General features: G+C 43.4%; 1 protein-coding gene across 1 annotated transcript; it reads right to left on the bottom strand.

The window, feature by feature from the left end:
• Positions 1-24,924: 24,924 nt before the first annotated feature.
• RIMKLB (ribosomal modification protein rimK like family member B) lies at positions 24,925-65,200 on the bottom strand. The gene is made up of 6 exons (XM_063119013.1): positions 64,877-65,200; positions 55,650-55,865; positions 38,343-38,573; positions 32,383-32,469; positions 28,592-28,795; positions 24,925-27,652 (listed from the first exon to the last, which is right to left on the bottom strand). The coding sequence occupies exons 2-6, from the start codon at positions 55,822-55,824 to the stop codon at positions 27,189-27,191; spliced, it is 1,161 nt and encodes a 386-aa protein (XP_062975083.1). The 5' UTR covers positions 55,825-55,865; positions 64,877-65,200; the 3' UTR covers positions 24,925-27,188.
• Between the last annotated feature and the right edge of the window lie 6,889 nt (positions 65,201-72,089).

Here is a 72,089-nt window from a genome sequence, read left to right as displayed (position 1 = left end):
TTGCATGACATGCCAACCCTTCGTGGGTGACAAGCCACGCACTGGAAGTGCTTTGTGAACAACCCACAGTGCATGGGGTTCACACTTTATTGTATCGATGGTTTGTGCACCCAACAGACCATCGGGCTTAGCATGGGCTGTTTCTCCCCTCTTTCCTCCTGGGTCCTCCAGCCAGCTCCACCTGGCATCCCAGCAGAACCCATCTTGACTGTTGCCAAGTCCCCTGTCCCTGCTGTGATCCCGATCGGAGTCCTTTCTTCTTCACCTTTTGTTATTCACAGTTGTGCATTTGGGCAACTGCAGCTACCCGAAATATAGCGGCTTGGCTTGGCTTGGCTGGATGCTTCTATGTTTGAGCTATCAAACATACAAGGTTACGGGAAAGGCTAGATTGTACAGAGGCTGGTTTGGCAGCCTTTGACAGTTGACAGGTGGGAAAACGGGGTGTAGATCACCCCCTTAGCAGGGGTATCCCCAGAGTTCAAAGGCTTGCCCAGGCCTTTGGGGTGCCCTGCTAATAATCCCCAGTTGCCCAAGTTGCCAGCACCTCCTTTTCATATTAACACTCCATCCCCCTATTCTTTCCCAAACCCAGTAACTGCTTCTAGTTTGACAGCAGTCAAACTAGAAGCAGTTACTGTGTTTGGGAATGAAAAAGGTGTGTGTGTGTGTGTGTGTGTGCACTTTTATATGAAAAGGGGCTGCTGCTGACTTGGGGAAGGGTGCACTAGAAGGAGGAGTTCCCCAAGGGTCAGAGCAACAATTTAAATCCTGTGGATTACCTGGGTAAGTGGGTGATCTTGAGCACTTTCCCCCACCTGCCAAAGTGCTCAAGATCACTCATTTACCCAAGTGATCCCCAGGCTTTCAAGTTTTGCCTTGACCACTGGGGGTGCCCCCTTCTAGTCCACCCCCATCCCGAGTTGGCAGTACTCCTTTTCCATATAAAAAGTGCACATGTCACCCTATTTCTCTTAGCCGTGGCTACATTTGACATCTCCTTTGAAGGCTGTCGAACGCAGCCACAGCTGAAAACAACCCATCATGGGGAGGGACAACAACAAGGAGGGTTTACTGGGCCACTGTGGGCAGCAGAATGCTCTTAGTCCATGACAACATTTGCCACAATGAATATTTATGTTTCATTAAAAAAAAATTGATATTTTATCTCTTTTGTGTATGTTGCCTTGAGTAATTTCTTAAAATGTTTTAGAAAAAAGCAAAGACATAAATACTAAAATACACACATCTCCCAGGCAACAAGGGAGAGGGCCTTCTCAGTGGTGGCCCCCCGACTGTGGAATGATCTCCCCGATGAGGCTCGCCTGGCGCCAACATTGTTATCTTTTCGGCGCCAGGTCAAGACTTCTCTTCTGCCAGGCATTTTAACAGCATTTAACAACGTTAAGTTTGTTTTTAATGGACCCCAGAATTGTTGTTTTTAAATGGATACTGTTGTTGTTTTTATACTATTTTTATGTTTTTTAAATTTTTGTATACTTTTAATGTTTACTATTTTTAATTGTTGTAAACCGCCCAGAGAGCTTCGGCTGGGGGGCGGTATATAAATGTAATAAATGTAATAAATAAATAAATAAATAAATAAATAAATAAATAAATAAATAAATGTTTTGAGGCTTTGACTTTCTCTGGAGTTTGTCTCATAGATAATGTGTGACCCCTTGACGCTTAACTCCTCAAATATTGCAATTCCATTGTTTCCATGTACAATATTTCTCAAACCTTTTGAACTTACAACCATATCCAGAATTATTCTATCCTCTCAGAATCACCAACCACAGCCCTGTTTGGGTGATGTAATGGTGTAGTATGAACATGTGGAAGGCAGCGGTTGGGATCCTGACCGCTGGCCTTCCCCCTCTGCATGGAGGCTTGACTTGAGGATGAATAGGTGTATCTGTGTGTGTGGCATGGGGTGGTGGTGGAGAGTCAAGTCAGAGGCAGACCCAGCTGTCATGATAGTGGGCGGGGGGCCCTCTGAGCATTCATTCTACGTAGATATTGATGGAGCAGGTTAGTGGGTGAATGTGGGGAGATTCTTGAGTGCTGAGCTGTCCATGCTGACATCTGTAGATTAGGGCAACCTGGCTTGGCCCCGATTCCATCCTCTGTCACTCTGCTTTGGCTCCACTCCCTGCCCCTCCCGCAGGCACTTTTAATGTCAAAAGACTGTAACCCGTTTTTAAGAATTAGGGTCTGCAATGCTGACTGCCCTCTAATAGGCTGCATTTGGAATATACTGATTGCTTACTGTTCATCAGTTGATCGAGCCAGCTGAAGATATTATTGAGCTTTCAAAGGTGTTTTGGCAGCTAGGTTTTTTTAAAAAAATTAATGTTGATAGTTGGTGGTTCCTACATAACCATATGCTTGAATGGACATAGCACAGAAACTGTTTTGAGTTGGATATAGGCAGCAAAGGAATTTTGCAACTGTTTGGTAGAAGATGCCTTGGAACAACCAAGCACATACCGTTCTGCTTTTAGGAAACTGATGGTGCTTTGAAGATAAAGTATATTTGGAATGGTACACACACACACACCACCATCAAAGTAATTATCCCATAATATGCTGAAAAAAAGAGAGAGGAGGACTGTCAGTTCCTAATTCGAAACTGTGCTACATTGCAAACTGCATTGATAGGATAACTGACTAGTTGAGAAAATGCAGCCCTCCTGCCTGTTCAAAAGGTCTTTAATAAAAGTTCAGCTTCATATATACCTTGTGGGACAATAATGCCTCCAGAACAAACTATGCAAAACAAAATGTTATCAGATTTTATCATCTTCATTAAGAATGTGGGATCAATATAAAATGCTTTCTAAGTCCATCAATATCAGCAATTTAAGTCAGTGATTGATGATTTTGAGTCAAACTCCAATTTCAAATTTCAAATGCTATGTATAATTTCCAATTGAATCAGAATACTATCCTACTCTGAGGTGAGACCAAACAGTGTCAATCTGTCCTGTTTCAAGTTCTATGGCTTATGACTGAACATCTAAGGTTCAGTCAGTATATAACAGTTTTTTTGTGGGGGATGAAATTGAAGAAACATAATCACATTATCTCAATTACTATTAGGGTGCAATCCTAACCTGGGAGAGCGTCCCAGGGACCAAGGATGTTTTGGATTCTTCTTCCCAAAGTCCTAAACATGGTTATAACTTAGGGTGACCATATTTGGGAAACCAAAAAAGAGGACACCGTGTGTGTGTGTGTGGGGGGAGGAAGCAGCTTTCTGAGTCCTGCAGAAAGTACGTTATTCCCCCGCCACCTTAAAGAACCCGATTGGAGTGGAGGAGGGGAAAGGATTTCATTCTGCACCACCACCACCATCCACTCCAATTGGGGCCTTTTCTATAATGTCCACGAATGACCCACTTTCCCCTTTAAGACCTCAATTGGAGCTCGGGGTGGGGGAACGATGTGCCTCAAGAAAGCATGTCATTCCCTCCTGCCATGCTAATGGCAGCCTTAAAGGGGAAGGTGTATCATTCCAGGACATTATTGAAAATTATAGAAAATCCCCCGACACCATGGAAAGAACAAAAACCAGGACAAATCCGGGGAAATCCTGACAGTTGGTCACCCTACTCTAGAGAAGATTTGGGGACTTCAGGGGAGAGGAGGGCAAGGGAATCTGCTCACAGGATGTTGCACACTCTCTTTCAAAGAATGGGTAGATAAAATGGGGCTTTTGCACTTATAGGTAAATTAACATATTATAGAAGAGCAAGAAAAAGAAGATGACAGCAAACACCTTTCATTTGTTATGCTGTATATTTCTGAAACACAACCGCTGCTCTGGGGACCCATGTTCATGAATCCAGAGCAGTATCCACCACGTTTATTTTGTGCATCACACATGAATCCCTTGTGTTGTAATTGCAAGAGAAGTAGGAGGCGTTTGAAAGGTCACGGGTGGGTTGTTCCGTCTCTGTTGATAGCATGAGCACAGCCTAGTACTGCAATTGTGGAAGAAGTTGGAGGCATGGCCCCTGGGTCAGGTTTCTTTCTTTTTTTTAGTCTATTAACTGCATGCCCACCTTCACAAATGTGCAGGAATTTAAAAATAAGTCGTGTAGTTGTTCACAGCAGTGTACAAGTGCAGTGGAAAACAGCCCTCCTTTGAACCCCCTTCCCCCACAGATTTCCCATCCAGCAGTCTCATCAAAATCCTTCCAAAGAAAAAGCAGGGAACAGAAAGAGGAGGAGGAAGGCCTGGGGGGCAGGGCGGGAAAGGTGTGGGGAAATGTTACAAAACAAGGTCTGCAGCTTTGAAGCCACTCCCACAGAAGGAAGTTAACAGCAGTGATGGATTGGGAGACACGTGACTTCTTTGCAGTGCATGGAAATTGCAAGTACTGAAGAAGTAGTCTGCGGTGGGCGGTGGGAACAAAACACAGAGGAAGAACACGTCCAGTGCTCTGCGTGTGAGCCAGACCTGATAGTGTCAGATGGGAGGGCTGCCTCTTCTTCCCACACTCACCACGTGTATATTTGTAAAGCCCCCAAATCCTCCACCTTACGTTTCCAATGCGCCCACTTCACCACCACCGCCTTGACCTTGAAGCAGCTGCCCCTGGACCGTCCCACTGCTGGGGAAGGAGGCAGCCAAATGCTCCCAATAGTTACATCTAAGCCGCGTGGGTCCAGGTTTTTGAGGCCCCTTGGGTAAGACCTGCTCCTCCGTGAGCCTCCCGTCTCACCAGCTCCTTGCTCCTTGTCCTCTTTCTCAGCATTGACCCCACTTGCTTGCATGAGAGGCAGAGCGCCAGGAGGCCGCGGGATCTCCTGCTCCGCCTTCTTACCCCCTCCATTGTCTGGGCCAGAGAAAGAGGCAGGTGAACAGCAGGTTGCAATGGAGGGGAGGGGAGAGGAAGAAGAGCAAATCCAGGAGGGGGGGGCTATTGTCAGGGAGCCCCTGCTGGGATATAGGCCCTCAGCCGCAGCTGCCCAACTGTACTGGTCCTTGAAGCTGGCCCTGCAAATGAGCTGTCGCTAATTCCCCGTAGGAACCTATGGCTGCGAGAGCTGGACCATAAGGAAAGCTGAGCGAAGGAAGATAGATGCTTTTGAACTGTGGTGTTGGAGGAAAATCCTGAGAGTGCCGTGGACTGCAAGAAGATCAAACCAGTCCATACTCCAGGAAATCAAGCCAGACTGCTCACTTGAGGGAAGGGTATTAAAGGCAAAACTGAAGTACTTTGGCCACATAATGAGAAGACAGGACACCCTGGAGAAGAGGCTGATGCTAGGGAAAGTGGGAGGCAAAAGGAAGAGGGGCCGACCAAGGGCAAGAGGGATGGATGATATTCTGGAGGTGACGGACTTGACCTTGGGGGAGCTGGGGGGGCGACGGCCGACAGAAAGCTCTGGCGTGGGCTGGTCCATGAAGTCATGAAGAGTCGGAAGCGACTGAACGAATAAACAACAATGTGAACCAGAAGTCCCAGAGGGCGTGCAACAACAAAAAAGGAAGAATAGAGGAGAGGTCAGGAAACAAAGTGCAGGGACAAGGGAGGTGGGGTTGGTGAGAAGCTGGAGGGATCTTAGAGACGTTCTCCAACTGAGCCAATGAATAAAACAAGGCACCCGAAATAAGGAAGGAGTGACCATAGAGCTCCAGCCCTCTCACAGAGCCGTTGCATCATGAAGCTGCATTCTGGTCCTTGTCCCAGTCGCTAGGAAGCCAGGGCAGGCAATAGCAAAATGACCCGTTTTAGCTTTTTGATGTCAGAAGTGTGCTTTCTTCATAGCTGTAGCTTGCAGGACTAGGTGGAATAACGTGCATGAAAATAACATTTTCACCACATTCCCACTTCACATTAGAATTCCAGAATGGGCAGGATCAGGCACAAAGATGAGAATAAAAGGCATAAATAAGCCTAGGAGGCAGAATTCCTCAGAAGCTAAGCCTCATTTTAACTCATTTGCTTGTTTCCATTTAGAAAAGCAAGTAACAATCTCTTGTAAGTGTCACCAAAGCAATTCCCACTATTGCACTAAATAATGGCCCAGTGCACACAATTATGGCAACAGAAACAAGCCACCTTGGCATGTTAGAGAAACTGCACATTCTGGATGCATGCTGGATGGATTTGCCTAATGAACCACATCAGCCCAGCTTGCCACGTCATCTAAACCCAGGCAACATGGCTTGTTTGAGGTGGCAGCAATCCTCAAATAACCCGTGGCATTTTGGTAGGTGATCTGAGGGTTGCTGCCTTTCCTAAACAAGCCACTGTGCCCGGGTTCAGACAACATGGTGAGATGAGTCTGGTGTGCATAGATATGCAAATCCAGCCAACACATGTCTGGCAAGCCTGACGGTCGCAACAAACCATGATGGCTTGTGATTTTGCGAACTAGACCACTGAGAAGAGTTCCAACTTCTCTAAACCTTTGCTAAAGCACCTGAGCCAACAGAAATTGAAATATATGTAAATTGTATATCACATGTGATGAACGCATATGTCTGTTTTGCCATGTGCAGGAAATTTCACACTCTAACACTCTATGCGTGCATATGGCTTTGTGATGGTGGCCCTTTCCTCAAACAATTTCGATAATATTTAAAGGCTGAAATGGCTTCATGGTGTCTTATTCATGGGCCCTTACTTCTTACGGCTGCCATCATCTTGAGCCCAAAGCTTTGTTTTGGCAAAGAGCACTCTCAAAGTGATCCCAGGGCAAGCATGCAGTGTCAGTGGCATCTCAACTGGAATTTGATCAGCTTTGTATCCCACTATAAGTTTTGAGCCGCTCCAAAGCTTAGATTCATGCCATTTGGAGAGGTACTTGAGCATTGCGTCCAGATCAAACATCTCTAAGCGATGCTACATTGACAGATCTTAAATTAAGATCTGCCAGAGTAGTGCATTAGTAACGTACCTACGAATTAAGAAATGGGATGTGCACTGCACCAAAATAAAGCTATGGGACATACACAATGCTGGAGCACTATCGTATGTAAACTTACATTGGTTCACATAGCAGTTCCTCACTTAGGTCGCACCAGCTCCTCTGTAAACCAGGAACCAACTAGCCTCATTCTAGGAGGCAGTTCACACCTTAGCAAGTGTGGGTCAGCCAGCAAGTCAGTCAATCCTGGTTCTGACATGTGTCCCTCCATAATAACGTGAAAAAAAATGTTTTTGGATGCACAAATATCTTCATTGTACAACTAAATCATGTGCGAAGATGTCTTAGATACTGAGCTATGTGGTGATATCAAACAGCTTCTTGTAGCATAGGCCAATCATAATGACAGTCAAGTATTGCAAATATTGACTCAAACAAAGATCCCCTGAGAAGCGTTCTCAAGGGCTTGGTGCTTTTCCAAGCCACGTATCCAGAAAATGTGTAAGTTGCCATATAGCAATATCCTGTGTCCCTCATATAGAGTGGTGTTTGTGGGGAAGGAAGGGGAAATTAAGATCCATGTGAAGAATGAACGAGGTGGCAGAATGCTGGATTCTACCACCTTAAGCTGCAGTGTTCATGTGCTGTCATTTTTTTTAAAAAAAATATCCTAGCATACATCTAGTACAGTAGAAAAGTATAGGTTTTTCCCTATTGTGCTTTTTGTGAGGACACAATCTTCCAGTGTGTGTGCGCGTGTGTGCATGTATATGTAACTCCCTTTGAATGCAAAACTAGCAAATCCAGGAAAGGGATTCTAAGATAGCTTTTTGTGGTGGGCATATTCAAACATTCAGCAGCTACATCTTGTGAACTTGCATATTCACACCGCTCACTGTTCCCTTCCTTCAAGCCCCCTACCAATTACCTGGACTGTGCTCAACACACTCCCTCAGCAGGAAGAATTTCTATGAGTTCTTACAAACTCAGATAGTGGGTACCATGGGTTTCACTGCCCTTGCTACAAAATTCATCAGTGCACCACAGTACTGAGGGAGAGAAAGAATTGATGGCAAAGCTGCCATTACCAGGACAAAAAGGCAAGGCAGAGCAAGGCAGCTGCAGGGTGGATTCCTGCACTGAGCAGCGGGTTGGACTCGATGGCCTTGTAGGTCCCTTCCAATTCTGCTATTCTATGATTCTATGAAAACCTGGAGCTGCATCATTTTTGCCCATGATGGTAGTTTCTAGCACCTCATGGAGGGAGCCTGCCCAAAGGTTTGCATTCCTTCTCATGCTATATTATATATGGTAGATTTGACTAAGAGCTCCGTCACACCAGCGATTTATGGCACACTTGCCATGCCTGGTATGCGATTTTGCATCCCTGTCCTGCATTCATTTTGCCTCTTCCCCTCCATGTTTTGTTTCTTTCTGAAGCAGGGTAAGCCTGGATTATTTTCCCCAAGTGACTTTAATGTGCCCTTAAGCCTCCATGTAGTGCTGTCCCCTCACTTTTTTCCTTTGTTAGGGGCATGTGCTTTGAATGGAGTCTTGCAGATGAAAGGGCTATTCTCCTTCACCAGCAATCTGTTTGGAATGTTGAAATGGACTTTTTACTACTCGAAGCCCACCCTCCTTGCCCACAGCTCCCTCATTTTTAAAGATAAATAAATTAAACTTCGGACCTTGAGAGCTCTTAAGTAGAACTTTGGGCATGCCAAATTTGAATCAGATCCGTTCATCCCTTTATTTTTTAGATAGTGTTGTCACTCAGAAACTTTTTTTTTAAAGTCTAAAACAGCAAACTGGAAAGAAGTGCTCTGCAACCCTATGCTTACTTCTGAAGTCTTACTTCTGTTTACTCAGAAGTAAGTCTCTCTCTGTTCAATGGAGTTTACTCAAAGGCAAGCATGCGTGTGATTTTAGTATGACTTGGATGTACTCATAAGGGACCAGCAGATTGCTATTTTATGAACTGGAAATGCATAGCTTCACATGATCAAAGTAAAGGAAAATTAGGGTGACCCTATGAAAAGGAGGACAGGGCTCCTGTATCTTTAACAGTTGCATAGAAAAGGGAATTTCAGCAGGTGTCATTTGTATATATGGAGAATCTGGGGAAATTTCCTCTTCATCACAATTAAAGCTGCAGATGCCCTGCCCTCTTCTAAATCTGGTCACTCTAGTATAGCTCCTGCACTTTAACTGTTGTGATGAAGAGGGAATTTCACCAAGTTCTCCATAGATACAAATAACACCTGCTGAAATTCCTTTTTCTACGCAACTGCTAAAGATACAGGAGCCCTGTCCTCCTTTTCATATGGTCACCTGAGAAATAAAGAAATATTTCTTAAAAATAAAAAAAGTAGCTGCAGGGGAAAGGAGAACGTAGGGGGCGGGAGATTTTGCCGACATAGCAGTGCCCCAGATGAAAAGATACATGAGCTGAAAGAGTGCAAGAATGCACAGACGTGAAAGAGCCCTGCGCTCAACTCGCTAAGGAAACAAGAGGGAGAAGCCACGGATGAAAACCGGATTTAAAAAGTAGGTGCGATGGAGCTCTAATTCAGTTTTGTGAAACCCAGGCCTCCTCCATTCTGCATTTCCAGAGAGGGCTCCAACTTGGGAGGTGTGCTGAAGAGAATTTCACCAGTGTAAGCCCAGTCCCCGAACAAGCGATCTGTCTCCACCTTTGCCGTTCCCTCAAGTAAATATGACTGAATTCATTAGTTTGTGAAATTGGCAGTTGTGTTCTTTTCCCCACCCTCTTACTACAGGGACCACTACTACACGGTTTTCAGCTGCAGATACTAATAGTACTCCTGACTTTATGAAATGCATCACAGTACTGAGGGAGAGAAGGAAGCCGAGTATTTTCACAAAGTTGAGTATTTTTCATCAGAGGACTGTAGTGATCGGAAATGCCATACGTGGGAGAATTTTCCCTTTCCATGGAACTGCGCAGCCCCACATGAGATGTTCCTCAACCCACTTTCTCTTTAATCCCTTTTCATTTCTATGCCATGTGTTATATCTATACTTGTTGGTTTCTAGCGGTTCTTGGGTTTCCAGTGAACCGTGTTTTCAAGTTGGGTTGCTGTCTCAACATAGTACTTAAGCAGTTTTTAGTAGAAAGATGGGATAATAAATAAACTTTAAAAATTGGATCTTTTCTCTAGATGTCATCCCTCTCAAGGATGACCTACAGAACTCTTGGTAGTCTTCCAGGTTTCTAACTTGCATGGGGAGCCTATGTAAGTAGAACCAGCTCCCTGCTGCCCATGTGCAGCCCCCAACATGTGGAAGGCTGTGAGGACAAACAAGGATGTGATGGAGAAGGCCAGAGGAACAGGCTCACCCTCACTCTCCCCCGACACAATTCTGACCATGTAATGGGTGAACTTCAGAACAGACCTGTGGTGTGCTTCTTTAGCGGTTGGTTTTATGTAAGTTGTTCTTGGGATAAAATTATGGTCTGTTATAAGGCAGTCTTCAATTACCCTTTGTGTAACGTAACCATATCGATAACACTGATGTATTGTGAGGAAGAGGTGAGGCTTCAGTTGAAGGTAGGAAGGGTATAAATGATTAACTATTCATCAGTGTACCTGAACTATGCTAGTGGAATTAGTATGCGATGGAAGTTGTTCAGAAAGCATTGTTCTAGATTAGCCACGAAGACTTTGGCATACAGGGGTGCCCTATGCGTACCCATCATATTGCCTTACGATTTATACCACCGATGTTGAAATAATTGTATGTTGAAATAACTGTTATGCTTATATCACCCTGGTTATTTGTGTAAAATAATGATTTGTAACAAAACGGTGGTGATTGTAGTGACATTTACATCACAGTAGAACCATTGTTTGACTCTCCTTTTTACCATTTGAAAACTGTGTGGAGATTCTTCTCTTTGTTTTCTTTGAAATAATTGTAAGGACAAAGCATTAAACTTCTGTAAAGTAGGTGACTATTTAGTACTTCAGTCAAAAGAGGAAAGAATGCCAAGCATAATAATCCAGGGATCCTACTTTGTGAGGAAAGCTTCCCTATACAGACATCAGTTGCTTGAATGAAGTATCGCATCCTCCCTGAACCCTCCCCACAAGCCAGATTGTGTAAGTCTTGACTGAGATGCAGGGCAGAATATTGACCTGCCCCAATCCACCAAAACACTGTGGTTCTAGATCTTGCCTGATGTTAGTCGATTGTGTTGAATTTTTCCAGTTTCTCTTCTTATAAGGCACAGGGATCTTTCCTCTGTTCTCATGCTTGAGACAAGATTGAGGTTTTTATCTCCTGTTACATCTTAGGCACACACTACAAGTTTCATTATCTGACCCCTGTGGACCAATGGGATAGCCAGATTTGGCAAAGAGGAAATACATGAGTAGCACGGTATGTTGCAAGTGAGTGTCTTTCTGTGGGGAGCAGTATCATTGCAAAGCCGGTGGGGAGCAAGCAGATAATGTGTAGAGTAGCACCCAGTTACACTTATGGCACAAACCATCTGTTTTCTGACAGTGAAATTTTGACTGGCACGGTCTGAGAGCTTTTAAATTATCAGTTTAAGCATCTGAACCAGAGAAGTGAAAATCTGACCCCCATGTTCCAAATACCAATACTAGAAATCCCAGATGTCCTTAGATGCCACAACAGGCAGCAGAGCAACATTCAGCGTGTTTGGATGACACCCCAAAACATCATGGGTGACTGTCCATGCTGTGTGGGTTGTTTTGCGATCAACCCAGTCATGGCTGGTGCACTTGCCAGATGACCAGGTGCACCACATGCTGTGCGTTTCCCCCCCCCCCCCCTTTCCTTGTCAGTCCTCCAGCCAGCTCCACTTGGGATTTATTTTATTTTATTGCTTTTCATCTGCACAAATAGCCCTTTTACTTTTTTTTAAAAAAATGTTATTTGCAGAAGCGCACTTCTACAACTGCAAAGCCAATCCACCTCCTTTGACAGCTGCTAAAATTCTGCAAGGTTCTTACTGAGATGTAAGAAGGGATAGGGTGCACATGATCCTACTGACTCAGGGTGGTGTACTCCAGAAGGGGGGCACCCTCAATGGTCATGACAAGGGTTTAAATGGGGAGGGGGTTGTTTGGCTAACCTTGATGACTTTCCCCATGTCAAGATCACCCCATTAGCCAAGGACCCCCAGGAATTTAAGCTGCCACACCAAAGCTTGGAGATAGTCATTCTAGTGCACTCCTCCTCAAGTCCCCAGCATCCTGTTTTTACATAAATGCGCACACCACCCCATTTCTCTTTCCCCAAATAAGTAACTGCTTCTACTTTGACAGCTGACAGAATAGAAGAGGTTACAGTGAAAAATGGGGTGGTGCCTTGGGCATCCTTAAAACAGGTGCACTTGGGCTCGTGGGGGTTCTTAGCAAGGCATATCAAATTTCAGGCAAAAACCCAACAATACGAAGAGAGATTTGTCATAGTCTTTTCCAGTCTTGGAGTGGGGATGGGTTGGTTGGGTTGGTGGGAGTCAAGGGCAGCGGCAGCCCCTCTGAAGTGCCATTTCAGCACTTTGGGGGGGTTGCTGCTGGCAACGGGAAGGAGGCACTGGCAGCAGCTTGGCATGCTCTTGAAAAGCAATAGTGACCCTGGCTCAAGAAAAGCGTCAGGGGTGTCTGCTATTCTTGGCTCTCGGCCTGATGCCCTTTCCCCACAATGGGTCAGCATGTCCAGGTCCAGATGACACGCCTACCCATCGTGGGTAAAACAACCCCTACTACAGGGAAAAACAAAAACAGTCCAGGTTTCAAAGAACAACCCATCATGAGTTGGCAACGCGTGCAAACAGTTATTTGCTGTAAGGAAGACACCTGTAACGGTGAAGGGTGTATTTCTGCCAGCGATAGTATTTATGACAGCCTGTAGTCCATCAGCGTGTTGGATATGGAAATATCCAATACCATCAGGGGTAAAGTAACACGGAGATGTAAGTTTGATTAAAGAAGCAGCGAAGCCAACTTGCCCAAGGAGACATGATTTTTTTCCTGGAAGGGTTATGCATGGTAAGAGTATGTATTTAATCATATAAGTTTAAGTGGTCTTTTCAATACTTTTTAAAAAGTGCTTTTGCCTTCTTAAGAATGTTAGGAAAGCAAAACACAAAGAAGCCAGCAAGCATTTGTGTTCTGCTACCTGCTATTCAATCTTGCTATAGGATATCTTTTTAAAGAAAAGAAAATCACCACACATATACAAATTAAAAATATTTTTTTATTGAGAATCTTCTATTATATGTTGAATGCATTATCACCATTACTGCCAGTTCGTCTCAGTCTCTGGACATTATGCCACCCTGCTCCATTCCCTTCAGAACTGACAAAACGTTCAAAAGGAACAACCCGCCTCCCCCCAAAAAGGAACAGGAAGGAAGGTCTCTTGATGCTTCATAGGCCCTACAGAAATAAGTAAGAGAGATAAATGGTCACCATAGTATAAAACTCCGAACTGGGGAACTGGGAAGGGGAATATGGAGAGAGAAGCATCACAAAAACCACCAGAATAGATGCCTCTTCACTGGTAGCCACCAGAGATTCATCAAAGATACTGACTAGCCTTGAAGATGGTTCTTCATTATTGGAGGAGAAAGAGGCACAGTAGAGAATATGAGTGCAAATTGTTCAGAAAAGCATGCTTCTGGAATTAACCCCATGCCATGCATTACCTGTCCTGTTGTGAGATAGCTTCAGTCTCTGTGGCTGCTGACATAGCATTGAAGTTCTGTGAAAATATTTCATAGAAAGGAAAAATGCACATAAGTGGTTTCACAGGATCTTTTAAGAGTAAATTCCTTTTGCAATTCCCAAAGCTGGCCTCTGATACGGCCATCTGGAACAAAAAACATTTCTGGAATTCAGGGAGAGGCAGTTTTACCTCCCATGTCTACAATCTTGCTTTTTTTCTCCAAAGGCTGGTCATGAGAATGCAATTAGAATGCTAGTGTAGCTTCTGCTACCCCATTTATCTGTGGGGTAGTGGGTCTATGTGAAATCTTCACTTGAAAGAGAGAGTAAAACACCTTAGAAGGAATTCTTGTTGCTCCTTTATCAAATGATTTTGCCATTTTTGTTGGTACTTACAGACTGACCATATGATTAGGAATCTGCTTAAGTCAAAACTGAGAATCCAACTGTTCAAAACGCAAAATCGGTATTATATAATGTTGAATAAATTATGAAGATTGCACAAAATATACATTCTGAATACATTCATTTCTAAATATAAAATGAAGCACGTAAAACCCTTTCCCGGTTTTGAGTTGTTGCACTCTATCACTTTGAGACGTTTTCTCCTCAACTCAGGTCACTTCTGCTATCACACCTGGACTGGAAGAAAAGTTCTTGAAATAAAGCAGTGCAGTAAGGTCAGGGAGAGGGGCAATTTTATGTGTGGAAAAATGCATGTGGTTGTCCTGCCATGATTAGTTTGCCCATAGACTACCATTTCACATTTTGCCAGAAAGTTCAGTTCACTTGCAGAAGAAATGCTAAATCCCAAGGTAAGAGTGAGCCGTGGAGCAAGTAAAACCCGTCTAGCCACAATACAGTCTGAAAAGAGATATAGCAGGGTTCTGTTTTCACATCAAGAACGGTCAGCATCAGCAAACAAATACCAAGGGAGCAAAACCTCTTTTATGAAGGTCAGTCCTGGGCAGAGAGAAGTATTCCCCTACAGAGCCTTGTAGTAGGTGTGCTCTACATACTACCTGGCACTTTTTATTGTATTTTATTACTATAAACATTTTTAATCAAACCTTTCCATAAAATGCACTTACAAGTTGCTTACAATCAATATCTAATGAGCATATTTATATTAACCTATTTAATTAAACTAGCCGAAGAGAATCAAGAGTAAATTTTTTTAAAGGTATCAAATCAAGAAGCTTGAGAGAAAATGGTCTTTAATTAATGCCTAAATGATAAACAGTGTGGGTACAAAGCCAGTACTTCTGAGAAAGGTGTTCCTCGAATGGGAACACCACCACAGGAAAAGGTCCTACATCCCATCACAATCTGCCTAATTTCTGAACGCAAGAACACCCATGCCAGGGCCTCAGATGAGCTTACAGGACGGAAAGATTTGTATGGGACATCTTGGTTCTATGCCATTTTCAGCTTTAAAAACACAAACCCAACAACAGGACCTTGAAGCCACTGCAGATCTTTTAATACTGGCAAAATACGTTCATTATGTTAATAACCTGGCTGCTCTATTCTGACCCAGCTGCAGTTGGTTCAGAATAGAGCAGCCCCACATCTAATGCATTAGCAGATGCAGTTAGCACACCAACCAAAGTTGGGGGGAAACACTCAATGCTACAGATGACACTTGGACATCCACAGACAAGGTCAGATCTGACAATACCTACCCTCAAATTGGCCCAATAGGAAGGGTCAACCAAGCCCACACAGGCTGAATGCCACCTTCCTGGCCATCCTAACCATCTACTGACTGCACCTCCATTTTGTTTGGATTGAGCTTCGGTTTATTGTCCCTCAACCAGTCCATTACTGGAATGTTTGCTGCATCCACTGCCACATCTGGATTTGATGAAAAGTATGTCAGTGGATGTCATCCACATATTGATGTTACCTCACCGTGAATCCCTGAGCAACTTTACTCTCCAGGTTCATGAAGCTGTTAAAATAACATGGGGAAAGAACAGGGCTGTGTGGCATTCCACAAGATAAATGCCATGGAGTAGAACGTAAATTCACCAGAACCAACTGGTGTACAAAGTAGATGAAGAACCACCAAAGCGCAGTGGCCTCAATTCCCCTCCCAAAGATATGGCCCAAGCATAGGCCATAAACCAGAGCAGGTAAGTTTTCCCCCCAATACCAAAACTAAGATGAAAGCAATATCAGTGTTACCCAGAATGTTTGAAGGTGAGCTGTCACTACCTGCTCAAGTGCCTTGCCCAAAACAGATGTGTTTAGGCCCAAGGAGGGTTTCTTTAGGAGTGGCTTCTCAGCTGCATTTTCAAGGCGGCTGGAACTGCCTCTTCTCTCAGTGATGTACTTACCACTATGGACTCAACCGGTCACTTGTCTTCAACAAGATAGGGCAAAAGAGGTGGTAGCCCACACCTCTCTAAGCACCCTGTCAACATACTCATGATTAAACCACTGGAATTTATCCAAGCAATAATGGCAAGGATAAAAATCCAGCATGCGACCTAGATGGTCCTTTATTCACAATACAGAGTGAAAGCAAGCAGGTTCTTTTCTGTAAAATTCATGGCAAATAATTTAGTAGGCTACTGAGAGTTTGTTGTAATCAAAGCTTCAGTCTGGGTTTGGGTATAACTGTTTTCCCTGCTGTTTCATTACACCAAATTCCCTGGAATATGTAGCTTTATTTGTCATCAGGAAACTAGACTCATTTGCTTGATTGCTTGATTTCTATTACTCCCAACAAACCCTTCATGCTTTTGTTCCTATTCCGCAAAAAGCAGGACAGAAAAAATAACATTTTGTAGAGAACAAAAAATGGATGGCATATTATTTGACAATGCCATATCAGCACGATATACATTTCTTGCTCTTATCTCAGCCCAATCTTCATTCTACAAGGTGTCAGCCCAATTCTACATAGGTGATGGACCTATGTGGGCTCTTAATTCTGTGCCCTTCCTACGACTTGGAAGGAAAGAGGAATGCTCTGTCTGTCTGTCTACTTAATGATCAAAAACCTGCTAATTAAGGACCAGAGTTAGGGACTATCTCATGCTTGCTTGAGCTCTACAAAGCCAGGAAATGGGAAGCTAAGGCTCATGCCTTAACTGACATGCACCATGATCAGTGATGTTGTGCAATGTCACAAATTGTGCTTGTTTATAACCTACCATCCATTCACCTGCACTTTTCCCTTGTCTTTAAGGTCCAAATCCAGCTGAGGAGGTTGAAGTGCCTGGGACCAGCGAAGATACCCCATGTTGTCCTGGTCTGCATTGCTTTATGAAGCATCTCAGTCTTACTATTTGGCTAGAGGAAGCCTCCTGATTATTGACCCATAGCAGTTTATTGCTTACATCAGTTCCTGGCAGAATGGGTTAAACACCGAGAGGAGGATCTCTCCTAGAAACAAGGCTAGATGCTTCATAAGGTCATACAAGACCAAGACAACATGGGGCATCTTTGCTGACCAAGGAAAAGCTGGGTGTACAGAAGTTAAATTATAAGTAAGCACAATTTGTGACTTTACACAACATCGTCAGTGATCATGGGGGACATCAGTTAAGGCATCAGTCTTAGCTTCTAATTTCCAGGCTTTGTGCAGCTTGAGCCAACATGAGATAGCGTTAACTCAGGTCTTAAACAGGCAAGTGGGAATGCACATTTGATGTAACGTGTGAATATACTCCTAGGGCCTTGTCTGTATGTGCTAAATACCTCTTTGTGGCTGTGTGGTTGCAGCCTGTTGTTTATAGGATGCAGCTGCCAACTCACAGCCACATCGGGCTTTTCCCTGTGAAACTGCGCTTTTTCTAAGGGCTCATCTACACCACACACGATATTCCACTATGAAAGCGGTATATAAAAGGCAGGAGCCACACTGCTGCTTTATAGTGGTACTGAAGTGCACTGACAACTGTTGGGGTCCATGATACATCTACACCGCCCTGAGATCCTAATGATATAGGGCAGGATACAAATGTTTTAAATAAATTAATAAATAAGTAATCTATACCAATCTGTACCAACACTATGAAAGTGGTATATGGTATGTGTCATGGGCCCCGTTTTTTCCCAGGCAGGAAAATCCCTGCTCACTCTTTCGATTCTGCTTCGCTGCAGTGATGCTGTGGGGTTTTGGGGGAATCAGGAGGTAAAGCGGAGTCATATAGACTCGGCCATATTGAGAGACACAATCCTTGCATGTCCTTTCCCCAACGTACAGAAAGTAAGATCAAAGATAGGGGCACTTGGGTTGCATTTCTACTTTCAAAAAGATGGTGTGAGGCCCTGAGAGTCAAAATGCATGTTACTTTAAAGATGTAGCTAGGTTTTTTGTTTTTACTCAAAAGTAAGCACATGGGACCTCATCTAGATCAGAACCCTAGAGTGGTGGATAGAGGGGTGTTTACCCTTTGCGCTGTGCCTGCAATTTACATTACAGCTGGATGCCCTTTTGGCAATATAAATTGAGGGCACAGGTATCTTGATTGGGGTGAGGAGGAAGCAAAGGGTTAAACTCTCCCTACCTTCCCAAGCTAGGTTCCAAAGGGAAGTAACATGTAGAGCTCCATCACACCAGCAATTTATTGCACTCGCCATGCCTGGTGGTTTTGCAGCTCGGTACTCACATGACATCAACGTCCTGCACTCATTTTGCCTCTTTGCCTCCACGATTCATTTCTTTTTGGAGCAGGGAAAGTCTGGATTATTTTCCCTTCATGCGAAATAAATGCGCTCCTCCCTCCCGTGTATTGCTGTCATTGCGTTCTATCCGATCATCCCGTTAACACAAATAGAACTGACTTTTAATAGTGTGGTCACTCAGAAGCTTCAGTCTAAAACAGCAAACTGGAAAGAAGTGCTCTGCAACCCTATGCTTACTTCTGAGGTCACTCTCAAAGGTATGCATGCATGGGATTTTAGTATGACTTGGATGTAAATGCAGTTGAAAACAATGGGTTTTACTCTTGAGTAAGGGAACCAGCACGTCTCTATTTTATGAACTTGGAGATGCACAGCTTCGCATGATCAAAGTAAAAGAAAACAGATCCTTCACTAATGCAATCAGGTGGAATTTTGCACTGGTGGACTATCAGGAAAAGGGTTTGGCAGGGGGAATTAAAAAATTCCTAAAAAATCAAGGAATGAACCGATCTGATTCAAACATGGCATGCCGAAAGCCCTCCTTAAAAGCTATCACCATGCTACGTTTGAGCTCTTTATCTTTAAAAATTATGCAGATGTAAGCATTTTGGTTACCTTGGAGCAGAGGAGACCTGACCACCTTTACAAAAGAAATTAGTTTAAATGATTGTTCATCTGCCCACCCTTTGAAATGAGCAAAACAAACCTTCGTTCCTCCTCCCCTATAAACCTTTCCCAAGCCAAGGGGCAGCAACAGTCTCAGCCCATGTGCTCCCTTCTGCTTCCTACAAATGGCCTCCCTTCCTTGGAGTTTGTTTAATATGATCTTAGGGGAAAGTATAGTGTGTTGTTTTACCATAATTGCGTAGTTTAAGGCTGCTGTACTATTGTATTTGGCAGAAATAAAGAAATATTTTTTAAAAGTAAAAAAATTAACTTCAGGGGAAAGGAGAACATAGGGGCTGGGAGATTTCACTGGCGTAGTAGCGCTCCAGTTGAAAAGATACAAGAGCTGAAAGAGTGTGACAACGCACAGACATGAAAGTGCCCAGCGCTCGACTCACTAAGGAAGTGGAGGGGGAAGCTGCGGATGAAAACCGGATAATAAAAGTAGGTGTGATAGAGCTCGTAGTCTCATCTTGTGAGGCCATATTCCATAACCAAAGGAATAGACACATAGAAGCCCTCTGCAATAGAATTTCTCTGAAAACCTTTAAGTACTGACAGTGTTCTAGCTTTAGAGTGAAACTGGGCAGGCCTGACATAACTTTGCCACCACCTGCTGCCATAGGCTTTCATGCAGCAGAAAAACCACAGCTCAGAACTTCACCAGATGAATGAAAGGCACACCTACCTCCTCAACAAGCCTGAATAACCAACATAGAGAGTCGTCACCCAAATTTTAAAGAAACATATATGCTGAGCCATAGTTTGGAGTAAAAAAGACGAATGTGTCAATTTTTACCACTTTAACTTGTTGTACCTGTGGCAATTTGTGTGAAATTGGTTTAAATTTCGTACAATTGTAGACCTCATCAGGTAGATTATGTAAACCAAGGATCAAGTTATTAACGCAACAGGTGTCATTTTTATAGGCAGTAAAATTCTGAGGAATATAATAGTGGAAATTTTTTATGGCTCACCTTAACTAAAGGTGCACTTGTTTGCCACTTTAATATATATGTGTGTGTGTGTGTGTGAATGAAATGAGTAAGAAAGAAAATAAAGGTGCTCCTATACATTGTGTGCACTGTGGTTGGTAAAGTTGTATCAAAAAAATCAATAATATAATATGGTTACTACCTGAAGCCTTGTGCTTGTAAACATATTCACCATTTCCATACAATTCCTTCCGTAATTTAAGGCAAGCTAGCCAATGGCTAAGACAGGTAGCAAAGCACTTTGCTTCTCAGAACTGCACCACCAATTTTGCCCAATTTATTTCAGGCATACAAAGACCCCTTGCAGCGCCAGAAGCATCTTGTTCTAGCCACGTACAAGTGGGATTTATACATGTGATAGCACCAGTAAATTACTTCCACCGAATGCTATTTCCCACAAGTGGAACTACTGTATGGATTCTAGTGATTCCTGCAATCACAGCACCATTCACTTAAATGAGAAATATTGGTCTTTAATACAAAACTCTTCAGATGGTAGGTCATGTTCATAGAAAACCTGTGAAGTATTTGCATTGAATTAGGTGCTCATATTTATTTTGGGGTTAAATCTCTGTGGTACGTAACCCTCAGCTTAACTGTGATGTGGTTGCCAGGTAGCAAGAAGCATTAGCAAAAACATATGAAAAGCTCTTCTGTGGCAATTGTTTGCACAGTTACAACCAGTTTCTAGTAAACTTCCATGGGGTATTTCACAGGATTTTATAAACGTTTTTAAGGAACATGTGAAGATCCAAAGAAATCTTATTTTAATACGTTTCAAGGTGACACACAGTTGCGTCTCAATTTACTCAACTGCCTGAAAGTTCCCTTTAAAACATCCATGATGGTGGATAAGAATTGACCAAGAGTCAGACTCACCATGCAGATTGACAATTCAAGGAAGCGGCATTTCATGTTTTGGAATCCATCTCTCCCCACACGGCGGCATTCTCAGTTCACGGGTGCCATCTGCATGAGCTCCTTCTTCGGCTGCCACCTACCAGTTTTATTACTCTGTTGCAGCACAAGGGTATATAGAGAAGTTCTTGTTCAGCTCGCAGAAAAATCATACAATGGGGATCCTTTTAAGGCACCAAGGCGTGATCCAAGCATTTCCCCCAACATCTGCCCCACACCCTTCACAAAAGCATTGGGCAGAAGAAAATTTAGAACAGGCTCTGGAATCCATCCCTGTAGATGGAGCTATTTGGATAAAGGACAGATTAAAAACGGAGATGCAAATGCCACCAAGTGCTGCATTTGGGACCCCCATACATTCCCACAGGAAGATACTGCTAGTTGAATCCAGTTGTTTCCTATATAATGCAGCACCCTCTATTCTAGTGGGATAGTTAATTCTTTCTTCAAGTATACTGGAGGATCTGAACTGCGTACACTTCAGACAGATAAGTCATTACAAAATAATAATGAAAAAATCCTGAAAGACACAACACACAGACTGTGCAAAATGTTTGCCCCACAAATATTGTCTTTTCAAGGCGGGCAAAGTGGTTCTTAAAGGGGGGGGGGGAACAGTCCTCCAGATGCCCACTGCTTCAATACCACTTTCCTCCTTTTCCGTCTCAGCTCGTCAGTGAGCAATGCAACATCAACAAGGCCAAACCCAGCCTGAGCAAGGGCTGTACTTTCTGAGCTTGTCATATGGGTGAATCTAGCTAGCCAGGAGCACATTTCATTTCCGCTAAAACCACAACAGATGAGATTGCCATAATGGGAGGAATCTCACCGAGAATCGCCTTCCTTAAACTGCCACTTGGCAAGGACTTTGCCAACTTAAAAGAAGCAATCGGCAGCACTGCTCCTCCTCCTCTTTAATCTATTTGCAAATCAGAAGAGGAGGAGGGATTGCACTGCTCAGGATGCTGTGGCAAAGTGCTTAAAAGCTGGCAAGAGGAGAGAGGGACCACGCTGACGCCGCCGCCTCTCTATACAAGAGAATAAGCCTTGACAGTGATGCAAAGAAAGAAATGAGCACTTATGAAAAGGAGAAGGAGAAGTAATATACACAACACCATTTCTGAAATCTTAAACATAGGTGTGTTGTTTTTTTTAAAAAAACACCACCACAAATTCTGCACTTCGTATACCAAGCGGAAGAATATGGTCCTATTAAAAAGATATCTCAGTTACCAACTTCAAAACTTGTGGTATAAGGTTAAAAGGGCAAAGAAATGTTTTTATCAAGGCGGTGTGTCACAGAATAATAAAATGACTATTAGACTCAACAGCATCTTAGAAAAAGGATTATTTTGCTTCAACATGTACACTAAAAATGATTTGAGGGAGTGCTTATTTGAAACTTTTTAAAAATTCCTTCTAATTTTGGCTGCATTGGTAGAGTTGTACTTTCATACAGGTCTTGGGTTGTTAATAAATTGCTTGCAAAGTAATGAAATTTGATTTGAATCACCACATATTACTGAGATGGGAACAATGTTGAGCAGCACATACTAAAAATTCTTGAAATATGGTCACCCTCAAAACCCTAACAAAGAATCCCATCATCCTTCACCCCAACCCTATGGTACGCCTAGTTTTTCATACCTGTGGTTAACTGATGCCGATTAGTTTGTGCGGACTGTGGCCCCTGGAAAGCACCAAAGCCCTGCAAAGACTTAAAGCCAAGAGTGTGTATTTCGGGGGAGGGGGGTAGCGAGAAGAGGGAGGGAGGCACATGGGTGGGTGGAGATGGCACGATCTACGGAATTACACACCATCCCATCACTCCTTTCTGACAGTGCAGGTTGTTTAAATTCATCCTTGCCATGATCCCACTTGAACGCACAAATCCTCAAAAGGGTTATTAAAATCTAGCTCTGAAGGGGGGGGAGGGAGCCTCAACTTGCTTCCTTAAGACCCATTCTTTCTAAAAAGCAGTTCTGCTAAGACTAGAGGAGAGTAGAAAGGAAAGCAATGTTAGCAAACATGGGATGATCAAAAGAGCGGAAAGTTACCTGCCAACAGGTCGGTACTGGATGCCACCAAACTGCTGCGTTTACTGTTTTACCACAGGGGAGAAAAGTTTAGGGAGGAACATTCTCAAGGATTTTTCACAAGCTTTCTCTCTTGCCATCAGAAAGGGGAGAAGGGAAGTTTTTCTCTGGATTGTGAGACTTTTTTTGGCTCCTGAAAAGTTTTGCAAAGAACAGTAAGAAAGTGTGAACTGTTAGAAACTTAAGAAAAGGTAAATACAGGTATATTTACGCAGCAGAACAGTGTTCATTAAGAACTACAAATTCCCACCCCAAATCATCAATTGACAGCACATTAATGAAATAAAAGACATTCAACTGAAAACTGTAATGAGGGGTATGGAAATTTCCAGTATCAGAACATCCCAGAAATCGCCCTCCAAGGTCAGAGAGTCTCAAATTAAAAAGAAAGAAAGAAAGAAGGAAAACAAAAGGGAAAAGGGAACATTTTGTTATAAATCCTACAATACTTTAGACATTCCTAGAACAGTGAAAAATTAAAAATAAAAGAGACAGTAGCAGCAGATGTTACCTGTCCGAGCACCTACAATTCCATAGAGAGAACAGGAGTGGGTCGTGAGTCTCACACCAGCCAAATAGCTCATAAACCTTCTCAAAAAGAGTGAGCCATGAGAAAGAATTGTACATACGGATACATCTTACAAAGGTTAAGCCCTTACACATTTAACCAAATTGGTTTTGCTTTCCTAAATTGAGAGACTTGTGAGAAGTTTATTTATTCCATCTGTTGAGTCTGGCAAGAGTCCAGTGCAGCAATTCTAGCAGCGTCTTTGTATTTTTATAAGCACTGCAGGTCCAAAGCATTATTCCTTAGCAGATCTTGTGTATGATGAACTGCTGGTCAAAGTCACTGAGGTATGATCACACAGCTTGGAAGTTGAGTGTAACCCAACCAGAAGAAAGGAGTCCATGAGAATGCTGTCCTTCCGTTATATATTATTGATGCTCTATCACAGTGCTCCAGAATGAGAGGGTTTATAAATGTACCAATACATTAAACCATTAAAGATCTGAAAATATACAAAGCTAGAAACACAATCTGCAATTCTATACAATACACCAATATATAAATGTAACAATTCGATCTGCAAAAATGCTATATATATAAAACACAAAGCACACATAACGTCATTAAACTCTCCCGCCCCCCCACTCCCTTGAATTACTTCCATTTTGGTGGCTTGTTCCATCATTGCCTATGCCGATACTATGACATTCAACATTGTTTCCAATTATGCTAAGTAATGTGGATGCTCATAATGTACTTCAGGAAAGTGCAACACATAGCACAAACCTGTGTGGAAGCTGCATACTAATTATTAAGAGCTTGATTCATTTTCTTTATCTATGATATAAGCAATGTTTTAAAAAACCTCCTTCCACAACGTTTTCCTGGTGCAGCTACAATGGGCCGGGGGCAGGAGACCTACTACCCTCATTTCTTTTAAGTAGAATTCCCGTGAGATTTTGGTAAGCAATGTCAGTTTCTGCTTAAATGAAGTGTGAGGTTCTTCTTCTCCCACAAATTATCCAGTCTCTTCTTCAGTCCTCACAATGCAAGCACCATGTACCACCTCGTGACATTAAGCAGACCAACCAAAGTATGAAACTTCGTGTTTTGTTTGTGCATGTTTGAGAAAGAAGTGTGTGCTTCATTTCACTGGATTTATATTGCTGAAAACTGGGTCTAGGAATTTGGAAAAAAAAAAAGTGTGATGTAAAAATTGCCGTTGCCACAACCTGTTTGTGCAATCTATCAGAACTGTCAAAGAGTTACCAGCTCCTTCCTGGTCTCAACTTTACATCTTGTGAGTGGTGCAGAGTTTTCTAAAGTTCTATTAGCTAAAGGAGGGTTAATTCTTTGATCCTATTCCTGGAAGATTTTCAGTGTTTTAAGGCAAGTATAATGAAAAAATTACCCAACTGGGTTTTCAGTGATACCTATATTTTAGAAGACACACTTTTAGTTGGCAAAAAAAAAAAAGGAAAAAAACAAAACTTTGGGTGTTTTGTTTTAAAATGAAACCCCTTGCATCTTTCATTCCAACCTGGGCACTCTAAAAGCTTGCTTTTTTGCTTCATCAGCTAATGCCAGCAGATAACTTTCCACTTGATGATGATGATACTACTACTACTAATAATAATATTTAATTCTACCAAAAGGGGCATTATTACATTCGTTTTTTAAAAAAAGACCTGTACAAACAGTCATGATCCAAACCTTCATGAAAGCAGGTTAACACTTTTCTGTTTATTGCCTCCTGACGTCTCTGCGCAGACTCCACAAGTTGTGTGTATTTAAGATCCGAATGAAGGTAAGACAGCCAAGTGGTTAGGACGGGCCAGAGGGATGAAACTCAGAGCCTCGGAGGGCAGAGGGGATATGCTCCTTTGAAGCATCCAGATAAAAGCAGCGTTGCACACACAGGCTGCCCACCCTCCAAAAACTTTCAGTAAACCATCTTTCCGTTACAAACATTTTACTTTGTGATATTCTTGGTTGTTGTTGTTTTTAAGCTAGTAGAGTTTATTTCTCTATAATTTCAATGCTGTATACACCCCAAAGAAAATAAATGAGTGAGAAATGGGTGAGGAGGAGGAAGATGAGGCCATTAAAACAGACCCAAAGCTGCCGTTTTGGTTCTTTTATCAAATTTAATAAGAAAATGCACAGCCAGAAGTATCAGGGTTGGGTGGGGTTTGGGAGAGGAGATCATCAGGCATTCTGGAAAAAAGAGTGACGAACTGGACAGACAAAACCAATGACGAAACAAAGCAAAATACAGACACATACATAGGGGCCTGAGATCCACATATTTGTGGCCTTAAATCATATTTTCCCATTCTGGCTGAGCCGTACTGGCAAAGTGTTCCTGCATTGTTTCCCAAAAACAAAACCTGCTTGTTTCTCTTCAGGATTTATCCTTAAGAAGCCAGGCTACTTTAGATTTTTAATGTCTTCTATAAAGAAAAGTTACTAATGATAGTAGTAACACATAATGTTTACTGCAAAGTAGTTTTGAAATTTGCAACGACTTCAACCCTCCTCCACATCCCCTCCCACATTTTTTCTAGGTAACAGATTAAAAAAAAAAGTGTCGAGTTGTCGTTGTTAAATAGTGGTAATGTTAAATAGTATGGTTGTTTTTTCCAAGTTTGGCCACTGTTAACGATGCAGGCATGGAGAAGGAAGTGTAGGACGAGCATGTATTAAAAATGAAATATTAACATAGCAAATACCTTGCAAAAAAGGACTAAAACACTAACAAATACAAGTCAATGCACATTTGTTTTAAACTAGTGTTATTCTTTTTCACATTGGATTAAACATTATTTTGTACACCAAAAGTTAACAATGCTGTTTATCTTTGCTTTTTGTGCAAAAGAAAACATGCCACTTCTGCCATCAAAGAGCAAGACTGAAATTTATACACATCTTCTTCACCCCCACCCCAGGATTTAAAATTATTTTTAAAATCCACACATACACTAAACCTTTCTCCCAAGAAAAGTAGTTTTTGTTTTAAATATAGATATTTGGACACAACCCCATCTGTTAATACTGAAATGGCAGAAGTCACATGTTTGTTTCAAAAGCTCATGCTGAACTAATAAATGTTGCATCCTGGTAAGCTGCCTAAAGGCTAGACCTTGTAAGGCCGTTATGCGCTGTTTGTCAGGGATGCAAGTTCACCGATCCTACTGGTGTTAGATTGGAAATGCTGATATTTAGAACCTTTGAATGAAACAAAATTGCCTGTCCTAACTTCTTTCAACTCCTATGGGACATAAAGCAAGAGGCATTAAGTAACCAATAGGACTGAGCTCCAATGAGGTGAGGGGACGGTTGCAGATAAATTAGTTAACATGTGTTTTTGGAGAGCTAAACTTTCCAAATTCCGAAAGCACAAACCAAGCTGACGCACTTCCCCATGAACAGACATGCTCTGCAATATGTTTAAAGATCACAGTGGCATCCCTAATGGAAACGAAAAGGGCTTACATCCCCCACCCCAAAAGCAGATTTTTAAGAGGGCATTACCAAATGGGAATGGGCTGGTAAGAATATCAACTGGACGTATGTTCTGCAAGATTAATAATAGCAGAAGCAGCATTCACAGAACATGCGTGTTTTGATTTTGATCCCCAAGCTAAAACCTTTCCCCTCACCTCCATAAGCTGCTTCTGATAAACAGCACTACAAGTTGGTTGCTTTAAAAAAAATGTACAAGGAAGTTGTTCTTATTTATTTACATGTGGCATCACTCCACCAGGAGCTTAATCTCATTGGCTATTAGCTGGTTCATATTGAATATACCCCCCGGGAGCTTGGTGAGCAGCTCTCTCTCTGTGGTTTCAGGGTCGCTGTCGACAGAGCTGGAGCTGGCACTCATATTGTCGACAGTGGCACTAGCTGGAGGGCCCAGCTCTGGCTCGCTAGTCTCGCTAGCCGTGGACACCACAGAGAGCAAGGACATGCGTCGTGTCAAGCGACCGGGGGGAAGAAGGGAAGTGGCATAGTCTGCTATGATCCCAGCTACGTCTAGATTGCAAGCCTTGTCGAAGGCAATGAAACCTACATTTGCATTGGCCTCACAGACGTAGAACGAGCCATCATCCTTCATTAGGAGGTCGATACCACACACATCCATCCCCAAGATGTTAGACACCTGGATTGCCAGCTGTTTGCCTTGTTCGCTCAGCGAGCACATCATACCTATGCCACCTGGCAAAAGAAGGAAGAATAAATTTTAGGCTATAGTTTTGTTCCAGTTCAGCTACTGAAAGTTAGAAGTATTACTTATTCTTTGGATGTGGCCTATCTATAAAAACCCATAAGCCAGACAGGTAGAGCTGTGTGAGGTCTCAATACTAAATAAGGTTGTCTTATCAAGGCTAGCCACTGGGAAATGTGTTGAGCAGTTTGTACTGAAAAGATGGGGTCTACCTGAATGACAGAGAAACTTGACGGTTAGAGCTAAAAACCAAAGAGGACATAGAAAAACTGGCTAGTGTGTGTGTGTGTGGGGGGGGAGAGTGGGACGGGGGGACAACAGACACCGAGAAGCTATTTATTTATTTAGCAAATGTGCATATCATTTTTCAACTACAGTGATTCTCAAAGTGGTTCACAAGGTAGGGCACTCACATTTGGTTCAGAGGTTCTCAACACTAAGAGATGAAACCAAGGAATGAATGAAATAAAGTAGACATATAAAAAACTTGGTGAGATAATCAAAGCCAATAGTGTTAACCGAGGACTCACAAAGGTGGTCTGAATGTGGGTCATTTCAAACAGTCAAAGCTTATAGATAAAGCAAACGATGGCGCAGCTCATTTACCAATCATTTAACCATAGTTAATTGGCAGCTACATTTGCACCAGCCCTGAAAAGTGACTGAAGAAACAACACTGAGCATAATCCTGACAAAATACAGCCATGTAAACTGATGGCGCACCACTAGACTACATCCTAAATGCCATTATTTTTCCATTTCTTTCTAACTAGGTTATGTCCCCACATTACAAAATCTCATCTCATCTCATAACATTTGAATTATTTAAAACTGCATTGTACATAAAACACCTGCTACTTAAATTAGGGTTAAAACTCTTCCTAGTGGGCACTCAATCCAACCCAGAGTAAGCACACTTCCATTCTTACCCAGCGAGCAATTGCTCTGCATTCTACCATCTGTTGAGCAACGCAGCATAGTTCCTACTACGCGGCCTCCCACTACGATGACACGTACATCTTTGCCATGGGATTCCTGGACGTATTTTTGGAATAGGTAAGGGGCCTCGTGACGAATTAGGTGGCTCAAGTCTGCCAAATGGTGCTTGTCTCTCGCCAGAAACACAGCTTTACCTACATCAAGAGAACATAGAAGGCGAAACAGGTCATGGATTTTTCTGCATATTGCTGAAGTGGGGGAAACGCAGTTTTGCCTATATATCCTCCATTTCAGCGCTATAAAGACTAACCTGGTAGCACTGGTGTATGAATGAATACAAACAAAAACTACAAAGCACTGTGCACTTATAGCGCTATAAAAATAGCAAAAATGGAAGAACATTACCTTAAAGCAAACTCACAAAGTCCAAGGCTTACTCCAGTTCTCAATTCCCTCAGTATAGGTCTGTCAGTATCCTTCAATCTTGGCCTGTACCATTCCGTGCTATTCTAGTAGTGCTAGGTTGCAAGAGTGTTTTGCAACAGGTTTGGGGTTCTCTAAACACATAAAACAGAGGGCTGCACCAATCACAGTCCAAAGATGATGGAGATTCCAAGGTGCCAAGTATGACTAATTGACTAACCAGTCCCAATTAAGTGGTAAATGCCAATTACAATATTTAGTACAAAAATGGAACAATACAAAAATCAATTGAAATCCTGCCACATGCAAAACATTGTAATTTTTTTTTAAAAAAAATATGTGTAATTATTAAAAAATTATAGTTATTTCAGATGTAAATATTCTTTAGTTTGAATACAACCACATTTTTAAAAAATACTGTTAGATATAGTAATCATAATTTAAAAACATATTTTTGCGATCCTATGGCAAGAGGATTCTATAAGTCATCACAAACACAATGAGGATGAGGGAGGCAATTATTCATGTTATCGTTACTTTCCGGCCCTTTCCCCCTTATGGCTTAATAGACGTATTTGACCTATCCTATGGCCATAAAACAGACAAGAGGCTGGAAGAATGAAGAGAAGTTAATCCCTTTTCGAAACTGCTTAAAGACAGTCGTCGGAACTAATATGCTACTTTCTTGCTACATAACGAAAACACAGAACCAGAGCCTGAAAACCAGCCCCGATGCCAATCCTTGTTTCCACATCTATCCTGGCAACATGATCACAAACGTGTATCTGTTATCACCCTTCTAATAGTCTACAAACACGTCAGTCTCAGTGCAAAAAGAATAAATGGATAGAAATCTGACATCAGAAAGGGCAACATGCAGAAATAAGTAGGTGAACTTTTCAGTCTCCCTGCATGCTCTGATGCTGACCTAACAGTTGTCATTCTCCAACAGAGGAATTTCAAAGGACAATTCCAGTGTGAAATAGCCGAATCAGAACTAATAACCAAGCTTGATTGGTTTGGGTCTGAAGACAGACTGTGGTTTCCTGTCCCACTATAAAAGCTAATTTACTCAGTCATGCAGAGATTATGTTTATGGACACTGTGATCATTTTGCATGCATTTAAGATCAACCCCACCTTTTACAATAACCTTATGGATTAATTTGCCAACAGAACAGAACACTGCGCGCAGCTGATTTTATTTATTTATTTTATTTATTTATTTTATTTTAAAATAATAATAATAAAAATAAAATAAATATTATGGATTAATTTGCCAACAGAACAGAACACTTCACGTAGCTGATTAAATGGATCAAGTCCACCAAAGCTTAACCTATAATAAATTTCTTGGTCTTTAAGGTACGACAGACCTTTTTGCTGCAACAGAAAATCAGACTATGGCTCAGTTCAGACAACACGTTAGCAAACGGTGGTTTTAGAACTCCACAGTGGAGATTTTCCACCACCGTTGAGAAACGTGTTGTCTGGCAGGAAAGCTCCACACAACAGTGGATTTTTGTGCGTGTGTGTGTGTGTATAAAACACTCTACACAGAATATCCACGCTTTGCAGAGAATTCCTGCACAACGGTAGCGCTGTATGGCAACTCCATGGAGTTTTCTGCTGTGCTGAGTTGACTTTTCCCTCTGGGTACAGAGTTCCCTGGCAGGAGTGGCGAAAGGAGTAAGTGTTGCTCTAGGAGAGCCCCCGGGATTGGGTCGTCCCCCCAAACAATGGCTAATGGGATACCATTGGGAAGAGAGGGCAGAGGAACTGTCAATCGAATGTTGCAATGGATTTTACTCAACGCCATGGTAGCTATATCACTCTACGATGCCTACATGGCATAAAGCGAGGATAGGCAATGTGGTTGCCCTGTGCTTGCAAATCATCCTGCTGATACTTGTGAATTTTAAAATTGCATTTTATTTTTAAAATTAGAAAGCAATTGCATGGCCTTTATTCCTCAGTATACTTTTGGGACCCACATGGACCCAGAGACATTCTTAGAAAGTAAGATAGTGGGTGTCTAGAGATCAGCACTTCACTTTGGAAGGAAGGAAGCGAAGGATAGTAGGCCAGCTAAAACTGAAAGGGGGGAAAAAGATGCCACTGGGTAAGTTTGGGAATGGTCAGCAGGAGAGATCAACAGGGAATGATCTGGGGTATGGGGGAGAGAAAGGTCAGCAGAGGGGTTAGAAAAGCCATCAGCAAAGGGAAGTGGGCTAGGAAAGCCAGGAGGGGGAAGAAGGGTGGGACAGCCAGGGGTAGTCAGGCAGCGACGTGTGTGCATTTGTCTGATGTGTGTATGTAAAAGGGTGGGAGGAGGTGATCAGAAGATCTTTGTGTGTTGGCAATGTGGGATTTTTGTGAGTTTGTCAGGAATTGATATGGAAGTGATCTTCCTATGTGGGGGAAATAAAACTGGGGGAATTAATTTTAGAAGAATTTATTTAGAGATAAAAGGGGAAATTGGCTTGCCTTTCTTGAAGCACACAAGGTTATAGCAGGGAAATGGTGGGTTCATAGGAGTGTGTTTGCCTTCTACTTACGCCAGTTTGTCTCCCTACAAAATATGTGTATTCTTGGGAGTAGTAAATTTGGTGAAACCTACGCCCTTTAGTAGCAATTCTGTAATCCACCCCACAATGTCAGCCATTTTGTGACAAAGCCCACAACATTCTCTCAACAATCCAAATGTGCCCATCGGCACAAAAAGTTTGGGTGTTGTTCCTTCTCCTGCCTAGCAAAAACCTCAATGCCCCCTCACAACAGGCACTGAGTCTTTCTTGTTGGGAGCCCCTTGTTTGTGAACCGCCCAGAGAGCTCCGGCTATTGGGCGGCATAGAAATGTAATAAATAAATAAATAAATAAATATTCTTCCTAAGTGAACTATGGAGAGAGATCTAGATGTGCTTACAGCCATCCCCATAGGATTGCGCCCTGAAACACAAAGTCTAAGCTGGAATGCCAAGCCAAAATGATGAATGACTCCTACTTTGTGGCAAAATAAGGATTTTTAATTTCTGTTATTATTACAATGATTTAGCAGGCAAAATACAAATACACATATGTGATTTTTGTAGTTAGAAAAAAAAAACTCTGATCATATACTTATCCACATGTTGATAAATATATACCAATTTAGTTAAGACTTGCAGTTTATTACTTGAGCAGGGGTTGATACTACTACATGACTGTAACAACCTGCTTTTTCTTGGCAAGCATGAATTTTTAAGACGTTCTGAGTATTTCAAACAATTCTGCTCCCAAAAATAGTCAGGACATTTTGGACAAAGCATAATCCCCAATGAGGACTCTATAGCAATTATGCACAGATTCTTACACCCACCTCTGTGACCACGTGTGTTCTTCACAACCATGGGGAACTCCAATACTTCTGCTTCATCAATCATTTTGGCAAAATTTTCATGACCTCCTGGGAAGAAAAAATAATTACTTCTTTACACACATGGCAACCCTGGAATCCAGTTTTGTTCATTCCCACATGAGGAAACTGTTATGTTTATCTATTCTGATTGTATCCTGGTTAAAATAAATTCCCTATTAATTTATATGTTGGTTAAAATGTACCTTTCTAATATGAAATCATCCACCATTGTACTGGAATCTCATAATGCCTTTTCCTTTCCTAATTTAAAAGGCCTGGCTGAAAACAATCCCAGGTGTATTGGTCTTGGTTGGGGATAGTGATCGATTCACCATTTCACAAATAGTTTCTTGACATGCAAGGTAGAGATGTATAATTTCCAGAAATGTTGAGGCCATGGAAAAAAATATTTCTCCCTGGGGCGGGGGGATAGAGTTTGGGGGGGGGGATGGAAATTTGGGGGGAAATTGAAAAATAAGCAATACTTTTTAGATCTTTACAGATCTAAATTCACTTTGTTCTAGGACAGCCTGCCCCAAACTGGTGCCTTCCAGATATTTTGGACTTCAATTTCCATTAGCTTCAAGCAGGAATACTGGGGACTGTAGTCCAAAACATCTGGAGGGCACTGGGTTGGGAAAAGCCGCTTTAGGAACATAATGCAGCCTTTCTGTTCTTAAAGTTATTTTATGTATAACTTGGTTATCTCATAAAATTATTGTATTTTAAAACTTTTAAAAGTAAACTCATTTAGTAAATTTGTAATTATTGACTGAATAGATTAGAAGTACATTAACTGACTGCTACAGCATCTAACCAGAACAAGCCGAGAAACACAGGACTCAAAAGAACAAAACCCAAGAATGCAAAATGGTGCCTCTAACTCATATGTTGGGAACCTGAGCATAAATGTCTATAAAAAAAAATCAATATTTTAGATCAACGATTTTAATCAGGAAATTAAATAAATAACTATATTGGGAATCTTACGGAGTTTTCCCCCATGGCTTCATTATTTCCAGACATTTTACATCTCAAGTCTTTCTATAAAAGTGTTCTTATTATAGATTTTAGAAATCATTTTGAGGGGAGTAAAGGCTGGGTAACAATTTATGAACACTTTGTCTTAAATTCTACAAGAAAATATTTCATAATCCAAAGTAGCTTAATTTTTCCATTAAAAATTTTTTTTTTTTTTTTAGAAAAATCAATAACGGCTTTTGGAAAAAAATGGGTTTTTTTTCCTTGAATGTTTCTGTTCCCCTCCCCCCAGGCTTTTACATCTTTAATGCAGGTTTTTACCAGCTAAAGATGGTGTGGTAGCTGCAACCCCTCCTGGTGAGAGATAGCCAGACCATAGTGATCCATCACTGGACACAATGCGCCTGTATTAGAGGTTGCCTCTAAAGACCTTCCAGAAATGTCAGTGAGCACAATAACTAGGTTCCAATGATCACATAGGAAGAATGTGGGTTGGCATGTCATCCAGACCTAGTGTGTAGTGCGGGGTGGCGGCAGCTTCACACCTGTCCTACAACCCATGACTTGCAGTAGGGGCTTGTATGGTGAGTACGAAGCCACCCCCACTGTGTCATATCGGGATGACACGCCAACTCTCACTGCATCGTGGGAAATTATGCTAATAGAGGCCGCTCGTCCCAACACCCCAAAAATAGCTTCTATGTTACTATTAAATTTATACATTAAAACATTGTTAAACTGCCCTACATCCTTGTAGATATCAGGTTGGTGTACAGGTATGATTAAAACAATGCACAATGCAATAAAAACACTAAAACCACATCACTGTCATCATAACAAAGAAGGCAGCAAATATAGTAAGACAAAATCAACAGATTAAAACGGCTCAGTAAACAACAAAGCTTTGAGCTAGTGCTAAAACAATTGCAATGTCAGAACCATGAGAAGGGTATTCCACAGTCAGGGTGCCGTAACCGAGAAGGCACTCTCCCTTGTAGACACAAGGCCTCCCCTGATTATCTTAAATCGTAGGCAGGCTGATATAGGGCGAGGTGCTCCTGCATTTATTTGGGTCCCAGCCATTTAGGGTTTTAAAGTAAGCGCCAGCTTCTTGAGTTGGGCTCAAAAGCATATAGGCAGCCAATATGGCTCCTACAAAATCTAAGCAATAGGATTCTGCCTGGCTGTACATGTTACAATGCTGGCTCCCGCATTTTGCACTAGCTGATGCTTCTGCGCTGCCTTTATGGACAGTCCAAAATGCAATGTTTTACAGTAATCCAATCAGGAGGTTATTAAAGCATGAACCAATGTGGCCAGACCATCCCCATCCAGGAGGAAAAGTGGTAGCTGGAGGTAGTAAAAGGCCCTCTGAGCTAGGGAGGCCACCTGAGTCTCAGGAGATAAGGCTGGAGCAATGAGTACCCCTAAGTTCCACATTTTCCCTTTCGTGAGTGTGCATCCCCATTTAGAACAAGCTACATAGCCAACTCCTGGACAGTACCCCTCTCTTGAGAGAATCCAGCATTAGTCTAACACGTTACCAACTCCAGATATCAATTCAGTACCTAACAATCCAAGCTGACTCTTGACAAGCATCAAGAGCTGGGTGTCAACAGCATATTTATGACACCTCAGCCAATGCCTTCTTAGAGAAGTTAAAAGTATAGGTGACAAGATAGACCCTTGCAGGATCCCACCGTTCAAATGCCATGGGGTTGATGTCTCTCTCCTGACAAGGGTGATCTGCCACAGCACCCGAGTGGATAGGTCTCCTGGTGAGGGAGATAGATTCCTAATGGATGATAGCAGCACCCTCTCCTGCCCTCCAGCCTATGTTGGTGTTGCATTATATACCCAGCTGGACACATCCACTCCCACCACACCAGCTCATCCACCTAAGTTTCACTGGCACACTTGGTCAGCCCCTTCATCCACAATCAAATAATGTATAAGACTCATCTTGCTATGGACTAACCTGGCATTTGTAAGTACTGCCACAAAGCATACTAACTGGGGCCTCGTGCTAGCAGTCTAGCACGGCGGAGGGGTGAAGATCTTGCAATATTTTTATTGCGAGATTTCCCCCTCTGTTCACTTGCGACGCGCGACGACCTCAGAGGGAAAGGTGTTGCGCCTGCCATTTTGTTTTGTTTTTTAAAGAGTCAGGAGTGCACGAGCGCTCATGTGCAGAAGGTAAGTCCTTTTTTTTAAAAAAAATAAAAAATCCCTGCTCCCCCCCACCCCACTGGGCGCAGAGCTCCTGAGGAATCACGAGGAGCCGGGACAAACTGCGATGCCTGGCCACACGTTCTGTGGTCTTGGGCTCAGCCTGAGACTGTCGAAAAACCAGGCCTAAAGTGGAGGGAGAGATCACGAGGCAAGGGAGGGATCATTCCTCCCTGAACCCGGGATCCCCTGTGTGTCATGTGGATGCACAGGGGTCACCCCGGGATAAAGCCCTGTCGAGCTAAGGCCTGGGACTGACTACAAAAAACAGATCTCACCAATGCTTAGCCATGGTTTGCCATTCCATTTCGGGCGAAGTTCAATGTGTTGATCATTACTTATAAAGCCCAAAATGTCTTGGGATCTAGCTATTTGAAAGAAGGTCTTCTCTGCATGATCCTGGCTGAATCATTCATTCTTCATCTGAGGCTCTTCTTCCGAGTCTTCCGGCCATCTAAAGTTAGGTGGGTGATGACCAGAGGGAAGGCCTTCTCCGTTGTGGTACCTCAAATATGGAATGCTTCCTCCCTGACAAGCATGCCTAGCACCAACTTCAATATCTTTATGACACCAGGTGAAGGCTTGATTTCCCCAGGCATTTCTAGCAGGGCTGGGCAATACATGGCTTGCAAACAAGCTGTGGGTAATTTTTGTATATGCCACCGAATTTGCTGTAGTGGCAACAAAATTCACAGTGATTCTGCAAGGAAACAAGGCACACACACACACTCTGTAAACAGAACCATGCTCTTGGAAGTTTTACGGGGATGCAGTTCTGCTTGCAAACAAGGCACGTGCGGCATGGATTTGCTTCCTTGTGAAATTACGGTGATCTCTGCTTCTGTGGAGGTAAATTACCCTACCCTGTGCCTGCTTACCCTACCCTGTGCCTGTTTGCATTCTCTTCCCCTCCTTATTGTTTTACTATGATTTTATTAGATTGTAAGCCTATGCGGCAGAGTCTTGCTATTTACTGTTTTACTCTGTACAGCACCATGTACATTGATGGTGCTATATAAATAAATAAATAAATAAATAAATAATAATAATAATAATAATAATAATAATAATAATAAATTCAGCAGCAGCCACAATTCTGGTGGTGAGGTTAGTGCTTCACCTTCCATGCCTAAGTTAGAAGGGAATTCTAAATATTGTATGGGAGTTGTAAATGTAATAAGCATTGCCCTTGGTAAACAGATATGCATTGGGATCATAAATACTGGTGCAGTGGACTTTTTGTTTGCTTTTGACTTTTATAGCTTCTTGTTGGGATGCACCCCTTGATGGGTTCTGGCGTGTGTGTGTGTGTGTGTGTGTGTGTGTGTGTGTACATAATACCCCCGACCCCACCCGTTTTATGGTTTTGCTGGATTTTGATGGTTTTGCTCCAGCCTCTCTGATGTTATTGTGTTACGTTTATTGTTTTATTCCATTTGTTTTTAAATTGTATGCCACCCTATGAGTTTTGTTACTGAAAGGTGGCTTAAACAGTAAATAAAAAATGTGATGTCAGCACACAGAAATTGAAATCTCTCAGTTTTGCAAAAGGAAATAGCTTTTATTTTGAGGCTCTCCTTGTTTGAATGCTTACCTCAAAACAAATGGAATGTTGTTGTACCATACAAATGGACCAACACTGTTTTGTTTTCAGCACCTGCTGAAGACGTTTTTATTTAAACAAGTATTTCCTGACTGATTAGCTACAGTTTTAATGGCATAATTTGACTTTAAATATTTTAATAACGTATTTTAATTCTTTTTTCTTTCCTTTTTATCATCAGGAATCTTATTAGATATAGAGTGGTATATAAATCCTGTAAATAAAAATAAGCTTTCTAAAAGATATGGGTATTTTTATTCTTATGAAACTAGTATACATTTCCAAACTTTATATACTATTCACGGATGATTGAAACCCATGTCAGACCCTGAATTTATTTCATCCAGCTCTAGTGCTAGATTAAGACATTTACATTTACTAAGGTCATTCTGCCTTCTTTTTAAAAACAGAAGGAAAACATTCTAGTCTCCTGGTCTCCAGCGTCCAAAGGGTTATAAAAATTAACACTCAATTTGCTCAAAGTGGAATGTGTGTAACACAGCTACGTTTTCTTGGCGCTACCGCTGCTGGCACTTCAGCAGAAGTTGGAGCCCAGCTCATTCTACACACATTAAGAAATCCATTCTCACTAGCCCTCCATGAATTGGATTCTTAAATATACCCCCCATCCTGGACCTTAATTCTGAACCTTATATCTTCCTGAACTAGAAAAGCAGCAGCCGGCCTGATGAGAAATAGGGGGGAAAGATGGAGCCGGTGAGATGGCCTGTGTTATTTACTACCATTGACACACCTGTGCCTCAGCTATGCTCACAAAAGATCATAGGTATAGGTTTTGTTGATTTACACATTTATTGGCAGAAAATGTTTGAATGGCAGTCCCTATTATAAGACATATTGCTGCTAAGCTTCTAAAACACAAAAATGCTGGGGAAGAACTTGTGTAGTTTACCCATCTTCAGTGCTTTGAATCAACATGGCTACTTCTCTGGAATTTGTCACTAGTTAAGCTGTATATTCTCGTCCTAATTCTTTCATGCACTCAGGCAGCACTTCCTCAAACCTTCCTGAGTTTTAGTTAATATCTTACTGGCTGCAGGCACATAGTCACCGTGACCATAACGTTCTTTTAAATTAGGTGGCTTACCATAAGAAAAGGTATCTGGAAGAGGCACACCATGGCCAGCCAGTTCTTGAAAAGTCCAGAACTTGTTGACACAATTGAGTATGGCTTGGGGACGGTTCATCAGTCGGCAGCCCATCTTTTCCAGATGGCGAAGAACTGTAATATCACTGTCACTTTGGACCCATGGTGTTGGTACACGAACCACCACTACTTGTGGGTAAGCAGTAATGAGTTCCCCATTGACTCTAAGACCTGGAGCAAGAAGAAAAGGGACGAGACTGATGAAATTCCAAGGGCTACCAACAACAATAAAATACAGAAAAGAGCCAATTTTTAAAGGTTATCAAGCCGTCTTAACATACTTACATACTACTTATCCATCACTAATGCAATGGAATAGTCCAAGCTGTCAGTTACTCTTTTTGTCAGGATTTTTCAATCAAGACGCCTTTCTTGGAGCTATGGCAAAGCAGATTCCCTGATGTTTTTAAGTCTTATGCTAAGATGAGTTTATTTTACTAGGCTTTTGAAGGTCCTTAGGAGATGAAGGATCGTCTCCTTTTAATACAGCAAGCCTGTAACAAGTTTTAGGGATTCGAATAATTGTGGGTTTACTATTAACCTGAAGTCAATTGATGATTGTTTTTATGTACTGCTGCTGGCTGACATGCAAAGTAAAAATCTGAGATATTCCCTTCCCCATAACACATTATGCTGGGCCTAGCACATATATCCCACAACCCCCAAATAACATGGGTGATGTGGTTGCGGGTACTGAGACCTTAGTGTCAAACCCCTCTACACGACTCAGTAAGGAAACTTGTATCAACTCCAGCAGACTCGGGCAAAATATAGATCTAACTAGTTAACTAACAAATATAGATCTAACTCGATAACATCAAGAACCCATTCTATAACTCAGAAATACTAAACCCCGATATTAGTGTGGTCAAAAGAGCCTTGGATGGCCACCCTCTGACTCAAATGGATGAATCCACTGCCCCAACTGGGGAGGTGCTAAGCCAGAACGTTAAGCCATCTAAAGATAATCAAGCCCAGAAGAGGAAGTGCACCAAACCGGCCACAAACCCTGCAGTTTTTGAAGGGAGGCTAACAGTGAGCCCAATTACGGAACCATCCTCGCTGAAAGTCATTGGAGCTAAGCCATCTCATGATGACTGACAACACTCCCATGCTCCCCCACTACTCCTAACACAAAAGGACCAGATAGATCTATCATTAGACCTATTAAAGCTCATGTCTGGAATATATCAGGCTGGGATAATAAATTGATTCAAACAATATCTGTCAAATTTGCATATTTTTGGTTTACAAGAAACATGGTCCCAAAAAGTAGAGCTGCAAAGTTACCAAGTCTTTTCAACCCCTGCCAGGAAGAAAGACAGGAGCTACGGGAGCCTCGCTATTGGGATATCTGTCAGCCTCAATGTTGCAATTGAAGAAATAGACACTGCTTCACCACACATGCAGGCTATTCAACTGATCAATGATAAATGCACTAGACTGGTTTGCATAAACATATATTCCCCCCCCCCCCCCCCGGGCTCAACCCACTATGCACCTGGAATATGGGACACCCTTGAGTCCCTTATTGATACGGTTAACCAACAGCACCCCTCACACGCTGTTATAGTTATGGAAGATTTTAATTCAGTGACTGGTGACGAATACACTATCGCTCTACAAAAACTTTCACTGACCCCCCCTCCCAAAAATCTAGAGATAAGAAGATCAATAAAGTGGGCTCTTAGTTATTCAAACTAATGTAGAAAGTTAACATGTCACAAACAGTACTGGCTTAGATGAAACAACCGCTAACTTTACATATGCCTCCCTGAATGGGGGGAGTATTATCATTGGAAATGTTGTAGATCACAAGCTGAATATGAGCCAACAGTGTGATGTGGCTGCAAAAAAAGCAAATGCTATTTTGGGATGCATTAATAGAAATATTGCTTCCAAATTGCATGAAGTACTTTTTCTCCTCTTTTTAGCACTGGTTAGGCCTCATCTTGAGTATTATGTCCCGTTCTGGGCACCACACTTCAGGAAGGATCCAGACAAGCTGGAGGGGGTTCAGAGGAGGGCAACAAAGCCCTATGAGGAGGGACTGAAAGAACTAGGAATGTTTAGCCTTGAGAAGTTGTGGGCTCTCCCACACTAGAGGCATTCAAGAGGCAGCTGGACAAGCATCTGTCAGGGATGCTTTAGGGTGGATTCCTGCATTGAGCAGGGGGTTGGACTCTATGGCCTTGTAGGTCCCTTCCAACTCTACTATTCTATAATTCTAAGAGAAGGCTGAGGGGAAACATGATAACACTCTTCAAATACTTGAAAGGTTGTCACAGAGAGGAGGGCCAGGATCTCTTCTCGATCATCCCAGAGTACAGGACATGGACTAATGGGCTCAAGTGACAGGAAGCCAGATTCTAGCTGGACATCAGGAAAACTTCCTGACTGTTAGAGCAGTACAACAATGGAACCAATTACCTAGGGAGGTTGTGGGCTCTCCCACACTAGAGGCCTTCAATTAGCAGCTGGACAGCCATCTGCCAGGGATGCTTTAAGGTGGATTCCTGCATTGAGCGGAGGGTTGGACTCAATGGCCTTATAGGCCCCCTTCCAACTCTACTATTCTATGATTCTAAGTACTCCTTCAAACAGCATATAACCAAACTATGTAATTCACTATCACAAGATGTTGTGATGGACACTAACTTGGATGGATTTAAAAAAGAGCTAGTTTTCTCCTCCATTAATTTGTCTATCAGTGGCTACTTGCAATGATGACTATGAATTATTTCCAGTATCAGAGGCAGTGTGCTGCTGTATACCAGCTGCTCAAAGACATGAAAGGGAGGGTGCTATTGCATTCATGTTCTGCTTGTGGACTCCCCACAGGCATCTGGTTTGCCACCATGGATTCCAGCTGGACTAGAATGGCCTTTGGTCTCATCGAACAGGGTTCTTATGTTTTATTAGCCATCAGAGATGCAAGCTCTGAATACATATCACAATACCTATCAGAAATGTTGTTTGGAGAATTAGCTCCTGTTGCCAGGGAGCAAGTTTCTAAGTCCATTTTGGGTCTCCCCATCCCCTGCCACAAGCAAACAAAACATCTGAGAACTACAAGTTCAACCGCAGCTTTTAAAGCTCAGCTAAAAACTTTTCTTTTTCCTAAAGCTTTTAAAACTTGATTTTGTTCTGACTTTATACTGTTAGTTTTACCCTACCCAGTGCCTGTTTACCCTACCCTGTGCCTGTTTGCTTTCTCTTCCCCTCCTTATTGTTTTATCATGGTTTTATTAGAATGTAAGCCTATGCGGCAGGGTCTTGCTATTTACTGTTTTACTCTGTACAGCACCATGTACATTGATGGTGCTATATAAATAAATAAATAAATAAATAAATAAATAAATAATCTTCCTTTTTCCTGTGAAGCATTTTCTTCCTTGGAAGTAAGGAAAGGGAAACATAATTTTTAAAAGTCTTCTGTGTATGTGTGTGTGTGTGTGTGAGAGAGAGAGAGCGAGAGCTACACTATGAACTCCAATGAAGTCTACTACCTACGCCCAGGCAGGGCAACTCTGAGAAGCACGCTTCCCTTGGTATCCTAGCAACTTAGACATGCCTACAGCCAGAAGGAAGTGCTATATGTTGACTATCTTCCCAAGCATTTTAGAAGAATTATTTCTTCCCGTTCTCTTGCTACCCAATTTACATTTCAGACCTCACTTTGTAGTAGGGATAAAAGGCCTTAGGAATCTACTACACACAGCCTATCATGCCTTTTGTTCTTCCCACCTGACACATTTCTTCCTCCACATTTAAGAAAGAGAGAAAACCAAGCTAGTTTATCAACCCTCCTTTCCCCATTCCTGACTTCAGAAAGAGCACTAAAAGGCAGGCTCCGCTGCAGAGCACTTCATTAGCTGCAAGCAAGCGCTGCCGCATTGCAGCTAACTTGTGCTGATAAGCAAGTGTTGCTACAAAAAGAGATGCACATGATTTCAGAGCAAATTTCCAAAATACTTTCAAAAAGCCAAACAGGATATTTACTAGCATCTCCTACAAGTGCTAGAGGATTATTCTAATTTGGCAGAGAGGCTAGTCAGTCAAATGATCTCTCTTAAACTTGCAGTTATATCCACTATATTTTCAACATAACTCTTAATTTTACATGTAGAGTAGCAATATGAAGGCCCAGAAAACTCAGAAAGATCAGGGAAGAAACTATTCTCCATATTCCAAGGTACTTCTTTAGACATTTCCAGTGCAAAAAATGGGAAATTTGGGGAAACCGAAGCACACAAACAATTTTCACTTTTAGAGTAGTGAATGAAATACATTTTATGGCAGGTTTTAAAAATATTAACGCTAGCTGAACATTACTCTCTCAAAATGGTTTCCAATAACTATGTAAGACAATGTACAATATTAGATAATTAGAATCATTGCGTGCTGTAGACATAAACAACCAAATGCTATCCTGCTAGCCTAGATGTAGACATTATTCCTTTACAGGAGTTGGAATCATTTTAAAAGTGGGTTTGTTGCTTATGGTGTTGCCTGGGGAATTATAGGAGTTGTAATTCAATATATCCGGAAAAGGCTGGTGTTTTCACTGGGAAGACAGTGGTCTTCCCACTGTCATAAAGAGTTGCACGGCAAGGGGTTGTTTCTTCATAATACTGAGACTGTTTCTAAGCCCAAGTTGACTACAATGTTGATAGTAGATGTTTTAAACTCTATTTTCTCTACTGGCAAAAAAAGCCAACATAAGTTTGGTACCTTAAGGTACAGCAGCTTGCTGCTCTAACACTGAGTACATTTGTCATTATTGTTTGAATAAAATTAAGGCATTTGTACTTTTAAAATTAATATAATGAACAGTACAATTTTACCTGTTAGATCAAGGGTGGACAACTTTCAGCCCTCCAGATGTTTTGGCCTACAACTCCCATCATTCCTCACCATTGGCTATGTTGGCTTAGGCTGATGGGAGTTCTAGGCCAAAACATCTGAAGGGCCACAGCTTGCCTACCCCTGTGCTAGATCAAGCATTTAATATTCTTAAAAGTAGTAAAGAAAGTTTAGAACTGCATACTTCAATTTACACCCCCCCCCATTTCAGTTTATTTTTTGGGGGTGGGTGGGTGTCGTTTCTATGGCTTTAACATTTCTAGAAAATTTGCATCTCCGAGGATACTGGTAGAGGACTGATTGAGAGATCTGTCCCTTCTTTGTCAGCATGCTCATTTGTCTGCATGAAATTCCTTGTCGCCTATGGCTACTAGGTGAGTTGTTAAATAGGAGACTTGTATTCAATTGGTCCCCCTCATGCTGATGGGACGGCTCTTTGATTCAACAGAGGCTTCCATCAGCAATCCAGGGAGGGAGGCAATTTTTGCCAATTCTGGAAATTGAGGGATTGCTGATGCAAGCCTTGGCTGGTCAAAGTGCCCTCCATCAGCAGAGCCAGAACAAATGGATATAATCTACAGTAGTGTTCATTATAGATCGTGTGGTTTGCAGTCTGAACACTGTTTTGGCCATCCCTTTAATATGAAATAAAGAGCCTCGTGTGGCGCAGAGCAGTAAAGCAGCAGTTTCTGCAGCTGAAACTCTCCCTACGGCTTGAGTTCGATCCCAGCGGAAGCTGGTTTCAGGCAGCCGGCTCGGGTCGACTCAGCCTTCCATCCTCCCGAGGTCGGTAAAATGAGTACCCAGTTAGCTGGGGGAAAGGTAATCACGGCCGGGGAAGGCAACGGCAAACCACCCCGCTATAAGGCCTGCCAAGAAAACGTCAGCGAAAGCTGGTGTTCCTCAGTGCTTGCACGAGAGGTTCCTTTCCTTCTTTCTTAATATGAAATAATATGACATTATGCTCTGTGAAATTTTGCACAAGTATTAAATTCAAGGTAAATGAAAAGTAACTTTCAACAACCTCCTTAGCATTTTGAGAAATCTGATTGCTATACTGGTCACTTCAGTGGCAGGCCAAATCTACACTGTAAATGTAGATAAAAAAGGTTTTGTTTGCCTCCGAAAGAGTAGCACAGAGGGAGCAAGCCTACCCTCCTTGGGAAGCGAGTTCCAGAGCCTTGGAGCAGCCACTGAGAAGGCCCTCTCCCGCATACCCATCAGCGTACCTGGGATGTTAATGGGAGAGAAAGGCCTCCCCAGAAGATCTCACAGCACAGGCAGGCTCATATGGGAAAATGCGGTCTTTCAGATAACCTGGACCCGAGCCGTATAGGGCTTTATAGGTGATAACCAGCACTTTGAATTGTGCCCGGAAACAGACCGGAAGCCAGTGGAGCTTTGAAGTGCAGACATACTTGTGTCAACCTATCATTGCAAAGAAACAGGATGTTGCTTTCTGCACTATTCAAATTCTAAACATTTCTGAACAGCCTTAGAGCTTTTAAAGAAATACCTTGAACAGGAAAAGGGGGGGGGGAACCCAATCAACCCCTGCAAAGACAGAAAGGCCACAATTAAAGATGAGAATGGGGATTTAAGTTTTTCATGTCAAATCTCTTCAATGACACCCTCAATAGGAAGAGGAATAAGTATCACTGCTGTAGCTTTTAAAGTAAATGGGCCACAGCAAGAGCTGAATCTGAAAACGCCTTCCATATGGGCAATAGGGTTACAACTACTCCGTTCAGCAGCTCCATCTACAGTTGTTCAACCTTACAGGTTTTAATTATTTCACTCTCGCCTGTTTTTTTTAAATTTATAAGTCTGTTGTTATCTTAAGGCAGTGGTGGGAAACATGCCCCGCTGGTGTCTGCACCTGCTGCGCTCCTGATGTCTGCCCACCCTCAACCACTGCATAGAATCATAGAATAGCAGAGTTGGAAGGGGCCTACAAGGCCATCGAGTCCAACCCCCCACTCAATGCAGGAATCCACCCTAAAGCACAATAGAATCATAGAATAGCAGAGCTGGAAGGGGCCTCCAAGGCCATCGAGTCCAACCCCCTGCTCAATGCAGGAATCCACCCTAAAGCATCCCTGACAGATGCTTGTCCAGCTGCCTCTTGAAGGCCTCTAGTGTGGGAGAGCAGTCGGTGGTGATTAAGAAAAGGCAGTTAAGACACACTATTATTGCATATATTCCAGGGCATGCTGCTTGCTGCACATCTTTGCAAATGGCACACTCCAGTCCTTGTTTGCATGGTGTGTGTGCGTTTCTGTGTGTGTTTACATACAGCACACTCCTGCCTGAATTTGCATGCGACATATTCTACAAGCAAACATGGAAAGCAACACACAACAAGGGTCTATACACAGCCTTGCACAGCAGCAAGCAGGAGCTAAAACAGGCTAAAAGCAAACACATTCTGTAAACCGCCCAGAGAGCCCTGGCTATGGGAGCGGTATATAAGTGTAATAAATAAATAAATAAATAAATAAATGTAAGCATTACATCTGTCTTGAAAGATGTGCAGTAAACAATTAAAAAGTGTAAGTAAAATGCTGTTCTTTCATCACTAATGACTTCTCCTGGTCCCTACACACTTTGGGTTAAACAGCAAGGATTCCAGTGCACATGGCACCTACCTTGGGGACTGGAGGTGAGAAACCACTAGCTAAATCCAAGTACTATTACAATCGGGTATCCCTATGGTAAGGATTGACCTCCATCCCTGTCAAGATCAAGTCAGCAAGGAAAAAGATCTATGTGGCCTAAAAGTGACGTTTTCTTGGCAGGCCTTATAGCAGGGTGGTTTGCCGTTGCCTTCCCCGACTGTTATTACCTTTCCCCCAGCTAACTGGGTACTCATTTTACCGACCTCAGGAGGATGGAAGGCTGAGTCGACCCAAGCCGGCTGCCTGAAACCAGCTTCCGCTGGGATCGAACTCTCACGCCGTGGGGAGAGTTTCAGCTGCAGAAACTGCTGCTTTACTGCTCTGCACCACACGAGGCTCTTAAGCTATGTAAGGAAAGTACAAATATTTTTGTAAAAATGTCTATATAAAGAACATTTAAATTACATTAAGGGAGCAATCCTATAGCTCATACGCTCTGGGTGCTGTAGGACACTATGGATTCCTGGATCTGGGGTCAGAGACAGCCCTCCAACCTAGGATACAGGAATCTGTGTCCCCCTCTCCCCCCCAGCCAGAGCAGAAAGAACTACACCTCTCCAAGGACAACCTCCGAGAGGGGATAGAGGGCGTGTTCCAGTGGGTGGGGAGGAGACTGGAGAGTCTGGGATACAAGGTACCCTGAGGCCTCCCCAGCCTACTTCCTCCCCTTCTGGAATGCCCTGTTAGACGGGCAAAACAGGCTGTCTAGCAAAAATGCAGAGTAGAAGGAGCAGCGGAAGTGACAATCACCTCTACCTCCTGAATGCTCTTAAGTCCCTGAGTTCGAACGCTTATTAGCATTGAAGGCATAAGTCTAGGATTCCACCGTAAGTGTGCTTTAATTGTTTTTTCTCAAATATTTCAGGTCAAACATTTGTGAATTGGGATAAAAAATTAACATGGCATGCATTTTTTTAAGTTTTGTTTACTAAATACAAATAAAATAAACATGCTTAATTAGATCTGTTTAGGCAGGGTAAGCAACTTGTGGCTCTCCAGATGTTCTGACTTATGGCTCCATCAGGTCTAGCCTGCATAGCCAATGGTGAGGGTTAGTGGGAGTTGTGGGCCAAACCTTCTGGAGGGCCATAAGTTGCTCACCCTGCGTAGGGCATCAGAACATTTTCTGACGCAAAATGAATTTTCCTATGTAAATGAGCATATGCAAATTAACTTAATTCACACTGGAAAATTTTCTAATTCAAAATTTTCCAGAAAACCCACATTACTGCATTCATATCAACAATACATTGTTTTCATAACTTCTCCCCATAAAAAGAAAATTCAAAAGAGTTTAATCAGAGATACATAATAAAAATTCCCTCAATATCAAACAATCTTTATAAGACTACTTTGGAGTAACACTTATTACTAGAGATGTACCACCACCCCCGCACACAATATTGCTCATTTTTTTTTAAAAAAAAACTTAAGCTAAAGCAGTGTAGACATGCAGAAGATTTTGGAAGTTTACAAAAGTTTAAAGCTCAAGCTTTAATAGCCAAACACTATGTTTCTGCACTGCAGCTCCAGGGATAGAGGGAAGGCTTTGCTCTTGAAGCAGCCGTATTTGCAGCACGGATGGAGATGGAGGCGATCGTTCTGAGACAGTGGCGGCAGAGGAAAAGAACCAGCCCTAGGAAAAGCCAGGTTTTAAAATGTGGGCAAAGAGGGAATGAGGTGGACTCCAGACCTGAGAGGAAGAAGCGAATGTCATTCAGTAGCGACGGGTGTGAGGAAGCTAGGGCCAAAAATCCTCGGTTGCGATGAAGGAAGGTAATCTCCATACAGCTTCCGGATGACTGACATCCCAGGGGCATGTCTACACCAGCCATTTATCCTGGGGTCAGACTGAGTTTGTTCCTCTGCGTCCAAATGTCACACAGGGGATCCTGGGGTCAACCAGGGATGATATCTCAGTTGCCTCGTAATAAAATGGACTGGATATATTACAATTTTTCCCGCAGTCCTGGGACAACCCCGAGGACTGTGGGGTGTGTGGCGTGGGCTCCCGGGACCTCCCTGCGAGTAGGGCCTCAGCAAATGGGCACAGAGCTGTCGGGGGGGGGCAGCAGTTTCACCATCCCTTGGATGGCTCTTGGCATCTTTGGTTTGAGGTGTTTTTTTTTAAAAAAAAACTTTTTAAACTTTAGGGTGGATTCCTGCATTGAGCAGGGGGTTGGACTCGATGGCCTTGTAGGCCCCTTCAAACTCTGCTATTCTATGATTCTATGATTTTGCTTTGGTGCATGATCACACCTACACTGCTGAGCAAATGTCTCGGTTTGAAAACACACACACCGCGCCAGACCAGAACAACTCTCCTCACTTCCGTGATGACTCGCAGGCTTGTGCACACTGGAAGACGATCCCTGAAGCGAGAAAGCCTAGGATCCTCCCCCCCACGTCCCGGAAAGACCATAGGTGTAGACATGCCCCAGGAGTCAAGGAACAGTATGTTTTGCCCTCAGATTACTAGAGACCATGGCCATAGCTAGACCTAAGGTTTATCCCTGGATTGTCCAGGGGTCAAACCTGTTCATCTAGGTGACACACAGGGGATCCGGTGCTCAGGCCGGGGCGAACCCTGGATGATCCCAGGATAAACCTTAGGTCTAGCTGTGGCCCATGTCGACACGGGCTTTATACTAGCTCATTCATAATTCTTTACTAACAGGGAGAAAAAGACAGAACTTTTCCAGGGTTTTATCATTATGAAAGGGGGAGAAAAAACTGATGTTTTCTCCACATATAAACATTCTTAGCAAAGACGCCCCATTTCTAGCAGCCTACAAACATTTTAAGCTCCTCAGCATGAAGTATAGCAGTAATATGAAGGCATGGTTAAAAGGGCACTTAACAGCCTGGTTTGTATGACGAAGGTCAAGAGCAGCATAGTTTAATTAGGTTCTGCATACTACCAATATATGACTGAGAACATTTTACTAAAAATATTTTTAGGTAGGGCAATAAGGAACTATTCCAAGGTGAATAACTGTATCGTTTCAAGACACTGCCTCTAAACCAATAATTTTAACTCCACAATTAAATATGAATACTGAATACCTTTTGAAATCTCTTAACGCCATTCCATTGCCCTGGAATCAGTACCATTGGGTTTAATCCGCATCCCATTGAATTCTATGACAAAACTCCTTCTCCACTTTAATGAACCAACTCAGCATCCACTCTTATGGTGGACAACAGTAGCACCCAGCATAGTTCACAGTCACAAAAATAAACCTCTGTTCTAAGACAGTAGAGCTGAGCAACTGAAGTAGGACAAATAAAAACCAGCTCCATGGAACACTGACAGAACACGTTTTCCTCAGCTTTAGTTGACAGATTCCGATACAAAAGGATGCCACCATTTTAAAAAAAGTCAATGGTGGGGTAATAATCAGCTCGACAGTTGTTAATCTAGGGGGTACTTGTGACGACCCCCTTTGTTTTTCCTTTATTTCTTCCTAAAATCAAAGGATACCAACCCGGGAGCCAGTCATTAGAATGCTGCTCACTGGCTCTGTGACTCACTGACCCTTTTCTGGCCTCACAGCCACCAGCCCAACACTCTCTATGCACCCTTGTCCTTCACCACTGCCACCATAGAACACTGTTCCCTACCCCACGCAACATGATAATAATCAACCGCGGTGTAGATTAGGATTAGCGCTGAGTTGACTATTAGTCCATGCTGAGTTGACTCTCTTTCTCCCCTCAGTCCTCCCTCTAGTATCCCATCAGCCATTGCTGCCAAAAACCTATCCTGCCAGCTAGACTAGAGCGGCAGCCACAGCTTTGACTGCTCTTGCCTTGTGACTCTGTGGCTGACAAAATAACCAACAGTGGCCAAGGAAATAACCCATGGTTATTTCCACACAACATGATAACCAATGGTGGTTCAAATAGGCAACTCTACACAGCGTTGGTTATTTGCTTTAAATGTCATTACCAACACCTTGAATTCCAACCGGAAGCTTATAGGCAGCCAGTGCAGTTCCTTTAAGACCGGTGTTATGTGGTCTCTGTAAGATGTACAGAGTCTCGCTGCTGCATTTTGCACTAGTTGCAACTTCCGAGTCGTCTTCAAGGGCAGCCCCATGAAGAGTGCATTGCAGTAGTCTAATCGGGAAGTTACCAGTGCATGCACTACTGTGGCTAGGTTGTCCCTGTCCAGGAAAGGCCGTAGCTGGCGGATCAGCCGAATTATCCTAAATGTATTATTATATAATTTTTTGTTTGTGCTGCTTTGGGAATTTAGAGTGTAATCCAGCAAAATTAATCTAAATTTTGATCCCAATGATTTCATAATTAGATTTTTTATTTATTTATTTAAGCATTTTTATCCTGCCCTTTAGCCAAAAAGGCTCTCAAGGTGACTTACAAAAATATTTCTTAAGACAGAGAAACAACAACAATGCCAGGTTGGGGTGGGGTGGGGAATCTGAAGACGCTTTGAAGGTAGATTAACTCTTTTCCAATGCCATTTTCCCTGACTAAAGTTGTCTCCTGAGAAAAAAACATCTTCAAGGCAGCCTATCGATACTTACAGGGTGTTCCATGAGAAGCAAACAGCTAAGGTTAGTTTGTAAATCAGGAAAATGTCAGAGCGGAAAGGGTTCTGATCCAGCCAGCCAGCCTATGAGGAGCCCTGCTGGATCAGGCTAAACATTCAATATCCTGTTTCCCATGATAGCAAGATGTGTGAGGAAACCCCACAGCCAAGGCTCTTCCTGAGCATGGGAACCTATGGAGGAAAATGTGTGCTCTACTACCAAGCTCTGTTTCCTGTCTTAAGAGACAGTTTGGTGTAGTAGATAGAATGTTGTGCTTAAACCAGAGGAACCTGGGTTCAAATCCCCAGTCATCCATAAAATTTATTGGAGGATAATGAGCCACTCACACACTCTCATCTTAGAATACTGCATTGCATAGGAGGGAACTGAACCTCAAGTTTTGAAGTGAGTAGCCTCCCCACAACTCCCATATCCTGGCCACTGCAAAGAAAATGGTGGAGACCCCTCAAGGAAAAAGTCCTGAATGATGAAATTGCAAAGAGTAACAGCAGGAGTATCCCAAAAGAATAGTTCCCAGGTAGAAGAAGCTTCTGAAAACCAGCAGGTGCCAGAAACAAAAAAGAACAAACAGTCTACTCTAAATCCAGAAAACAGAAGTCTACCCCTTCCCCAGAAGGCCCCAAGGAGGTGACAAAACAGTCAATTCAGCAAAGAAAGTGGATGTCAAAGAAAACAGCATTTGTCCCCTGACGGTGTGAAGATGTTCGCTAGAATCTTGGCCCTCAATGCCCATCAGAGAGTTCACAACGGTGAGAGGCCATTTGAGTGTGGGAAGAGCTTCAATAAGAGTTCACGCCTCATTTCTATTACCCATTCCTGTTATCTCTTGCATAATGTTATACTGTAAGAAACTTTCAGACAAGGATCTGTTCATTCTAATTTTTTTATAAAGCAATATATCAAAGAATATATAAAAGCCAACTTGTACCCCCCTTTTTTTTGGTGGAGGCAATATTTAAATAAAGATGGGCAGATAATAATTCTCAGGACAATGTAGATTCTGTATTAAAGTGTCTCAAGAGCACACACATCACACCTCCTCATAGGGAGAGACAATCAGACAGCAATTCTTTGCCACTTCAACCCAGACTAGGGTCCCATATACACAGAGACAAGTACAAAAAATACCCTGCCACTATCGTCTCTAGGAGCTCAAGAAGCTGCAGTGGCTACTGGAATTAGGCGCCTCTGGCTTCTAGTTTTGGGTGCTGTGTTGCAATCATGAGTCTACAATACAATAAATTGCTAACATCTAAGGTTTGTTCCATTAAGGGCTTACTTCATAACACTTTATTTCCTTCCCTTCACACATACCAGAACAATCTCTCAACACGCCAATTCCACCCCGCCCCCTCTGTGCTACACTGTTATGTCTAAGCAGTTGAAACGTTTTAGATTAACCAGTTTTCAAGTTTACCTTTCACTGGGCTCTAATAGTTAAAATATTAGTATACAAATGGCAATTTAAAACATTATTTTTACAGGTAAAATCGAAGATTTTTCTATATTTCAGTATAATAATAATAATAATAATAATAATAATAATAATAATAATAAATTTATTTATTACCCGCCTCTCCCTTTGGATCGAGGTGGGGAACAACATTAGTACAAGAATCAACACATCTTAAAAATACTTGATTTCTCAACTCCGTATCCTGCCCTAAAGCCAGTTTGAAGTGGGTCTAGAAAATCTGTATCATCCAAAACTGCTTGGAGTTGAAAGGCAACTGCCCTCTTAATCACCTTGCCCAAAAATGTAAGATTTGATACTGGTCTGTAATTATTAATGTCCAGGGAGGGCTTTTTAAGAAGCAGCCATACTACTGCTTCTTTTAAACATGGTGGAAAACTCCCCCCCCCCCCGAGAGATGCATTAATAATATGTTGTAGTTGTAGTAATATATATTTAAAAGTAAGATAGCAAAATTGGTCAGAAAGTGTTGGAAACCATATGGATTGGAGGATTATTCAAGGTCAACTCCCAACAGTCGCCAATCCCCGTCGTTCCAGAACTCCAATTCATTAGCCACATATCCATTTTGTAATCTTGCAAGCCTGTCACACAAGATTCTTCTCTTTCTCCAGTTGTCCTTTGTCCTCCCTCGTCCAAGTAACCTTGCCATAAGCATTCTTCGTCACAGTGACTGACTTCAGTATCCCCAGGTGGTGACGATTTGCCATGCAACTTTAACAGCTATAAAGATGCAGCTGCTCAGCTCTAGGCTGGCACAGCAGGAAACTATTTACTTATCTGCACATAAAAGCCTCCTGTTTACAACTATCCTACCCTGGCACCATCTTTACAAAGCTCCCATCTTGAGCATGAAACTATTCTCAGAGTTGGATAAGCTATGAATATATCTAAGAACTGTAACAAGGGACCCTTCCAATACTATTTTAGATTATGTAGTTGGCCACTCCCATCTCATATAATGCAGTAAACCAGAATTCACAAAGTAACTCAGCATAGTGTCTCATACCCTTCTAGAATATGACACGCACCTGGCCTCTTTGTGAGTTTGGAGCTGGGGGGGGGAGGGGAAGGAATAATCCCTGATCTCGCCTTCAGCACTCATGGTGACATCAGAGACAAGACACTACCTCTTCCCCAACCAGGGCAGGATGGGTGCATGATTATAGCAACCACACATTTTGGCTTCTCTTCTTTTGGAACAGACACAGACCCTGGAGGGTGAAAAAAGAGAACTATGCCTGCACATAACCACATGCCAATGCAAAGCACACAGTTTAGATTCCATAATCACATCATCATCAGCTAACACTGATCCCTAGACTTTAGCTTGAATTACTTTGGCAAAGCCTTCAATAGTCAAGATTAAGACACAGCAACAGAATAAGAGACACAAGATTAATGAGTTCGGTTAATCTTCCAAGTAAAAGACAATGGTCTTTCCCTTCTGCAAAATCCAACTGGATAGCTGGAAACATAATTAGCTCGAGGACGTTGAAAAGGTGCTTGGACAGATTTGTGCGGCCACTTCCATGTTGGATCCTTGTCCCTCATGGCTAATAAGAGCTAGCAGGGATGGAACAACCGGCTAGGCCAAGGAACTGATTAATGCCTCTCTGCGAGAGGGAGTGGTCTCAGGCCGTCTGAAAGAAGCGGTAGTGAGACCACTCCTGAAAAAATCACCCTAGGACCCAGAAACGCTTAAAAACTACAGGCCGGTGGCAAAAGTTCCTTTCCTGTGTAAAGTCCTTGAGCGGGTGGTTGCGGGCTAGCTCCAGACACTCTTGGATGAGACTGATTATCTGGATCCATTTCAGTCGGCTTCAGGCCTGGTTTTGGCATGGAAATAGCCTTGGTCACCCTGTATGATGACCTATGTCGGGAGAAAGACAGGCAGAGTGTGACTGTGTGACCTCTCAGCGGCTTTCGATACCATCAACCATGGTCTCCTTCTGGAGCGACTGGCTGAGTTGGGAGTGGGAGGTACTGCATTGCAGTGGTTCCGTTTCTACTTGGCGGCTCGACTCCAGAAGGTGGTGCTTGGGAAACACTGCTTGGCCTTGTGGATTCTCCAGTATGGGGTTCTGCAGGGGTTAGCTTTGTCCCCCATGCTGTTCAATATTTACATGAAACCGTTGGGTGCGGTCATCCCGAGTTTTGGAGTGCGTTGTCATCAGTATGCTGATGACACACAGCTCTATTTCGCCTTTTCATTTTCATCAGGTGAGGCTGTGGATGTGCTGAACCGGTGTCTGGCTGCGACAATGGACTGGATGAGGGCTAATAAACTGAGACTCAATCCAGACAAGACTGAGATGCTGTTAGTGGGTGGTTCCTCTGACCGAATGGTGGGCGTTCAACCTGTTCTGGATGGGGTTGCACTCCCTCTGAAGGAGCAGGTTTGTAGCTTGGGTTTTTTCCCAGAACCACCCCTGTCCCTTGAGGCTCAGGTGGCCTCAGTAGCACGGAATGCCTTCTAACTGATGGAACGCCTCTCCCGACATGAACCTACCCGTACACTGTGCTCAACATCTAAGGTCCTCCTCCAAGTGCCTACCCCGAGGGGAGTTCGAAGGATGGCAACAAGGGAGAGGGCCTTCTCAGTGGTGGCCCCCCAATTATGGAATGATCTCCCCAACGAGGCTCACCTGGCACCAACATTATTATCTTTTCGGCACCAGGTCAAGACCTTTCTCTTTTCCCAGGCATTTAACAGCATATGCTGATTTTATAACTGACCCGAGAATAGTTGTTTTAAATGGATATTGTTGTTTTTATACTTTTAGTGGTTTTAAATTTTGTATATCTCTTTTAATGTTCATTGTTTTTAACTTTTGTAAACCGCCCAGAGAGCTTTGGATATGGGGCGGTACATAAATATAAAAAAATAAATGAATAAATTATGCAATTGCTAAAACACAGCTTCAAACAAACACACTCGAATGCATTGTTTTGCTCTCTTAGTCCATAGTATAAAGACTATTAAGTATAGTTTAGGCTTATCAAGAGTCTTTTACCTATTCACCTGTGGTAAGAATTACTTTCAGGTGAGCAAGGAGAAAAGGTTTTGCAAACTGTATGAGAATGAGTTTCTATGCTTTTGATGTGCACTTATGACAGAAGTATTTTTTCCCATGAGCTAGAAATATATGTATGCTTATTTGCAAGGACAGGATAATAACATGCACAGAAAAAGGATATCCCACCTAAATCTGGTATAGTGACCCAGGAAAGAATTCACTTTCCTCAGAGACTGAAAATTTTGTCCAGAAACTAGTAGATAGAAAGCAATAGTCCAGCTAAGGCTTTCTACTGCAACTCAAGCTGCAGTACTGTTGACAGTGGAGCATGATGCAAATACGTGATGCAACATGGAGCAAGTTTTCAGTGCCAGAAGTGGGTGATGGCATGACATCATCATATCATGTGCCACTGTGGGAATATCCACAGTTTGGGGCTGCTATTAGGCAGCGTTCACTGTCATTTTTAACCACTCTCTTCTCTTTGATGCTATTTGCATCAGGTCAGCTGTTTCTCAAAAACAGTATTACATTTTTTTTAATGCCAGACTGAGGAATTTTAAACAATTATCACATTTGAGGATTCCTACACCCTCCCCACTATCACCACTCCATACCATCTTTATTCTTACCCAGGTTTCCTTGCTCAATGGTTAAGACCACTTCATCCATCACTAAGGCCCGAAAGTCCAGGTCTTCTTCACAACACTTGGCTTTGAGCGCCCTCAAGATTTCCTGTTGAGGGTAGTCTTCCCTGATACGACGATCTGTTAAAAACCAGAGCCTGGGAGCAACGGAGCTGCACATCTTTAGTCCCACAGGCTTTAGGGCTCCTTTGAAAGGAATGTCTAGAAAATTAAAGAAAGAACCTTAGTGCACACACACACAAACACCAAGTATCTCAAAGTACAGCTAATTTACATCCTCTAGTTTGCATTCTTAATCTTATTTTTATCAATGTGAAGTGATCCAAGGGCAAGTTATGCAGTAAGTCCGATTGTTAGACTGAGGCTAAGCGAAACCAAGAGAAAGTGGTCTAGAACTGGTTGAGCAGATTCCAGTAATAAACACCAATACTTTCCGAGCAAAGTATAAAGTGTTGGTTATCACCTTTAAAGCCCTACATGGTTTGGGTTCAGGCTACCTGCGGGATCGCCTTCTCCCGTACACTCCGCCCCACACACTCAGGTCCTCTGGGAAAAATCTACTTCAGTCAGCCAAAACTAGATTGACAACTGTTACCCAGAGGACCTTCTCTTCTGCTGCTCCCAGACTGTGGAATGGCCTGCCAGAGGAGACTTGTCAACTTAACAGTCTACTAGCATTCAAGAAAGCTATAGATCTCTTCCGGCAGGCCTATCCAGTGGAATTTTAGGATGTTTTTAGAATGTTTTTAGGATGTTTTAACAATGTACATTATGTTTTAATTCAATTTTATGTATTTTACCATTTACTGTTGTTCCCCGCCTCAATCAAAATGGAGAGATGGGTAAGAATTATTATTATTATTATTGTTATTATTATTATTATTATTATTAAGATGGGGGCAACTTCCTATACGCACAAGATATCAGATGATGCTACTGTGTGGCCGGTTCACACGAAATAAACTACAGTGGCTTATTTAAAGCATGGTCCATGCAGGGCATGATTTCCATAATCACCGCCCAGGCATGTCATCCAAACTCAGGCAGCATGGCTTGTAGCAGGAGAAAAAGCCTTCCAATAACCGATGGGCTGTAGTGGGCTTATTGGAGGGTTCTTTCCCCCTTCAACAAGCCCATGCTGCCCAGGTTCAGATGACATGACAAGCCGCAACCAGATTATTTTCATTGTAATTTCCATTCATTCATCTTTATTCACACTTTAAAAAATAATTTCTACATGCTTATTTGACTATGTACTCCATGTTATAATTATTATTTACATTTATATTCCGCCCCATAGCCAAAGCTCCCTGGACGGTTTACAAAGATTAAAGATTAGATTAAAAAGACTGAACATTAAAAATCAATATACAAAATTTAAAAATATCGTGACTTTATTTCTACTCTGTTTTGGCTCACTTCCTTGTATGACTTCCTCTGAATCTGTTTTGAGATCCCTGCCATAGATTCACTTGATCACTTCCGGCAGGCCTACCCAGTGGAATTTAAGGATGTTTTAATAATGTGTACTATGTTTTTAATCAATTTTATGTATTTATACTTATTGTTGTTCTCCACCTCAATCCAACAGCTATTTTAAGTCTCTGGCTCAGTTCAGACATGTTTCTCTATGCAGTGAAAAACCTCCATTCAACGGTTGAATTTGTAGAGGGTAGTCACCACACAACATGTTCTACCTCCACCATTGTGTGACTGTGGACGCCCGTGGAGTTGGGTAAAAGGCAATGCGATGTTCGATTGACAGTTCCTCTGCCCTTTCTCCTCCCCTGGTTCTTGTGATGGTATCCCATCAGCCACGACACTCCTTCCTTTCGCCGTTCTTGCCAGAGAACTCTGTAGCCAGTGGGAAAAGTCCACTCAACACAGCAGAAAACACCACGGAGCCCACCACACCGCACCACAGTTGGGCAGAAACTCCTCTGCACAGCGTGGATATTCAGCGTGGAGTGTTTTCTAAAAAAAACTCCACCGTGGGGTGGAGTTTTCCCTCCAGACATTTCTCAATGGGGATGTAAAAACTCCACTTGGTGTTCTAAAGCCACTGTTGAGAAATGTGTGGTCTGAACGGAGCCAGAGTCTCTGCTTTAGCCCGGCCTCTGAGGCAGAGTTGGGCAACTTGTGGCCCTCCAGATTTTTGGCCTACAACTCTCATCAGCCCTCGCCAGCACAAGCAATGGCAAGGGCTGAGGAGACTTGTACACCAAAACACAAGTTGCCCACCCTTGCTCTGAGGCAGCAAGGGACTACACTGTTGGCTGGTTCACATGATCGAAAGCTACGATGTGTGCTGGGCACCATTCCTATAATCACTGCCCAGGTGTGGCTTGTTGTGTCATCTGAACCCAGGCAACATGATTTGTTGAAGGGGGAAACAACCCTCCAATAAGCCATGAGCCATTGCAGGGTTATTGGAGGGTTATTTCCCCCTCGAACAAGCCATGCCGCCTGGCTTCAGGTGGTACAAGCCACACCAGGCGCTGATTATGGAAATTGTATTCGACACGCACCACATTTTAAATAAGCCATGGTGGATTATTTTGATCTTGTGAACCTGATCACTATGTCTAATATACTTGCTGTGCTATTGGACAAACTAAAGTAATAAAAACAGGAATACTATCGGGATAATAATGAAAATAACTTCTCTTTACAGGGTTAATGGAAAGATCATTGAAATAAAACATATATAATTTTCATCAGTACATATATAATTTCAACATCTATACTATACATGCATACTATAAATACATGCTGTAGTACAGAACCACAGAGAAGTTACTTTTGTCATACCTCTAAGCCCACTGGAGAGGGCTCATAACATTTTTTAAAAATGCAAAAACCAAGTGTTAGACCACCTGTGGCAGCCTTAGCTACTAAAGAGGTATGAAGTCACTCACAAAGCCTCTTACAGTTTGGTCATGGCTAGAAATAAGTGTCAACTTAATGGGCTTTTTACATATAACATTAGCCCAAGATTTGTTGGTGATGTGCAGAATACGTAAACCATTTTTGGGTTCAAAACAACCTACAAACACCCGTTTGTAGGTTGTTAGTATAATGTCCAAATTCCGATGCTTTGTGTTACTCATATATTAAATCATTTATATTTATTTATTTATTTATTTATTTATTTATTTAATTTTTATACCGCCCAATAGCCAAAGCTCTCTGGGCGGTTCATAAAAATTAAAACCATGAAAAGCATAAAAACCCAAAGTTAATCTAAGAACAAGCCACAGTTTAACCCACAAACAACCCAAAGTGTGGTTTGGACATCACACTAACAGACTATGAATGAACTGATCACAGGTTGTTCTTTAAAAGCAGAAATGGCGGTTGCCTGGGAGGAAGGATGCCCATTCTTCCTAGCCAGGTATGACATCCCATTGGTTGATGTTATGTGCAAACCAGATCTACGTTTTGCTGAAATAACTAGTAACTGCAGATGCCATTCTTATTATATATTTATTGCATTTATATCCGGCATTTTTCCTTCAAGAAACCTAAGGTGGTGTACACTATCCTCCTCTTCATTTGTCCTCACCCTGTAGGCCGGTTGGGTTGAGAATCTGTGACTGGCCCAAAGTCACCCAGTGAGATTCTATGGCAGAGCAGGGACTAGAAACCGGATCTCCCAACTCCCAGTCCAACACTTTAAACACTACACTGGCTCTCACCACACATTGCCATACCAGCACTCTCACACTCTTAAGACTTCCTGCAATTGTAGTTAAAATGATACGGAATCACAAGAGGTTTTAATACTGGCCTATTCTAGTCTGTTAACATTTAAGCCAGTTTTAAACACAAGGTAACCCAGTTACCTTCTTGCATTTATGTACAACACTTATACCACTGTTCTGAAATGGTTGGAAGAAGCATAGGGGTACCAAACCCAGACTTCCTAAAAGCATAACCCTATACATATCTACTCAAAAGTAAGTCCCATTGAGTTGAATGAGACTTATTTTGATATAGGTATAGGACTGCAGCCTAAAGGTTAATATATTTAGATTTAATTATTATTACATTTATATCCCACCTTTTTTCCTCCAAGGAACCCAAGGTGGTATACATAATCCTCCTCCTCTCCATGTTAACCTCACAATCCTGGTTATGACCATAAAGCCCTATATGGCTCAGGTCCAGGTTATTTGAAAGAACGTATTTCTCCCTTATGAGCCTGCCCGTGCTTTAAGATCTTATGGAGAAGGCCTTCTTTCAGTCCCACCGTCTTCACAGGCACGCTTGGTGGGAACATGGGAGAGGGCCTTCTCGGTGGCTGCTCCGGTGCTCTGGAACTCGCTAGGCTGGCTCCCTCCTTGATGGGCTTTCGGAAGCAGGCAAAAACATTTTTGTTCCAGCAGGCCTTTGGATAATAATCTGGCCCTCCATCTATGTTAATGTCTTATAATTTTGTTGTGTATTTTAAACGTTTATGGTTTTGTTCCCCCCCCCCCCCCGTATGTTTTAAACTTTGTAAGGCCGCCTTGAGGCCCAGCATTGGGCAAAAGGCGGGATACAAATAAATATTATTATTATTATTATTATTATTATTATTATTATTATTATTATAGTAATAACCCTGTGAATTAGGTTGGGCTGAGAGTACGTGACTGGCCCAAAGTCACCCAGTGGGTTTCCATGGCCGATTGGGGACTAGAACCCGGATCTTCCAACTCCCAGTCCAACACATTAGCCACTACACCACACTCAATTTAATGCAGGTCACACTGTTAATGCTATCTATTCGAGATCACATAAAGATCCATTTGGATAAATTACGATGACTCCCTCACCACACTTTTCAGCACATCTTACAAGTAAAGATGGAATTCAAATCTGCATTATTAATTAATTAAGTTGTTGATAATTCTGAATTAAAGACAATAGTTATTCTGGATTAAAGGAGTATGAGGGTATGATCCTATGAATGTAGGCATGTGTAGTATAAAATTTTATTTTAGTGTGCAGTTTAAATCTGTTCAGAGAAAGCTGAATGTGAACATGTAAAATAAAAAAAGTTGCTCCCTATTGAAAAACTCACACTACAAGTGAGCAATTAAGGGTGCATATTTAGAAAGAAAAAGTCCTACAACTCCCAACATCCCCCAGCCAGCAATGCTTGCTCAGGAATGCTGGGAACTGTAAGGTTTTCCTCTGAGTTTCTAATGGCGCAATCCTATGGATTGTGCCCTTTTTGATCAGTAGCCTCTAAACCTAGAGGCTTCTGAACATCCAAAGCCCTGCTGGGCTGATGCCAGCAGGGCGAGAGGAGCAGAGGAAGCAATCCTCTATCTTTAGTGTATTTTGCAAGATGGGCTTCTGAACCCATCTAGCAAAAGCACTCTGCAGGGGGAGGGAAGAATGATGCTGAGGCTTCAGGATATCTCGTACCCTGGCCTCTCCAGTCTCCTCTCTCCCCCTTCCCTTCCACCGTAACACTCGCTTTCCCCCTCCTTTGAGCTTGCTTTTCCTGTCTTGGAGGCCAGACAGCATGGTTCCTTCTGCTCTGGCTGTGAGGGCGCTGGGGAGGGGGCACGGATCTCCGACTCCCCCTTCCAAGTTCAGAGCACTGTCTCCAACCTTGGAAGGGATTTCCTGGCAATTCCATGGTCTCTCCCAGGGATAACAGGACTGCTCTCCTAAATGTCCTAAGAGTAGGTCTTATTGCTGCCGTAGGCCAAGGGAACACTTCCGGGATTTTATTTTCTTGTATTGGTTAAAGTAGATATATTATTATTTATATGACGGTCTCTTGCATCCAGCTCTTATTAGCAGATCATTATACAACAAATGAGCAAATAGGCTGCCTTAGGAGAACGCAGAAACCTGAAATCTGCTTTTTATAATATCAGACCTTTGTAAATAGTCTGCTTTAATAAAACAGTAGAGTAAACTTTGGAGATCCAGGTCTCTGAGGCTCATTATTTTCCATTCTCCCTTTCACAAACAAGAGCAGGAACTGTTCTTCTGACTGTTCTTCAATCACCTAAATTGTTTTGTCTGCAATGTGAGATTTTGCAATAAGCAATGTGAATAAATAGATTTTACATGACACTCTATTGCTATAATTTATCAGTCTCATAGTGTAGCTCCTTAACATGCAACAGCAGCAAGTTGTATTTTTTTTCATTTGAAAACACACACACAATGCTCTTTATTTCAGGCAGGAATTATGAATAAAATTCCAGATTATTATTTTTTTTTACCACCAGGCTTGCAGGCAATTTAAAAACCTTTCATCACTTGGTATGAGATCTATAGCATGTGATCTATCATTGTGATTTGCTCCTTCACTGTCTAAGGAAGAAAGACCAGCATTATTTCTTTGCCTAACATTTGGGACAGACCTCAATGTAGAATTCACAAGTGTCTACCCAAACTATTCCACTGAAGAAAAGAAACTTTTAAAAGGAAGCTTCCATGTATATTTTTTTGCATTTCCTTTATAATCTGAGGAAAGGGGGAACAAAGAAATGGCCTGAATTATCTGTTAGGAAAACTATCATTCAAAGTAAAAAAGGGAAGAGAGACTTTTTACCTAACCTTGTTACAACACTATACTATTTCATTGCTTAGTGCTATCTTCTGTACCACTGCACTTTAGTGAAGTGAGAAAGAGTGTTTATCACCAGAAGGCATCCTGAATTACTCGATACTGTTAACTGTAGGACATTAGCAAAATATCCATAACAGACAGGGTGGGAGGCCCTGTAGGGTCTTCTGGGAATGGTGCAATGGGTCTCTGTACACAGGCACTTAGTGTACCCACAATGGGTTCCTGTAGGTGGAAATGTCAGGATTTGTAGTCTCAAAGGCAGTGCTTTTATTTTTCCCCTTTGGAGTGAAAGACAGCCACTCACATATATGGGAGAATTAAGGAACATATACGGCTGCCTTACACCAGTCATACTTTCTGTTCGCTGAGCCCCATATGACCTGTTCTGACTGGCAGCGGCTCTCCAGGGCCCTGAGGTCTTTCTCATCATCTGCTACCAGATCCATTTAACTGGAGATGCCAGTTAATCTGTATACAAAGCATGTGCTCAGCCAGAGCTATACTCCACCTGCGCGAAAAGGGATGTGCTCATGGACTAGAGGAGAAACCTGCTCTGATGACCCCAGTGCATCTACTCAACTATAACCCCTCCCCCAAATTGCAGCTTGCAGCTAGGAGAACTGAGTCAGACCTTGTTTGCATGGCCCCACCCCTTGAATCTGCATACTGCAAATCTCCGATCCAAGATTCTGTGTGAAACTAGAGTGAAATGATATTGATGCTTTAAAAGATAAATTGGCTACACTAGGGTTCTTGCTTTCTTCTTTTGAGAGGAATACTTCAAGTCAGAGGGCTCAGTAATTCCAAAATCTTTCAACTGCCGAACATTTTAATAACGCTTTCATGAAAAATATCAGCCATGGATAATTGTGGGATAATTAGTCAGGTGCAATCCTTCATACATGACAAGGAATAAAAATGAGTGTCTGATTGAATCAGACAACCACCATACCCGAGGGGACACACACACACACAAAAAGGTCAATTAGCACATTATGGAGTCATGAATTTTAAATGTACATCATTTTAGATAAAAATCATGGCCCAGTTGTAAACATAAAACCAATTTAGCTAAATGACCACTTCCAATGTTATAAAATTGGCATAGGATTAGGATGAACCTGAATAAGAATTTACATGTCATGAGGTGGTTCCAGGCAGAGCAGCAAAATATGGCTTCGCATTACGTGCATGAGCCTGGCTGGACCCTCAGGCTCACATTCCCATTCCCTCCTCCAGTGCCTCCAACACAGCAATTCCAGGCCTACATTCCTAGTCTGGAGCAAAGCATGGTTAACCATTTCATCCAAACCAGCAAACAATGATCTCTACTTGCCCTGCAAACCAGGAAAATAAGAGTGCACACGCTGAAGGGTTCACATACATCCGAGCCACCCCAATGAGATTAATGCAATACCTATATCCCAAACCACACTTCAAATACTGCACTGTGAACCGGCCCATAAACTATGTATTGGTTGAACACTTGGTTCTCATGCTCTATATAAGTAAAGCTGTCCCTGCTTCCTTAAAAATGAAAATAATTTTAAATGAAGCAAGAGTTAACACAACCAAGGTAGCCTAAGCCAAGACTTACAGGATCTATTTTGTTTTTTTACTAGAACTCAAAGATCCACCTGACCCTGGGTTAAAAAGACACACACTTTGAATTACAGCATTTTGAGCCCAGGAATTTGTTTTGAGAACTAAAACTGAACAAAGCACACCGTTCCAACACAAAATTGCTCTCCTAGTTAAACCAAGCATTTTCATTTCAGCAGTATAATTTTGGGCAGGGGATGTCTGAAGAAATTTCGCTGCTACTATTGGTCAACACTTGGAAGTCAGAAATCTTGCTGATATCACCTAGGATATCTACCAACAGATCCAGATCTACTTTCTGCACATACCTGGTCTAAACAACAGCTAATAGTCTATTTGTTCATCCTCTCTCTATATCCCCATTATAGAAATAACCATCACAGCCAAGAGTGATCTTCTGCACATTTCTCTGAAAGCACCAGTATTGTCAACAACACACACACACACACACACACACACACACACACAAACACACACTCCACTTCTTTTATATTTGCAAAGGACGCCACAGTCTGGAGAGAAAGGAATATTTCAGCTACTGTGTTTGACCAACTGCAGAAACATAAAACACTTCTTAACCTTCATATAACTTCTTCTCTGTTGTGTTTTCTTGTCCATATAGGAAAACCCAACTGATTTTTTACAATAATGTATGCAACCCTTTAAACACATTAGCACAATTCCCCTCTGCAAGAAAGAGTGTTTCATTACTCACCCTTATTTGCTTATGAGACTAAAAAAATCTCTCTGCACCCAATAAGGCTACATTTTTTTGTTGAGGTACACACCTTACAGGTGCTAGCTGTTTGTACATCTACAGCCTTAACACCAAACTAATAACGCATAAAAAATAGAAACCCACTTATCAATGCTTCTTACATATATATGCATGCACACACACACAGAGCCATTCCTGCCCAGTTTCCCCACCATGCTCACCATCTCTAGGCATACTTAGGCATGGGATGAGGGAGGGGTGAAAAAGAATGGAATGAACCAGTAAGTGAATAACAGTAGTGTGACTTACCAGACACTGGGGGGTAGGAAAAACGGCAATACCCGGCGACTTTTCCTACTATCCCAGTGCGAAGAGGTATTTCTGAGACCTTCCCTTTTCTTTCTTTACCACCCCCTTCGAAGGTAATCAAGACGTCTCGGTGCCTTTGGCTCTTCAAGAGTGGTTTGGTCACAGAGCCTCCAAAAGAAGGAAGATTTCATGTGAATTGTATTCTCCTGGTACCCCAAATGGGCGATGTTTAACTGCTGCCCAGAAGACTGGAGTAATTTGGTGAGGGAGATTAATAGCCCTGCTCCCTCCAAGAAAAGGAGGATAGCAAAAAGATACAAGAATCTTAAGTTCTAAGCATTCAAATAACACACACAAAAAAACTTCTCCGGGGGTTTTGTTCTGTCAGAACTGGGCCCCTAAGAAGGCTGCACCGGACATCATCAATATCTAGGAAAAGAAAGAAAAGATCTAGGTTATTTTACTGCATCCATGGCCCAACTAGGAAAAAGCACACTGTTGGAGCATAGCAGAAAACCATCTAAGGCTGCAAACCTATGTCCACTTACCTGGGACTAAACCCCCACTGAAATCAACAGGACTTACTTCTGAGTAGACATGTATAGGATTTCTGTATGTTTAAATTTCTATTCAAGGTAAGTTGACTTCAAAAGGGGAAAGAAATTGCTCCAAACACTTTTACACATCTTGACACATCTATGGTATAAACATGGATTCCTGCATTGAGTGGGGGGGGTTGGACTCGATGGCCTTGTGGGCCCCTTCCAACTCTGCTATTCTATGATTCTATGATGCTTTAGGGTGGATTCCTGCATTGAGTGGGGGGGTTGGACTCGATGGCCTTGTGGGCCCCTTCCAACTCTGCTATTCTATGATTCTATGATGCTTTAGGGTGGATTCCTGCATTGAGTGGGGGGGTTGGACTCGATGGCCTTGTGGGCCCCTTCCAACTCTGCTATTCTATGATTCTATGATGCTTTAGGGTGGATTCCTGCATTGAGCAGGGGGTTGGACTCGATGGCCTTGTGGGCCCCTTCCAACTCTGCTATTCTATGATTCTATGACTAATGAGACAAAATGTGTGCCTCAGTTTTACTTGAAAACGTTACATTTTTTGACGGAACCACTATCATGCGCAGAATCCAAGGGGGAAAGAGAAGCCAAATTAATAACGTGCAAGCCCTTGACCCCCCCCTTGACCCAAAAAGAGTCATTGTTTCAAACACTACTGGCTTACAATACGGATTTAAATACAACAAAATGTAAGTTCAGTCCACATTCTGCCAAGCTGTAATATTTTTCAATGAATTAAAATCAGAAAAGCCCAAAGCAAATGACGTGCGATGGGAAGGGCGTTGTTGTAAGGACACGCAGGCGGCGGCGGCGGCAGCATCACCTAGGAATACTTTCTCCCCCCCCCTCCCCACGTCCCCGCGTACGCTGAAGCACCGAGAGGCTCGCAAGACAAAAGGAGGCGAAAATAAAACCCGCACGTGCCGCCTGCGCGGGCGCCTCCAAGGCCCGGAGCCAACGGGGCGGTTTCCAGCCCGTCTGCGGGGGCCGAAGGGCCGCAGCCCCCCACTCACTCACTCACTCACTCGCTCGCTGGCTCGCTCACCTGGCTCCGGCTCCTCCCGAGCAGGGCTCTGGGTTCAGGGAGAGGCGGCGGGAGGCCTCCGAAGCCAGCCCCCCCCCCTCGATGATGATGAGGGAAAGAGCGGCAATAAGCATCCGCGGGGAGGAGGGGAAGCGCCAGGGCGAGCGGGACCGACCGGCTGCGCTCAAGAGGCCCTCCGACGCCCAGCCCAGCGGGGCGCTTCAGGCCCGTCTCCCGCCCGGTTATTCCCCGGTGACCATGATGAAGAGCTGGGACACCGCTGAAGCGGCTTTTAGAGGGTGGGTCGGGGGGGGGGACGGCCGAGACGAGACGCGACCCGCCCCGCCCTCCTCCTCCTCCTCCTCCTCCTCCCGGCGCGCTTGGCCCCCCTCACACCACGACGACGAGTCAAGGCCGGAGCGGGGGAGGGGCGCCTGGCCCTCGTCGGGGGCGCAGGGTGACCGGGGGGGGGGCTCTTCGACGAAGGCGGGGGGAGGGAGGCGCCCTCGCGGCTGTTCCGCAGCCTCCGCCCTCCCCGACGGCCCCCGCCGCTGCCTGAGGCGCGCGAGCAGCAGCAGCAGCAGCAGCAGCAGCGCAGAAACCGCCACGGCCGATCTCGCCCGCCCGACTGGCCTGATAGGATGGAGGCGACGGAGGCAGGAATCGGAAGACGCCGTCGGCGGGGGCGCGCGCACGGAGGGAGGGAGGGAGGGAGGGGGCGCGGCGACGAGTGCGGGGACACCCAGGCCGCGCGCGCGCGCCCGTTGTCTGGCAGCCCCCTCCCCTTCCCCCAGCCAATCCAGCCGCAGCAGCGAGAAAGGCGCGCAGATCCTTTCCCCCCCTCCCCCTCCGAGCGCGCGCCTCAGAGGCGGCTCCACTCGCTGAGGGAGAGACGGGGGCGCCCGCCCGCCCGTCTTTCCGCCTGTCTGCCTGTGAGGCGAAGCCCGCCCGCCAACCCGCGCAGCAGCAGCAGCCGCAGCAGCCGCCCTTTCCCCCTCAGCGCTTCCTTTCGCCCTCAGCCCGGCGCCGGATTCGCCGCCCTCGCCCCCTCAGGAATGTGCGGCCGCTCCCTCAGCCACGCACACACCCGCACTCGCCGTCCCCGCCACCCTCTTTGTAAGCCTCTCGACGAGCAGGAACGCACCCCCAAATACAGCCCTACGCCGATCGGTGTGGACGTGCCTTCGCGAGCACGCGGGGAGAGGAGGGGTCGCCCCTCGCCTGGGCAGCAGCTAGGCCACGCGGGGGGAGGGGAGGGGAGGGGGCTGCGCGCCTGGGGGGTGATGAAATGGGGTGGGGCGGGGGGGGGGTTGAAGGCTTCGAGGAAGCCCCTTGTCATGGCTCCTTCTCAGCCGGTGGAGATTCGTCTTCCAGGCAAGGATTTCGCCCCGCTGCGCTGCCGTGAGGGTGGCTCAGTTCACACGACGCAATAACCACGCGTGTTTCAGTCGCCGGCTGCCAGTTGGACGCGCAACGTGTGTTGCCTGTTGGGCAGAAAACAGCGCATGGCTGACTTCCCCCTCAAAAAACCCACGGGGGGGGGCGGGGATTATTATTATTATTATTTATTTATTTATATAGCACCATCAATGTACATGGTGCTGTACAGAGTAAAACAATAACATAGCAAGACCCTGCCGCATAGGCTTACATTCTAATAAAACCATAATAAAACAATAAGGAGGGGAAGGGAATGCAAACAGGCACCGGGTAGGGTAAAACTAACAGTATAAAGTCAGAACAAAATCAAGTTTTAAAAGCTTTAGGAAAAAGAAAAGTTTTTAGCTGAGAGTCTTGACGCATCGGCTCTGTGAGCCCCCAAAGCCCCGTGATTGCGCTCCTGTGGGTTTTCCCCATGCTAAGGAGCGAGGGGGTGCGTGGGTGGGTTCGGAGACGCTGCACAACTCCGCACGACTGCATGGGTGCTGCAGCACCCTTGCCCAGGCCACCATCGCGGGCCGCTTCTCTGGGTTCGGAGACGCTGCACAACTCTGCACGACTGCATGGGTGCTGCGGCACCCCTGTCCAGGCCACCATCACGGGCCACTTCTCTGGGTTCGGAGATGCTGCACAACTCTGCACGACCGCATGGGTGCTGCAGCACCCTTGCCCAGGCCACCATCGCGGGCCACTTCTCTGGGTTCGGAGATGCTGCACAACTCTGCACGACTGCATGGGTGCTGCAGCACCCTTGCCCAGGCCACCATCACGGGCCACTTCTCTGGGTTCGGAGATGCTGCACAACTCTGCACGACTGCATGGGTGCTGCAGCACCCTTGCCCAGGCCACCATCGCGGGCCGCTTCTCTGGGTTCGGAAACGTGGCACAACTCCGCACAACTGTATGGGTGCTGCAGCACCCCTGCCCAGGCCACCATCGCGGGCCGCTTCTCTGGGTTCGGAGACGTGGCACAACTCCGCACGACTGCATGGGTGCTGCAGCACCCCTGCCCAGGCCACCATCGCGGGCCACTTCTCTGGGTTCGGAGACGCTGCACAACTCCGCACGACTGCATGGCTGCTGCAGCACCCTTGCCCAGGCCACCATCACGGGCCACCTCTCTGGGTTTGGAGACGCTGCACAACTCCGGATCACTGCATGGCTGCTGCACCACCCCTGCCTAGGCCATTATCACGGGCCACTTCTCTGGGTTCGGAGACGTGGCACAACTCCGCACGACTGCATGGGTGCTGCAGCACCCTTGCCCAGGCCACCATCACGGGCCACCTCTCTGGGTTTGGAGACGCTGCACAACTCCGGATCACTGCATGGCTGCTGCACCACCCCTGCCCAGGCCATTATCACGGGCCGCTTCTCTGGGTTCGGAGACGTGGCACAACTCCGCACGACTGCATGGGTGCTGCAGCACCCTTGCCCAGGCCACCATCACGGGCCACCTCTCTGGGTTTGGAGACGCTGCACAACTCCGGATCACTGCATGGCTGCTGCACCACCCCTGCCCAGGCCATTATCACGGGCCGCTTCTCTGGGTTCGGAGACGTGGCACAACTCCGGATCACTGCATGGCTGCTGCACCACCCCTGCCCAGGCCATTATCACGGGCCACTTCTCTGGGTTCGGGGCTTTCCCCTTATCAAGACAAGACCCTGGAGAAACACAGCCTGCTGCACAGCTGACTAGTCGCACAATCTGTGGTTAGCAAGTTGTCGGGCTCAGTGGAGTTTTTCGACCCATTGGCTGAGTTCCGACGACACGCAAATCAACGGTTGTTTCCCGTTCTGTTCCTATTAACCCCCCTCCCAGTTGATTAGTGTGTTTTCTGAACTCAGCCATTGAGGTGAGTATTTCGCCTGGCTACAGATTCCCAGGCAAGAGTAGCCAAAACCACGCCAGCATGGCACTTCTTACGTTCTTAAGCCAGCTGGCCTGCAGGGTCAGGAGGCAAGGCGCAGCACCTGCTTCATTCATATTAAGGCCGGTCCCAGAAAGTGTGCTGATTGCAGTAGTGGGGGTGGGGTGGGGGAAAAGTGACGCTTCCCCTGAAGATGTTCGGGTGTGCCTGGACACACCTCTTGCGCACACCTATGCATGAGGGCAAAACATAACGGAACCACAAGGTTCCATTTCATCCCCCGTGCTTTTAAAGCCGTTTTCGAAGAAAACGAAGCCGTTTTCGAGAACATTTTCAGTGAAATGTTATCAATATGTGGGTGATGCTCTGCTTTGTTGCTTTCTGTTATCAGAGTCAGTAAAGCTGTGAAAGTTCTGAACTGGTGTACGGATTTGGTAATGGCCAATAAACTGAAGTTGAATCCCGAGGGCCAATAAATTTAAGATGAACCCTGACAAGATGGAGACACCGTGAATAGATCGCTCTCATGTCCGAGAATTTATATGCCAATTGTTCTAGATGGGGTTGCATTTCCCTTGAAAGAGTAAGTTTGTAGCTTGGAGGATACTCCTTGATCAAGCTTTGTCACTTTATTTATGTATTTTATGCAAACATAAACATGCACAATCTTATATAATAATATTCCATTAGGTATCAAAGACCAAAAAATAAAATTAAAGACAAATCAACTACTCATTGGATTTAAAACATAGAAAAAACATAGTGGTTTTTGGGTTTTTCCCCCACTATTTTTTGAAATTATACTTACAATATTCAATAAACAGGTTCCAATTTATTATAAAGTTATAGAATTGTCTTTTTCGTTTGTTCTCATATAATGCACTTTATACAAATCCCCATTTTTTCTATTACTTATTGTAAGTAAACTCTGTTTATAACATATAAGATGCAAACAGCTGTTTCCATACAATAAGTTAATTCTTTATGTTCTTGATAAACTGAATCATCCATCTATTTTAACAACAACAACAAAACTACTGGATCAAGTGGTGTTTCCTATTCCAATCAACTATTTTTTTTCAAATACTTCTTTGCTAAAGGACATTCTTCCCCACCCCACATAAGACAAAAATCTCTTTTCCTGACATTTCCAACAAGTGGATGAATAATAATAATAGATCTTATTTATCACCACCACAGCTATGTGTCAACTTGCAATTGTTTTATAACAATTCTCTCACAGCCATGTTCAAAGAACAGCCCTAAATCGTTTGAGACCCAGTTGGTGCCACAGTTTAGGTACATTTGGCATTGACCTTGCAGTACTTCTGGTGCCAGATCAAAACTGCTCTGTTTCTTTGTCTTAATGTATTGGCGTCTCAATTGCTTTGATTACCATATATTTTGTTATTGTTCTTTGTATTTGTATAACAATATACAGACATACTTATTGTACACTGTAATAGCAGTGGCTGCCTTGAGGCCCAGTATTGGGCAAATGGCGGGGTAGTAATAATAATAATAATAATAATAATAACCATAAGGATGAAGAGCAGTTTATAATAATGGGGGGCAGCCTTTCCCTGAAGGGTAGGAGGGACATTCCTGATTGGGACTGGGAAATGAAAGGCTGAAAAGCTGCTTCTTGAAAGGGTGACTACGCAGGGAACCAGAGAAAAAGGATCCACAGCAAAAATAGCCACAAGGTAAATCAACCTGCCCAGCCGGTGAGGTCACTAGAGGGCATATCCTGACAGTTCCACATGGACCTATGGCCCAGTTGAAGTCCATCAGGATAAGGGCTTTTAGGCCATAGCTAGACCTAAGGTTTATCCCTGGATCTTCCAGGGGTCAAACCTGTTCATCTAGGTGACACACTGGGGATCCAGTGCTCAGGCAGGGGCGAACCCTGGGTGATCCCAGGAGAAACCTTAGGTCTAGCTGTGGCCTTAGTGTTGTGGTCCCCTTTCTTTGGAATTCTCTGCCTGGACACTGCTTCTGATGCCTCCTGAAAACAGCTCTTTTCCAGGAAACATTCCTCAGATTACCAGCCATCATTTTTTACTGGTATTCTGTTTAAATTGAAGAATTTTAATATGCTGTTTTGATCTTACTGTTTTATTCCTGGAATCTCTTTTAGATATGGAGCAGTATATAAATATTGTAAATAAATAAGCAAACAACCACCATAAAACAATATGAAATAAATTAACAGGTTATATAAATGGAATTGCAAAAGCAATAGATCTGACTTTTATTTAAGATAAAATGGGAAAATCAGTTCGGAAGAACATTAACTGAAG

This window comes from Elgaria multicarinata, chromosome 3 (genome assembly GCF_023053635.1).
Source record: "Elgaria multicarinata webbii isolate HBS135686 ecotype San Diego chromosome 3, rElgMul1.1.pri, whole genome shotgun sequence".
NCBI classification, from domain to species: domain Eukaryota; kingdom Metazoa; phylum Chordata; class Lepidosauria; order Squamata; family Anguidae; genus Elgaria; species Elgaria multicarinata.
This window is presented reverse-complemented; position numbering and strand designations above follow the sequence as displayed.

Coding starts and splice junctions, on each gene's coding strand:
- RIMKLB (XM_063119013.1), bottom strand. CDS start 55,824: ATGTGCAGCTCCGTTGCTCCCAGGCTCTGGTTTTTAACAGATCGTCGT. Junction 32,470..38,342: donor TCCAGATACCTTTTCTTATG/GTAAGCCACCTA, acceptor TTTTCTTCCCAG/GAGGTCATGAAAATTTTGCC. Junction 27,653..28,591: donor GCAGAGCAATTGCTCGCTGG/GTAAGAATGGAA, acceptor TTCTTTTGCCAG/GTGGCATAGGTATGATGTGC.